General features: G+C 54.0%; 1 protein-coding gene across 4 annotated transcripts; it reads right to left on the reverse strand.

The window, feature by feature from the left end:
• Positions 1–868: 868 nt before the first annotated feature.
• Positions 869–37,178, reverse strand: CHKA (choline kinase alpha). 4 transcript variants are annotated; one of them, XM_038765104.1, is made up of 13 exons: positions 36,812–37,178; positions 22,755–22,866; positions 13,711–13,764; positions 7,208–7,321; positions 5,982–6,115; positions 5,659–5,763; positions 5,452–5,510; positions 4,089–4,176; positions 3,620–3,679; positions 2,642–2,750; positions 2,388–2,494; positions 1,761–1,842; positions 869–1,576 (listed from the first exon to the last, which is right to left on the reverse strand). In XM_038765104.1, the coding sequence occupies exons 1-13, from the start codon at positions 37,144–37,146 to the stop codon at positions 1,517–1,519; spliced, it is 1,419 nt and encodes a 472-aa protein (XP_038621032.1). In that variant the 5' UTR covers positions 37,147–37,178; the 3' UTR covers positions 869–1,516. The 4 variants fall into 4 exon arrangements, with proteins under 4 accessions (XP_038621032.1, XP_038621033.1, XP_038621034.1 ...); XM_038765105.1 differs by lacking the exon at positions 13,711–13,764; XM_038765106.1 differs by lacking the exon at positions 3,620–3,679.
• Positions 37,179–64,209: the final 27,031 nt, after the last annotated feature.

Raw genomic sequence — 64,209 nt, forward strand, 5'->3', positions numbered from 1 at the left:
CTTAATTTCTCTGTGCCTCAGTTCCCTCATCTACAAAATGGAGATTCAATCCTTTTTCTCCCTCCTACTTGAACTGAGCACCACATGGGACCAGATTGTCGTGTGTGCTTCGCACACAGAAAGCACTTAAATACCACTATCAGTATGATGCTCCCCCAAGCACTCAGTACAGTGCTATGCACACAGTAAGCACTCATTAAATAGCAATGATTGATTGTGACGGGAGGAGAACGAGCAACATCAGAAGATCCAAGCAGCTGCAGTCCACGGAGCTGAAATAGGGGAACGAAGCCAAGAGGGCGGAGGACGTGTTTCTGCATTCATACCCACACGCTCTCTTGGACCCAGGATCCGACAGACATCTGGTAGCACCACACCAAGTGCGTAACACACACGTGTGTACATGTGTATACACACACACACACACTCAACAGGCACCAGATACATACGCTAACTAGCAGGCCTTGAATCCAAGGAAGGAGACGGGGAACGTTTCTGCTAACTCAGACTGTACTCTCGCAAGCCCTTAGTACTGTGCTCTGCGCAAAGTAAAGGCTCAGTACACGTCATCGATTGAGGGTGTGGAGTATTGAGGGTGTGGGTATTTTATTTTGTTGGTATGTTTGGTTCTGTTCTCTGTCTCCCCCTTTTAGACTGTGAGCCCACTGTTGGGTAGGGACTGTCTCTGTGTGTTGCCAATTTGTACTTCCCAAGCGCTTAGTACAGTACTCTGCACATAGTAAGCGCTCAATAAATACGATTGATTGATTGATTGGAGTGGGGGGTTTGATGCAGGGGCCGACAGAGGAGTCCCCCTGTTCCCAAGCCACCGGCGGCATGTCTAGGAAGGAGGACCGGATGGAGATGTTACAACTTTTATTTTGAGTTTGATAAAGGCTGGGGGTGGGGGGAGAGGAGGGGGCCGCCTGCCAGACCGCCGCAGGGAGACACGGCCAGGCAGGGCCCAAGCCCCAAGGCTCCACCTTGCCCCCACCCAACTTCAGCTTCAGGGGTCCCGCCCTCTTGGGGATGCGGAGCCGCGGCCCGGCCCGTGCCGGAGGGACGCGGTCTCACGGCGGAGGGTCGGCGGCCTTGTGGGGAGGCCAGGCCGCCGAGGGCCGCCCGTGGACCAACTGGCCCCCGTCGCCGGGGTGGGGACGAGCCGCGCTCCCCCCGGCTCCTCTAGGAGACCGGTCCCTCCCATAAACAAGACTGGACCGTGGGAGCCGGGCCAGCCTCCGCCCGTCTCGCCCCCCTCCCCGCGGCCCCTCCCGCTCCCGGATAAGGGGGGAAGCTATTGCACTAAAGAAAGACCCCATTTTTGCGGCTGACCTCTCAGCCGTGGCCCCCGGGACCAGTAAACGAGGTCGAAGGCGACGGGACGTTTGAACGGCCTTTACTGAGGCGGGGGCCAAGCCGGGCCCCCCAGCCCGCGGGGCGTCCCGTCGCCGCCGGGCTCTCCGCCTGGGGCCGGCGGTGCCCGCCCGTCGGGGTGAAGGGGGCCGCCCTCTGCCCCTCACACCCGTAGCTTCCTCTTCTGCTCAAAGTACGCGTCGAACCGGGCCAGCGCGTAGTCCTGGGGGCGGGGGGAGATGTGTTAGGTGGGAGGAGGCCCTGGGCCGGTTAGGGGCATTACTGGCTGGTGGTGCCCTGGCCAGCTGCAACACGGGATGCTGCCCCAGCCCCCCGGACTCTGGCGGGCCACGGTTGCCTCTAGTGCCTAAACTGTGGGCCCCACCCCCACCCCACGGGCGCCTTACCATGTAGCCAAACTCGATGGATGAGATCTTGGCCTGGACGATGGACCACAGGGCCCAGAAGAAGTGGGAGGCCAGGGCGAACCTGCGGGAGGACGGACAGGCCCGGGTCACCTCGGAGTCGGTCGGGGGCTCCGACCGGTGGTCACCCTGACACCGGACCCCCCGGTTCCTTCCTGACCCCCGACGGTCCAGTGCCTCCGAGCTGCGGTCCCGGGGACGGGAACCACGGGACCTGCGTGTCTCTCTCCTCACAGTTAAGGAATAATAATAATAATAATAATGGCATTTGTTAAGCGCTTACTATGTGCAAAGCACTGTTCTAAGTGCTGGGGGGGATACAAGGTGATCAGTTTGTCCCACGTGGGGCTCACAGTCTTAATCCCCATTTTACAGATGAGGTCACTGAGGCTCAGAGAAGTTAAGTGACTTGCCCAAGGTCACACAGCAGACATGTGGGGGAGCCGGGATTCGAACCCGTGACCTCTGACTCCAAAGCCCGGGCTCTTTCCACTGAGCCACGCCGCGGCTCGGCGCCATTCTCCCTCCCCGGCCTCTCACGGCGGGGACCCGAGATGTCTCCGAGGAAACCTCGGCGCCGGCCTCCGCCCACCCACGTGCCTCACTCGCCTGTTGACCTCCACCAGCATCTCCTCCTTGATGGCAGCCTGGTCCTCGGGGCTGAGACTGGCGAAGCCGGGGTGCGAGGCGGCCAGGTAGCTGCTCAGGAAGTGGAGCTGAGCAAGAGCGGGGGCGCGGTTACGGCGAGCGGTCACGGCCCCCCACGGGGGCACGCGAGGGGCCAGACGCAGCGGGGCGGGGCGGGGGTAGGGCGCGTGCGGCCCCTCCGCCTCCGTGGGCTCCCAACGCGGAGCCGGGATTACCTGCTGCTTCCTGGTGGGGTAGTGGCGGCTGCTGGCACGGAAAAAGGGCGGGCGGTCGTGGCGGTAGTCGTACATCCACTCGCAGAAGTGGTTGCCCAGGTCGAAGCCTCTGAAACGGGACAGACGGACAGACGGACGCCCGGTTCCGGGCCTGCACCCGGCGGGCCCTGCGGGAGCCGGCTCGGCGCCCACGCACGCAGGCACATGCTCGCACACGGACACACGCGGCAGCGGCGGTGGCGGCGGTGGCAGCCACGACCCTCTGGGGCGGGCTCCGGCAGGCCAGGCTCGGGGCGGGGGCGAGACTCCGGGCCCCGACCCCAAGAGAGCCGGGGACCCCCAGCCTGGACGGAAAGCGGGCCGGGGCCTTTGGCGGCCCCCGGTGCAACATGCCCGTGAAGGTCGGGGCTGGGCGGCCATCGCCAGCTCCCCCAATGCCCTTTGTTTGCAAAACACGGCTTGTCCGGGGCCACGTGCCACCCGCCCGGCCCTGTTGGACGCAGAAGCCGGCGAGACTGAGGATTTCACCTGCCATAAACGGGGCCAGCCTGCTTAGGGTTGACCCTGCCCATCTCCCTCCCACCTGCCCATGCCCCCTGGCACCGCCTCCCGCCACGCTCCCTCGTGGACTAATGTCGGGGGGGGAGAGAAGAAGGAGGGAGAGAAAGAAGGGAAGGAGAAGGAGGGAAAGAAAAAAGGAAAGGAGGAGGGAGAGAAAGAGGGGAAGGCAGGCCCAGTCCTCTCTTGTCTTGCCCAGCTTCGCCCTGGCTGCCATCATCATGCCTCCTGCTCCGCCTCCTCCTCCCCCACTGCTCCCACACCCAACCCGGCCCCACGGGCCCCCCCCCGGAGCACGGCACTCACACACGCGCAAACACGCGCCCACACACACACGCCCGCACACCCTGCACACGCGTGCACACGCACACGCCTGCTCCACCAGTGTCTTCCCGAGGAAGGAGCCCGCCTGTCCCTCACGGAGTTGCCGATCTCTCTGCTCCTGGCTCAGCCGGCCCCTCCAGGGTCTCGTGCTGGACGCTGCAGCCCAAACACACGTTGCCAATGCGGGGCCCCCGGAGGGCCCGGGCCGCCGATGCCGCTCGCGGCTTGCCCGGCTGGCCGACGGGGGCAAGGGCACCCTCCCGTGTCCCTTCGCCCCCTCCCCGCGCCCCGAAGCCGGACTGGGGACAGCGGCACGCTCCCATCTCCGTCTCCTTCGCCCTCAGCAGCGATGCCCGGCTGGGCCGGCGAGCGGATCGACAGCCCCCGGCTGCATCCCCGCCGACCTGGGTGACGAGGCGCCGGTCCCCCGGGACTTCTTGGGCCAGTATGGCGGGCGGGGTGGGGGAGTGAGGGGGCACCCTTGGCAGAGAAGGGAGCCTCACCCACCCCCCAGCCCCCCGGGCCCTGGCCCGCCACCCCTGCTCCCGGGCCCCTGGCCGCATACCTGTAATTGTAGCTGCTGTATTCAAAATCGATGAGCATCAGCCGCTGCCCTTCCATGTTCTCCCGACCCTCCAGCAACAGCACGTTCCCTGCAGGGAGGAGGGCGGAGCTTGAGGGGCTGGGGCCGGGCCCGGCTCAGGGGTTGGGGCTAGTGGCCCGTGCCTGAGGGGAGCATGGTGGCCCTGAAGCTCTGGGGCCGTGGCCAAGTACACGCAGGTGGCGTAGACGGCACTACCAACCTTCCCGTCTCACAAGCCCGCAACCTTCGTGTTATCCTCGACTCTGCTCTCTCGTGCATCCCACACCTCCGATCCGTCACCAAAGCCTGCCGGTCTCACCTCCGCAACATCGCCATGATCCGCCCTTTACTCTCCATCCAAACAGCTACCTGGCTGGTACAATCTCTCATCCTATCCCGACTGGATGACTGCATCGGCCTCCTCTCTGATCTCCCATCCTCCTGTCTCTCCCCGCTTCAGTCTATACTTCGCTCTGCTGCCCGGACTATCTTTGTACAGAAACGCTCTGGGCATGTCACTCCCCTCCTCAAAAATCTCCTGTGGCTGCCTGTCAACCTACGAATCGAGCAAACACTCCTCACTCTCGGGTTCAAGGCCGTCCATCCCCTCGCCCCCTCCTACCTCACCTCCCTTCTCTCCTTCTCCAGCCCAGCCCGCACCCTCCGCTCCTCTGCCGCCGCTAACCTCCTCACTGTACCTTGTTCTCACCTGTCCCACCCCTGGCCCACATCCTCCCCCTGGCCTGGAATGCCCCCAATCCCTCTGCCCATCCGCCAAGCTAGCTCTCTTCCTCCCTTCAGAGCCCTCCTGAGAGCTCACCTCCTCCAGGAGGCCTTCCCACACTGAGCCCCCTTTTTCCTCTCCTCCTCCCCATCCCCCCCCGCCCTACCTCCTTCCCCTCCCCATAGCACCTGTATATATGTCTGTACACATTTATTACTCTATTTATTTTACTTGTACATATCTACTATTCTATTTATTTTGTTAACGATGTGCATCTAGCTTTATTTCTATTTACTCTGATGACTTGACACCTGTCCACATGTTTTGTTTTGTTGTCTGTCTCCCCCTTCTAGACTGTGAGCCCGTTGTTGGGTGGGGACCATCTCTTTATGTTGCCAACTTGTACTTCCCAAGCGCTTCGTACAGTGCTCTGCACACAGTAAGCGCTCAATAAATGCGACAATGAATGAATGAATGAATGAATGAATGAATGGAGCTCCTCGAACTCCTCTGCTAGCCACCCGCTGCTCCCTCTAAGCAGCTGGGGGTGGAGTGTGGGGGGCTGAGAGCCAGAACCGACAGAGCCAGGGCCCCTCAGAGACCGCCCGCCTACTCCCCTACCTTCTTGGCAGTCGTTGTGGCAGAAGACAACCGGAGACGGAGTGGATTCCAGCAAGGCCCTGGAGGGATACGAAGGGGTAGGGGAGGAGAGTGGTCACCGCCGTCCCAGCAGTGGCTCACTGGCCGGGGGCACCAGCCCAGGGCTGGGGGCACGAGGCCGGGCGGGGCCATCCGAGCAGGGTGGCCAGGGGCGTCCGGCCCGCTCACCTCAGGTTCCCCAACTCCACGGGCAGATTGTAGCCAAGGACCTGATTCAGCTTCTTCACCTGCGACTCCTCGGTGAACTGGATCCTGAGCACTTGGTTCAGATACCTTGGGGCAGAGAGCGGCCGGCTGCAGAGGAGCCCGGGCCCCGCTTCTCCCACCCGCCTCCCGCACGGAGGGGCAGACCGTGCCGGCTGGCCATGGCGAGGGTGGGAGGGGGAAGGGGTGAGCTCGCCCAGGTCAGAGCGGGCCGGCCAGGCTCTCCTCCTCGATCCACCCGGCATGTGGGCGGGAGAGCCGTCACCTCCACAGCCAACTCCACTCACTTGTCCATCGTCCCAAACAACCACTTGGGTTCCTTATTGAAGGGCATCTTCATCCCATGAAAGCGGGCCATCTTCTCCGCTATCTCTGCAGAGACGGCGGGCAAACTCAGCTCTTCCGTCTCCAAGCGCCGGCTCTGCGAGGGCGAGGAGGGCAAGGAGATTGGAGAGGGACCAGATTGGGGACGTGGGGGTGGACCCGCACCCACCCACCAGGCTCACACTTCCATCCCGTCACTGGTCCGCCTGCGTAGGAAAGGGGCTACGGCAGTGGCGGGAGGAGCCGGGCCCAGAGGAACCCCACCCCACCCCGGCTCCGGGCCAGTTCCCTCGCCAGGGTACAGAGCCCTCACCCTGCATGTCCTTGGGCCCCCGCCACTGGGACCCCGGCCATGGAGAGCTGTGCAACGGTTGTGCAGTATGGTAAGTGGACCCCCGGGGGGGATTGGGGGAGTAAATACTAATGATGGCATTTGTTAAGCGCTTACTATGTGCCAAGCACTGTTCTAAGCTCTGGGGTAGATACACGGTAATCAGGTTGTCCCGCGTGGGGCTCACAGTCTTCATCCCCATTTCCCAGAAGAAGAACTGAGGCCCAGAGAAGCGACGGGGCTTGCCCAAGGTCATCCAGCAGAAAAGTGGTGGAGCCGGGATTAGAACCCACGTCCTGGGACTCCCACTGAGCCGGCCTCCCCTCCCCGGAACTGTCCGGTCCCGCACTTGGGACCGGGAGGCCGTTGGTGGACAGACTGGGGTCCCTGAGCCGAGCCCCTGGCTCCCAGTGAGAGCCAAGTCGTCACCAGCAACTCGCATTCCTGACCCAGTGATCGGGAAGGGTGACAGCGTGGATTGGGGGGTGTGACGGGCAGGTCCCGGCCTTCTCTAGGCCTAGAGAAGCAGCGTGGCTCAGTGGAAAAGAGCCCGGGCTTTGGAGTCAGAGGTCATGGGTTCGAATCCCGGCTCCGCCACACGTCTGCTGTGTGACCTTAGGCAAGTCACTTCACTTCTCTGAGCCTCAGTTACCTCATCTGGAAAATGGGGATTAAAACTGTGAGCCCCACATGGGACGACTTAATCACCTTGTATCCCCCCCCCAGCGCTTAGAACAGTGCTCTGCACATAGTAAGCGCTTAACAAATGCCACTATTATTATTATTATAATCTGCCACCGGCCCCCGGGTGGGTAGGCCGGCCGGGCCAGCTTCCGGGGGCAGCCCCGGGGGTCTTACCGGGATGAACTGCTCCAGGCGGCCCTGCGGAAAGATCCCGTAGAGTTTGGGGCCGAGAGATCTCTCGGCCAGGATGGCAAACATGACGCTCTCCAGCACCATGGCTTCTGCGTCCTGTGAGGGCCGGGTGGGGAGGGAAAGGGAGAGGGGGAGGAGGGGGAGAGAGAGAGACGCGGCCCAAGGTTACCACCAGGTCAGGCGGAAGGGCCAGGCCTCCCTGCTGGGTCGGGCCACCACCCCGGGCCACGTGCCAGAGCCCGGTCAGTTGGAACAGCAGCACCCTAAGGAGGGTCAACTCAGCAGCCGCCTCTGGCCCCGATGCCTTCCCGTCGGCCCCGGGACGACGACAGCGCGCCCGGCCGCTTCACCCTACGGCCCGTTCGGAGAGGGGCTCCATCCTCGCCCTCCCTCCTGCCCCCATTCTGGGTAAACGCTTTGTGTCTCCGGGCCTCTCCACGCTGGACAGACAATGAGCTCCTCAAGAGACTGGTTGTGTCCTGCTTCTGCTGTCCCTTCCCAACCACTTAGTAGGCGCCCAGTGTGCCCGCGGAGGAGGAGGGGACGGAGAGGAGGAGGAGGAGAAGTGGGGGAAGAGAAGGAAGAGGAGGAGGGGAAGAAATGGAAGGAGTAAGAGAGGAGAAGGAGCGGAGCCCGGCTGGAGCAGAGGCCCCTCCAACCCCATAAAAACCTGGCAGAGGGGAGTCACCCCCAGCCCCACGAACCAGGGGACACTGCTTGGCCCCTGCCAAGATTTTCTGGCCCTCGGCGGCCGGGGCCGGGAGCCGCTGACGAGGCACCGCCCAGGGCCTTGGCAGAACGATCGGTCACGGGGACCGAAGAGGAACGGAAGGGCCTCTGCTCAGAGAGCCTGCGATCTACAGGAGCGGGAGCCGTTCCGGACGGCAGATCTGGAGGTGGTCGGGGGCCGGGGAGCACCGGGCAGGACCCATAAATTAACAAATATTTATTTATTTATTTTACTTGTACATATCTATGTATTTTATTTTGTGAGTATGTTTGGTTTTGTTCTCTGTCTCCCCCTTTTAGACTGTGAGCCCGCTGTTGGGTAGGGACTGTCTCTATATGTTGCCAACTTGTCCTTCCCAAGCGCTTAGTACAGTGCTCTGCACACAGTAAGCGCTCAATAAATACGATTGATGATGATGATGACCCACAAAGGGACACGTGGCGGCTCACCAAAACCACAAGCCACGGTGAGATCCGCAAGCCTGCGGGCGGAGGGTCTGAAACTCTCAAGGGAAACATTTCTTCACCTCAGAGGAGGACAAGAGCATGGGGGTCACGAGACCAAAAGGGGTTGGGAAAGATTGAAGGGAGAACAGGGGGTCTGGGCCGCGGGACGGTCTGCGCTACCGATTCCAGGCCCTCTCAGCCCTGCTGGGACAGACGCAGACCCTCCTTCCCTTCCCGGAGGGGTGGTCCCCCTGAAGCTCATCACTCATCCTTTGTCCTGTTTGACCCCTGTGGAGCCTCTACCCTCACCCCCCTGATTTCAAGGATCGCTCCCACCCAGGGCCTTGGGGAGACAACACGGCTCCGGGAGCCAAAAGGCAGGGCCAGGCTGTCAGTGGCGAGAGTTTAGGGACAGAGAACCACCCGGGCCACTCCACAAGGCGAAGGTCAGTGGGAATACCCAAATCTCTATCTCCTCCCCCGTTCTCGCTCTCTCCCCCCAGGCTCACATTTCCTCCTGACTTCAGGACATCTCCACCTGGATGCCCTCCCACCAACTAAAACCCAACATATCCAAGACTCAGCTCCTTATCTTCCCTCAAACCCAGACCTCTCCCGGACTTTTCTAGACTGTGAGCCCACTGTTGGGTAGGGATTGTCTCTATATGTTGCCAACCTGTACTTCCCAAGCGCTTAGTACAGTGCTCTGCACACAGTAAGCGCTCAATAAATACGATTGATTGATTGATTCATTTCCAGGAAGCAGCGTGGCTCAGAGGAAAGAGCCCGGGCTTTGGAGTCAGAGGTCATGGGTTCAAATCCCAGCTCTGCCAATTGTCAGTTGTGTGACTCTGGGCAAGTCACTTCACTTCTCTGGGCCTCAGTTCCCTCATCTGTAAAATGGGGGTGAAGACTGTGAGCCCCCCGTGGGACAACCTGATCACCTTGTAACCTCCCTGGCGCTTAGAACAGTGTTTTGCACATAGTAAGCGCTTAATAAATGCCATCATCATTATCATTATTATTATTTCCCGTCACTGTGGACGGCACTACCATCCTTCCCGTCCCACAAGCCCGCAACCTTGGTGTCATCCTCGATCCCGCTCTCTCATTCACCCCACACATCCAATGTGTCACCAAAGCCTGCCGGTCTCACCTTCACAACATCGCCAAGATCCACCCTTTCCTCTCCATCCAAGCTGCTACCATGTTAGTACAACCACTCATCCTATCGCGACTGGATTACTGCATCAGCATCCTTTCTGATCTCCCAACCTCCTGTCTCTGCCCACTTCAGTCTACACTTCATTCTGCTCCCCAGATAATCTTTTGACAGAAACGTCCTGGGCACATCACTCCACTCCTCAAAGATCTCCAGCTGTTGCCTATCAACCTCCGTAACAAACAAACTCCTCACTATTGGCTTCAAAGCCATCACCTCGCCCCCTCCTACCTCACCTCCCTTCTCTCCTTCTGCATCCCAGCCTGCACACTCCGCTCCTTTGGTGCTAACCTGCTCACGGTGCCTCACTCTCACCTGTCCCGCTGTCTACCCCTGGCCCGGAATGCCCTCCCTCCTCAAATCTGCCAAACAATCACAATTCCCCCCTTCAAAGCCCTACTGAAGGCTCACCTCCTCCAGGAGGCCTTCCCAGACTAAGCCCCCCCTTTTTTCCCCAGCTCCCCCTCCGCCCCATACCTCACCCCGACTCTCTCCCTTCGCTCTACCCCCCTCCCTGCCCCACAGCACTTGGGCATATATGTATATAATTCTATTATATTAATGCCTGTTTTACTTGTTCTGGTGTGTATATGTAACTAATTCTATTTATTTACACTGACGCTATTGATGCCTACTTACTTGTTTTGATGTCTGCCTCCCCCCTTCTAGACTGTGAGCCCGTTGTGGGCAGGGATTGTCTCTTTGTTGTTGAACTGTACTTTCCAAGCACTTAGTACAGTGCTCTGCACACAATAAGCACTCAATAAATACGACAATGAATGAACCCCGGGAAATAGCTGGCCAGAGGCCCCAACGGCTCCGGGGGCCACCACCTGCCGGGTCCTGGGGCGATGCCCTCTCTCAGGCAGGCTGATCGGAGGCCCGTCCCCGGCTTCCCACTTACCACCCCAATCCCAGCTTGACGCTAGCACGTCGCGCCTCCTTGATTGATTTTTCCGCTCAGGCTCTCGTCCTCTACCCCCCGAGTGGAGATGTTGTCATCAGGGCCCTAGCGGGGAGGCCCCCCTGGCCGGCTGGACCAGTGTCAGGAGAGGAGGACGTGGGGAGGACATTGGAGGGGAGACAAAGGCTGAGAAATAGGGGTTGGAGGCAGGGCAGACGGGTCCGGAGAACTGGAGGGAACCGACGGGCTTTCGGTGGTCCTCAGGGTGTTGGGATGTGTCACACCCACAGAGCGATCAGCCTCCCTTCATCATCATCAATTGTATTTATTGAGCGCTTACTATGTGCAGAGCACTGTACTAAGCGCTTGGGAAGTACAAATTGGCAAAATATAGAGACAGTCCCTACCCAACAGTGGGCTCACAGTCTAAAAGGGGGAGACAGAGAACAAAACCAAGCATACTAACAAAATAAAATAAATAGGATAGATATGTACAAGTAAAATAAATAAATAGAGTAATAAATATGTAGAACCATAAATACATATATACAGGTGCTGTGGGGAAGGGAAGGAGGTAAGACGGGGGGGATGGAGAGGGGGACGAGGGGGAGAGGAAGGAAAGGGCTCAGTCTGGGAAGGCCTCCTGGAGGAGGTGAGCTCTCAGCAGGGCCTTGAAGGGAGGAAGAGAGCTAGCTTGGCGGATGGGCAGAGGGATTGGGGGCATTCCAGGCCCGGGGGATGGCGTGGGCCGGGGGTCGATGGCGGGACAGGCGAGAACGAGGTACGGTGAGGAGATTAGCAGCGGAGGAGCGGAGGGTGCGGGCTGGGCAGTCCCTTGCCCCGACTGGAACGAGAACCTGTGGCTGCTCTTCCTCACGGGAACCTGCCTAAGATAGGGCCCTCCCTGGCTCCAAAGCCCTCTGGCAATATCACTGCCATTGAGGGGGGCGGGGGTCCTCCCCCGTTCACCTGTCTTCTCCTCAAGACGCGGTCCCCCAACTACCATCTCAGCATTTTCACACACACAACCTCTGGAGGCCCTTTGGTACAGACGGACGTAGGTAAATAATAATAATAATAATAATAATAAGATATTTGTTTGGTACTTACTAGGTGCCGGCACTGAACTTGGCACTGGGGAAGACACATGAGCAGTAGAACGGACAGAGTTCCTGTCCCACACAGGGCTCATGGGGAGGGGGAACGGGTGTTTAATTCCCACTCCACAGTTGAGGAAATTAAAGCCCAGAGAAACCAAGCGATGGGACATGCCCCAAGTCAGCGAGCAGGCACAAGGCAGAGCCGGACTTAGAACCCAGGGCCTCTGACTTGCCGGGCCCGGGGTCTCTTCAGTGGGCCACGCTGCTTCTCCCGTTGGGCCACTGAGGTTTCAAGATGAACCGCTCCTACCCCTTGGGGTGGAAGCGTTGCTCCTTGAAGGTGAGGCCCCACCCTTTCTGTCCCGGGCAGCGCCTACTACAGTGTTCTGCACATAGTAAGCGCTCAATAAATACGATTGATGATGATGCCCTACCAGCTGCTGCGATGGTTCGGGGCCAGCCATGCCGGTGAGGAGAAAGGAGGCCCCGAGCTGTGAAGCAAATCTCTCCCCTGGTCCCCAAAGCCAAGGAATCCCCGATTCCCCGCCGCCCACACGGACACTACAGTTGGCTCCATTCCAGAGGTAACGATTCCCTGCCGCCTCCACTCCCCTCGGGCCTTGGCCCCTGGGGCCGTGCTGCCCTCTGAGGTAAGCGGGTCAGCTCCATCGACCGCACCTTCCGGGCCCCCAAAGAGCTCCTTCCAGCCTGGCCTGGCCGGCACCCCGGGAGTGTGGTAGGACTCCACTTATAATAATAATAATGGCATTTATTAAGTGCTTACTATGTGCAAAGCACTGTTCTAAGCGCTGGGGAGGTTACAAGTTGATCAGGTTGTCCCACGTGGGGCTCACAGTCTTAATCCCCATTTTACAGATGAGGGAACTGAGGCCCAGAGAAGTTAAGTGACTTGCCCAAAGCCACTCAGCTGACAACTGGCAGAGCCGGGATTCGAACCCTTGACCTCTGACTCCAGAGCCCAGGCTCTTTCCACTGAGCCACACTTGCGGCAGGGATCGTGAGGATGCGGGTGCGGGGAGGGAAGACACAAAAAGGGCCCCTCTGCTACCTTCCCGGTTGTCCCACCTCACCCCGACAGCGGTGGCCGGAGGGGTGCCGATCCAGGTCCGTCCCCGGGGCATCCATCCGGCGGGGCACAAGCGGGGACGGCTCCCGGGGAGCCGGTTGCCCGCAGCCATCGTGTGGCAGCAGAAGAGGAGGGCAAGGGCATCGTGTGCCCATTGGCCCAGTCGCAGGGCAGGGCCCAACCGCTCTCGCCACAACCCACCTGGGCAACGTTTGCTCAGACAGCCGAGAACAGGGCCACTTTTGGGGTCAAGAAGACCGTGGCCACTGAGGGTCGGCGGTCCGCCCGTGCACCTCTATCCCTGGACGTCCAGGTTGCCCTAGCTGCCGCCCGTGGGGGGAAATGGGCCACCTCAGCCCTGACCCGTATCCCTCCCGAACTTCACCTGCCCCTGCAGGGAGTGCCCGTTCCCCTGACCCGGCTCGGTGCCAACCAGCTACACGCAAATCCGATATAATAATAACGTTGGTGTTTAAGCGCTATGTGCCGAGCACTGCTCTAAGCACTAGGGTAGATACAAGTTAGTGGGGCTCGCAGTCTTCATCCCCATTTTACAGATGAGGTAACTGAGGCACCGAGAACTTAAATAACTTGTCCAAGGTCACAGGGCAGGTGAGTGGCAGAGTCGGGATAAGAAGCCACGACAATTAACGTGACTGGCGCGCCACTGCCGCCACTTTCACCGCGGTCTCGTGTCGTCCCCGCTCCCGCCCAATGCGGTCCCACCTCTCTCCCCACATTCCCACAGTCCTTCCCGCCATTGCCTCAGCCCTGGAGCAGTCTCCCACTACCTCCAGAAACACGGCCAGTATCGCCCCTTCCAGCCAGGACCCCGGAGGGCCACGCAACCCAGGCCGGCGCGCTCTGGCCCCACCAAAGATGGGGGGGGACCACGCCCCGGTTGCCACCCACCACCCCACGCTGGCCCACCGGGAGGGAGCCGCCTGGCTAGCCGGGAGCGGTGTACCCTTGGGACGTCGGGGCTTCGCCACTTACTTGTGAGTCACTCTCGCTCTGAGCTTGCCTGGAGCCTCCTCGACCGCAGGAGCGCTGGGAAGGAGAGAAAGCAAACACTCGTGGGGAGCAGAGCGGAGGGGCCGGACGCCGCGGCCTCTCGCAAGCGGTACGATCCCGGGGTCAGGAAAAGTGGGAGCAACGGAGCTCCGGCAGAGGCCCCCGGACTGAGGCACCGTTGGCCCCAACGGGGAGGGAAGGAAACCGATGGTATTTATGGAGGGCTTCCTGTGCGCAGAGCACTGTACTGAGGGCTTGGGGAAACACGCTACAGCGCGATTGGTAGACATGATCCCTGCCCTCCAAGAGCTTACAGTCTAAAGGGGGGAGACTGACATTAAAATCAAGTACGGAGAGAGGAAGGGCTAGAGTATAAGGATACGGACATATCCGCTGAGAGTGGGGTGAATAGCAAGCGTTTAAGGCTTATTTTATTATTATAAGACAAATTAATTTGTCATTAATAACGACAAATGCCGTCACTATTATTAAGGACTCCAGATTCGATTCAAGTATGTACTTGGTTACTTGAGAAGCAGCATGGCGTGCACAGAGCACGGGGCTGGGAGTCAGAAGGTCAGGGGTTCTAATCCCATCTCCACCACTTGTCTGCTGGGTGGCCTTGGGCAAATCACTTCACTTCTCTGTGCCTCAGTTACCTCATCTGTAAAAGGGGGAGTGGGTCGGCGAGCCCCATGTGGGACAGGGACTGTGTCCAACCCAATTTGCCTGTATCCACCCCAGCGCTTAGTAGAGTGCCTGGCACACAGTAAGTGCTTAAGAAATACCACAATTATTATTATTACTAAAGAGGGTAATTTGCACACAGTAAGCGCTGAATAAATACAATTGAATGGGTGAGTAAGGGAGATGAGGCCTGAGTCGCGAAAGGCCTTTATGAGGAGACAGGAGGGCTTTGAAGGTGGGGAGAATGATGGTCTGTCGGATATGAAGGGGGATGGAGTTATAGGCCAGAGGGAAGAAATGGGCAAGGGGTCAGCAAAGACGAGATTGAGGTACACAGAGTAAGCTGGCATTAAAGGAGCCAAGTGTGCAGCCTGGGTTGCAACAGATCATGGGTTCTAATCCTGCCTCCGCCACTCGTCTGCTGTGTGACCTAGGGCAAGCCACTTAACTTCTCTGTGCCTCAGTTACCTCATCTGTAAAATGGGGATTAAGACTGAGCCCCACGTGGGCCAACCTAATTACCTTCTATCTACCCCAGTGCTCGGCACATAGACAGCGCTTAACAAATACCATAATTATTATTACTAACAGCAAGGTAAGGTAGGAGGGGGAGAGCTGATGGAATCAATCAATCATATTTATTGAGCGCTTACTGTGTGCAGAGCACTGTACTAAGCGCTTGGGAAGTACAAGTTGGCAACATATAGAGACATGCCTCAAAGCCAAGGAAGGATAAGGGGTTTAATGCAGAGGAAGATGGATGTCTGAGGAGTGGGGAAAGGTGGACTAAAGATTTTTGGGTTTCTTTTTTTTTTTTGATGACCTGGGTGAAGTAATGGCTTAATAAATGCCATCATCATCATCAAGCATGGAATGCAGAGTGAAGCATGAAATAGAAGCGGGGAACTCGGTGAGGAGACTGATGCAGCAGCCAAGGAGGGAAATAAATCCTTGGATCATCATGGCAGCCAGTTGGATGGAGAAGGGGGTGAATTCTAGAGATGTGTGAAGGCTGAACAGACTAGCCTTTGAACTCATCCTCTAGACTGTGAGCAGGCTGTGGACAGGGAGCGTGTTTGATGTTATACTGTACTCTCCCAAACACCTAGTAAAGTGCTCTGCACACAGTAAGAGCTAAATAAATATGATTAATAATTTTGAGGCATCAGTGGGACATTCAGGGATGTCCTGATGGCAAGATGAAGTGTGAGATGACAGAGAAGGAGAGGTCAGAGCTGGAAAGGGAGATTTGGGAACGGTGCACATAGAGATGGGAGTTGAAGCCCCTGGAAACGCATGGGGCAGAAAGGGTGAGCGGCAGCCTGCCCTTTTACGTCATCAGCGGCGGTGGTGGTGGGTGGGGGTTGCCAGGTCCAGGGCTCAGGGACCCCGGCTCCGAACGAGAACGGGGCCAGAGAAGGGTGAGTGTCTGGGGTGGTTTCCTCCTTAGGCGTCGGTGGCCCTCGGGGCCAGCTGAAGCCATCAGCAGGGGTCACCAATGCAGGATGTGGCCCCAGAGAAGCAGGAGGCTTGGTATTCCCCCCCATCCCAGAAACCGATGAGGGGCTGTGCCCGCCAGAGGCTCCCAATACATACTCGTAATCCATCAACTGATCGCTCGCTCTGGCCACTGAGGCAGGCGGCTCGAAAGCCTCAAAGGGCTGGTTTGATTGTCCAAAGGGACAACTTACCAGTTGCCGACAGGCCCCTCTTCCCCGGGAGAAGGGGCCCAGATTCCCCGAGCTGAGGGGCAGGAGAATGGGCAAGAACTCCGAAGGGGGATCCGGGAAGACTCTGGTCTGGTGGAGGGAATCCAACAACACGGGCAACTGGTTGGTGCTCTGGCTCCTGGCTCTGCCACTGGCCTGTTTTGTGACCTTGGGCAAGTCAATTAATCAGTCAATCAATCAACAGTATTTACTGAGCACTGCGCCAGGAGCACGGGACAGTGCAATAAACCAGAATCGGTAGACACGTCCCTCGCACACAACGAGCTTACAGCCTAGAGGGGGAGACAGACATTAAAATCAACTACAGATGTAGACTTGAGTGCTGTGGGTAGAGTGAATGTTAAGTGTTTCAAGGTATAGACCGAAATGCACGGGCGACAGAGAAAGGAGACGGAGGCAGGGAAAAGGAGGGTTTAATTAGGGAAGGCCTCTTGGAGGTTATGGGATTTTAATAAGGTCTGAAGGCGGGGAGAGGGATCGTCTGTCAGATACAGAGGGGGGACTTCAAGGCCAGAGGGAGGGCACGGGCAGGGGTGAGCAGAGAGATAGATGAAAGCAAGATACAGTGAAAAAGTTGGAGTTAAAGGATCAAAGTGTGCAGGTTGGGCTGGGGTCGGAGGCGCAGATGGCGGGGGCAGATTTTGAGAGGTTGAGGGAGATCTCTTCTTGAAATACTGTCGATACAGATGGGAAGAGTCCAAGAAGGGGCAGGAAGAGGGAGGGGCTGCAGTGGAGCAGGGGAAATTTTAAGATCACACCTGTTGGTTTCAGTTTCATCAAGAAAGTACAAGACCGAGTCATGAGAAGCACAAGAATGGGGGGGGGGGGGGGGGGGGGAGGGAGGGAGGGTCACGCGGTGTGAGGAGGGAGCCATACTTCTGAAACAGCTGGCACCGGCATTGGGTATGTACGAGAGTCTAGAGGATGGAGAGGGCAGAAGTGACAGCAGGTGAGGATGAATTTAGACTGTGAGCCCACTGCTGGGTAGGGACTGTCTCTATATGTTGCCAACTTGTACTTCCCAAGCGCTTAGTACAGTGCTCTGCACACAGTAAGCGCTCAATAAATACGACTGATGATGATGATGATGATGATGAATTGGAGAGGGATGAGGGCAGGCTGGCGTCTGGACTTCCACCGGCCTGGTTCCAGGGTTCATGAAGCAGACTGAGGAGGTGATCCAGGAATGGGGGTTTAAGTGTATGAGACTAATGGAGGGACAGGAGAGTGAGGGAGCCAAATTCAGGGAAGTGGCTGATATCGAGGGCATTGATTTGTGCACTGAGAGAGGGTAGCTTGGGTACCTCAGTTTCAGTTCAGCCTCAGTTTCCTCATCTGTAAAATGGAGATTCAAATATCAATTCTCCCCCCAATCAAAGTCCCAGGACTTAGTACAGCGCGTGGCAAACGATAAGAGCTTCACTGTACTTACTACCTTTAATTTATTTCTATTAATGTCTGTCTCTCCCTCTAGACTGTTTCGTGGTGGGCAGGAAATACGTCTGTTATACTGTAATGATGAGGATAGCATTTATTAAGCGCTTACTATGTGCAAAGCACTGTTCTAAGCGCTGGGGAGGTTACAAGGTGATCAGGTTGTCCCACGGCAGGCTCACAGTCTTAATCCCCATTTTACAGATGAGGTCACTGAGGCACAGAATCATCATCATCATCATCAATCGTATTTACTGAGCGCTTACTATGTGCAGAGCACCGTACTAAGAGCTTGGGAAGTACAAATTGGCAACATATAGAGACAGTCCCTACCCAACAGTGGGCTCACAGTCTAAAAGGGGGAGACAGAGAACAAAACCAAACATACTAACAAAATAAAATAAATAAACAGAAGTTAAGTGACTTGCCCAAAGTCACACAGCTGACAGTTGGCGGAGCCGGGATCTGAACCCCTGACCTCTGACTCCAAAGCCCGGGCTCTTTCCACTGAGCCACGCTGTTTCCCATACTCTCTCATGTGCTTAATACACTGCTCTGCGCACAGTAAGCGCTCAATAAATACAACTGACTCAACAAAGACTTCAATCATTATGATTATTACTACGCAGTTTAGATGGGTAGGGCCCAGAGGGGCTCGCCCCGTCATAGCGGGGGCACCCCGGACCTTGGCTGCGGCTCTCAGCTCTGAGCCTCCACGGCTCCAGCGGGGGTTGATCCTGGGGGTGGAGGGTCCGCGTGGGCACCGGCTCTGGCACCGTTTGCCAGCGCGTGGCGGATCCTCGTGGTTCCCGCCGCCATTAGCCAAGGAGCCGAAGGATCACCCGGCAGCAAACTGCCGTCCACGAGGAGCCGCACCTTGTGTATCCGGGCCTGTTCTCTCCCCTTCAACTCACCCTGAAGACATCGCACGGATGGTCCCGGCCCAGGTTCGAGCGGGAGGCTCAGAGGAGCGGAGCCCGCCGGCCGGGGGCCAGGCAGGACGGGAGGCCCGGCAATCCCGGAGGGAGAGCCTCACGCCACTACAGAGCCCCTGCTAGGGACGGCCGCCAAGGAGGGAGCCTCACCTGCTGCTTTGGAAAGGGCTCGGAGGGGCGGCATGCAAGGGCCGGGGCGGAGAGACCCGGAGTTAAGCCCGGGTCCAACACCGCTGCTCCAACAGAAACTCCTGACCACCGGATTTAAAGCTCTCAATCCCCCGTCCCCTCCTACTACAACCCAGCCCCCACAAATCCTCTCCTCCTCCTCATCATCAATCGTATTTATTGAGCGCTTACTGTGTGCAGAGCACTGTACTCTCTCCCTCATCCCAGACTGAGCCCCTTCCTTCTTCTCTCCCTCGTCCCCCTCTCCGTCCCCCCATCTTACCTCCTTCCCTTCCCCACAGCACCTGTATATATGTATAGATGGTTCTACATATTTATTACTCTATTTATTTATTTATTTATTTATTTTACTTGTATATATCTATTCTATTTATTTTATTTTGTTAGTATGTTTGGTTTTGTTCTCTGTCTCCCCCTTTTAGACTGTGAGCCCACTGTTGGGTAGGGACCATCTCTATATGTTGCCAATTTGTACTTTCCAAGCGCTTAGTACAGTGCTCTGCACATAGTAAGCGCTCAATAAATATGATTGATGATGATGATGATGTACTAAGGGCTTGGGAAGTACAAGTTGGCAACATATAGAGACAGTCCCTACCCAACAGTGGGCTCACAGTCCTCCTTCTCACTGTACCTTGATCTCGTCTATGTCCCTGCTGATCTCTCACCCACGTTTTGCCTCTGGCCTGGAACACCCTTTCCTCTTCATATCCGACTGACGATCACTCCCCCCACCTTCAAAGCCTCACTGAAGGCAAATCTCCTCCGAGAGGCCTTCCCGGACTAAGCCCACATTTCCTCGTCTCCCACTCCCTTTTGCATCACCCCCATTTACTCCCTTTATTCACCCCTCCCTCGGCACCAAAGCACTTAAGTTCCACATCCGTAACATTTGTATTAGTGTCGGTCTCCCCTTGTAGACTGCGAGCTTGTTGTGGGCAGGGAATGTGTTTATCAACTCTGATGCACTGCACTCTCCCAAGTGCTTAGTGCAGTGCCCTGCAATGGTAAGTGCTCAATAAATACAACTGATTGATTAAGCCATCAGAGGTGGGAGAGCCCGGAGCACCTCAGTTGTGGGGTCTTTTCTTCCTCTCGGGCGGACACGGGAGGTCAGGGAAGACCACTTCTCCCAGGGCTAGCCCTAAACACGCCTCCCCACTGTCCCACTGGCCATGACTGCACCTTACCGCCGCCGCTCTGCCAGCACAAGCCCCACAAGGAGAGCGTGGGCCTGGTCCAGACTCCGGGAGCGTCGATGCTCACAGGTTCCACGGGGCACCGTGCCCCGGTAGGGTTCCCTGGGCCATCCTGAAACCCCGTTCCCAACGCCTGATCCAATGGGGTCCTTCATGCTCTCTCCCACGCCCTGCCCTCCGCACCTTCCAAGGCCTGTTGACACCGTACCCCGAATGCCCCACAGATGTCCACCATGGGAGAGGATGGCTCCAGGCGCCGAGGACAGAAGAACTCGCCACCAGAAGTCAAAAAGCTGGAGGCCGCCCAGAGCCCGGCAGGCGGGCGAACCTGGGGCCAGGAGTCAGGTGGCACAGCCAGGCTCTGCTGGGCTCTGGTCCCCTTTAGCTGGACTGAGGAGGTCTGGATAATTCCCAGGAAGCAACAGAGCTTGGACCCTCATCCTTGCACCTCACACGCCCCTACCCTGTGCCACTGGCATCAGCCTGGTGTCTCCCAGCTTGGCCTCAAGCTCCGGCCGAGCCCGCCCCGGGACACCCCACTGGGAAAGACCCTCAGGAAGAGGGTCTCTGTACCAGGAAGCCACCCTTCAGAGAAGCCGGCCAGCCTCTTGTCCAAGCCCAGGATGAGCACACCGGAGCAGGCCCCCATGTACCACCAGCCCAGACCCAGGCCCCGCTGACCGAGCAAGACATACTAATGCCCGGACCTTCCGAAACACACGGCAACGAGCGTCCCAGGACCCCCCGGCCCCCACCCTCCAGGCCAAAAGACAGTCGACTCCCCCTTGACCATTCCCCAAGGACCTTCCCCAGAGCCGGCAGCAGGAAATAAACTATGCGTGCCCTGGGAGGAGGCCACCGCCGTGGCCGCTGCTACAGCTGGGGTCTCAAATGAGAGACCAGGGTGATAAAGCGCAACCAATTTCTTGAGAACCATCCATCGGGCAAAGATGGAGACGAAGCACCACTGCGGGTGAACGATCAATCCATCCTTCTTACCCTGGCAGAAAGGAAGCCCCTTTCAGGGAGGAAGACCCCCTCATCTGACGGCACCGCCGGGGCAACTGGCCAGCGGGGACCGCTTTCTGAAAGGAGTCTGGTTCCAAACCAACCTGGGCCCAGCCACAAACTGGGTTCTGATCAATGCCGTCCCCGGCCAATCAATCAATCGATGAGCATTTGCTATGGGCAGAGCACTGTACCGAGAGCTGGGAGAGTACAATGCAGGAGGATTATCAGACATGTTCCCTGCCTACAACAAGCTTATACAGTCTAGAGGGTAGGGCCACAAACTAGATTCTGATCCGTGGGTTTCGGGGAGTGCCGAACCCAGCCACAGACTGGGTTCGGATTAGTGGGGCTCGCGGGCCCCGGATGCTATGTTAGGATATAAGCAGGATTCTGGCTACTGGGGTTTTGGGGGAGCATCTTGCTGCCAACAGAGTTCAGGAGCGGCAGTCATACGGGAGAGTAGAGGGGGAGGGGGGTGGGAGGGGGGGCAGCACACCTCAGTTCTCTCTTTTCTAACTGGGTAGAGCCGACTGCACTTTCAAGACGCTGTTCGCTACCTCAGTTTGGGCCCCAGAAGGAGCCTGGTTTTTGGCTCCGGAATCGCAGCTGCAGATCTGAATTTTGAGTCTGGGCCACTGGCGGGAAGCACGATCTGGAAGAGCAGGATGTGGGAGAACACTCTGCCGCCCCCGGTGCTCTCTCCATCCCCCTTCTTCTGGCTGTGAGGACCCCTGCCCCAAGCAAGGCTAGGAGGGGCGGGGGAGCTCGAGGAAGAGTGTGTCCCTGCCCTTGGATGGGGCCCTGTGCCAAGTTCCCGCAGGGGGCAGGCCCCGGAGCCACCGACTCCTCCAGAGGCCCAGATGGACCCCAGACCAGCGGTCTCAGTCCCGGGATGCTCACAAAAAGCTCCGGGGACGGTAAGCGGGGGGCGATGGGAAGAAGGTTGAACCTGTGGACCAGCCAGGGCAGAGTTCCCGGAAAGGCCTCGTTGCCCAGCAGAGCGCTGGATCCCTGCAGGGCGACCGGCCGTAGGGCAGGATGCCACTGCTGGGGTGCCCAGTGCGCTGAGCTCCCTCTGACCGGCCCCAACATAACAACAATAATGGCATTTGTTAAGCGCTTACTATGTGCCAAGCACTGTTCTAAGCGCTGGGGAGGATACAAGGTGAACATTGTCCCACGTGGGGCTTACAGTTTACAGACGAGGGAACTGAGGCACAGAGAAGTGAAGTGACTTGCCCAAAGTCACACAGCTGACAACTGTCAGAGCCGGAATTTGAACCCAAGCCCGTGCTCTTTCCATTGAGCCACGCTGTGGACGCAAAGCGACACAGCCTGGAGCAAACAACAAACTGGGGCAATTTGGGTTTGGGACAGAGGCCGGGTTAGGGAGCCCCGTCAACGCGCCCGGTCAGAGGCCCGGAGCCGCCTCCCACTCCCACCCACCCAACCCCACAGCTGCCCAGCGCACATGCCCCACGGCCCAGTGGAACAAGGCCACGGCCATCAAGAGACCCGTTGGGCGGGCCTGCAGGCTGATGCGGCGAGACTGGGATATTACCTCAGGCACTGGGTAAGCCCAAGGGGTCTCCTTCCACTTGGCACCACCCTCCCGGCCCAGCAACTCCACGTGGGGTCCACTCGGTGCCCCCAGCGGGGCAGGGTCTCCCCGAACGGCTGGGGCGGCCCCGGGCCCAGAGTGAGCACTGACTCCGTGGCGTACCGGGTCGTCTGCCATACCAGGTGTGCCCTCGACGCTGTCCCCGCACATCCCCTCCCCTCCGCCCCGTCCCATCCTCCAGGGCTCCAGGGCATGGTGGCCCAGGGGGTGTGGCACTCACCATCTGCAGGATGGCCCCGTAGAGGCGGAGGAGGACTCGGCGCGGCTCGCTGCCCACTGTCGGGACGCTGTCGGGCAGGGAGCAGCGATACAGCATGTTGCTCAGGCCGCCTCTGTGCGCCCAAGCCGCCGGGAACGGGAGAGACAGACGGACGGATGGACGGACCGTGAGAGGGAGGGAGAAAGGGAGAGAAGTTAGTCACGGCCAATGGTGACGGGGAGCGTGAGCGAAGCCCCCCACACTGAGGCTGCAGCGGGAAGGAGCCGCGGGCCCCGGTGGCCTGGCAGAGCATCCTGAGGCCCAGACCCACTGGGTCAGTCAGTCAACCACATTTATTGAGCATTTACTGTGTGCACAGCACTGAACTGAGCGCTTGTGAGGTGATAACAATAAACAGACACATTCTGTGCCCACAGCGAGCTTACAGTCTAGAGGGGAAGACAGATACTAATATGAATTACAGACATCATCATCATCAATCGTATTTATTGAGCGCTTACTATGTGCAGAGCACTGTACTAAGCGCTTGGGAAGTACAAATTGGCAACACATAGAGACAGTCCCTACCCAACAGTGGGCTCACAGTCTAAAAGGGGGAGACAGAGAACAAAACCAAACATACCAACAAAATAAAATAAATAGGATAGATATGTACAAGCAAAATAAATAAATAAATAAATAGAGTAATAAATATGTACAACCATACATGTATGTAAGTACTGTTGGGCTGGGAGAGGGGATAAATAAAGGGAGCAAGTCAGGGTGACACAGAAGGGATTGGGAGGAGAGGAAAGGAAGGCTTACTTAGGGAAGGCCTCTTGGAGGAGATGGGCCTTCAATAAGGCTTTGAAGGGTGGGGGGAAGAGTTATTGTGCGTCTGTCTGCTGGGTGCCCAGTTCTGCCCTACCTGTGCCAGTTAGGGGAGGCTCAGGCCACCTGGCCCCATGGGGGGAGGAGAGGGAGAGGAGGAGGGGAAGCCAGGGGGAAGGGGAGAGAGAGGGAGAGAGGCCAGCTGGTTTCCAGCTAAGTCTCGCCCGGTGACCGGGGACAGGCCGGCCGCGTGGCTTGATATAGTCCGCTCTCAGGACAAGTCCTGGGCTCTGTGTGAAGGCTGATGCCCCGTGGGCTCCGGGCTCCCCTCGGGTAGGAAGCTCCCAAAGCCCATTCCGAGTCTGGGCCCTGAGCCCCAAGGAGCGGTAGCAGACACAGACTCGCTCAGGGCCAGAGATCCTGCCAGGGCTGAGGGGTGTGGGCCAGGAGACTCCGGGCAGGGGAGGGTGGCAGAGAAGGCAGAGCATTCCAAGTGCCCTCAACTATGCCTTTTCGCCCTGCGGCCAGAGAAGATGCTAGGCGGAGCCCTCTCCCTTGGGTGCCTCACTCCCTTTCCCCTCCAGGCCCCGGCTCAGCCCATCTTGTCCAGCCCCCTGCCTGGCACAGTTCTTTTCCCACTCAACTCGCCGGCCCCACTCCCAGTTCTGCCAGCCTCGCTGTTGCTTCCCTCAGGCAACGCTCTGGCCCAGCAAGTCCTGCACCCCTCTGAGGGAGGAGAATGAATCGGCTAACTCTGGCTCTCCCCAACGGCCAGCACAGCACCACACCTATAGTCTAGGCCTGGGCTCGGGGGCCCCCAAGGACAGGTCCAGCCCCTAATGAAGGGGCAGCGGCCACCAGGTACCTGGAGGAATCTTGGGGAGGGAGGAGAAGAGAGACCGGACCATCGGACTCCCCAGCCTAGCTTCCTCGAAGGCTGAAGTCCCAGATGCACCTGACCCCAAATCCTACAGCCCTCCCCCGCCCACCCCCTTCCCCTAAGACACAGAGGCCCCCCACATTTTCCTCTCCTCCTCCCCATTCCCCCCGCCCTACCTCCTTCCCTTCCCCACAGCACTTGTATATATTTGTACGGATTTATTACTCTATTCTGCTCGCCCATATTTACTATTCTATTTATTTTGTTAATGATGTGTATATAGCTTTAATTCTATTTGTTCTGACGATTTTGACACCTGTCTACATGTTTTGTTTTGTCGTCTGACTCCCACTTCTAGACTGTGAGTCCGTTGTTGGGTTGGGACCGTCTAGAGGTTGCCGACTCGTACTTCCCAAGTGCTTAGTACAGTGCTCTGCACACAGTAAGCGCTCAATAACTATGATTGAATGAATGAAACTGGTGTGGTCAAACAAGAAACTATTCCCAAAGCCGGGGAAGCTGCTCTCACAAGATGCCACTCAGCCTCAAGTACAGGGTTGGGGGCAGATTCACGGGCCAGTGTCCAAATGGGTCAGGTCACTGGCGGAGGGTCAGGGGCACTGGATGGTCCACGCTCGGTCACTGGGGAAGAGTCAGGGGTGGGGGTGTTGGAGGGTCTGTGCTGTATCCCTGGAGGAGAGTCACGGATGGAGAGAGGATAGTCAGGGGTGATGGATGGTCTGGACTGGGTAACAGACGGAGGGGCAGGGCAGAACCAGGGGTATTGGATGGTCCAGGCCGGGTCGCTGGGGGTAGTCGCGGGTTCTGGACGGTCTGGGCTGGGTCACTGGATCAGGGACCAGAATAGAGTCTGGGATGTTAGATGGTCCAGGCTGGGTCACCGGGGGCAGTCAGGGATGGTCTGAGCTGGGTCACTGGACGATGGGGCGGGAGGCAGGGCACAGTCAGGGGTGCTGCACCATCCATTTGAGTGCTGGAAGAATGTAACGCACCGCTCACCCCAAAGGGGACTTTGCCGGGGGGCAAATGCTGGCTCCTGGCATGGGGAAGCCAGGTAGGGCTGCCCACCGAAGCTCTAGCACAGAGTCGTTCTCTGAAGCCCAGGCCTTGGGGTGCAGACTGGGCTCCTCCAGGGCTCAGTGCTGCACTGTACCTTCTGCAGGTACCTAGGAAGAACCATGGAGGAGCAGGAGGTGAGGGGGTGGCAGCGGCTAGAGCTGGACGAAAGGAGTAGGGCTGGGGCATGAGGCCCAGGGCAGGACGGCACTAACGTCTATATCCATAATTGATTGTAATTTCTGTCTCCCCCCTGTAGACAGTGAGCTCCTCGAGGGCAGGGAATACGTCTATCAACTCTCTTATACTCTCCCTAGTGCTGAGGTAGGACAGTTATAGTTGGCCCTATTTTAGGGCCCAGGTCGTGGTGCCACCGGAGAAGTAGAGAAGCAGCGTGGCTCGGTGGAAAGAGCACGGGCTTTGGAGTCAGAGGTCATGGGTTCAAATCCCGGCTCCGCCAACTGTCAGCTGTGTGACTTTGGGCAAGTCACTTCACTTCTCTGTGTGTCTCGGTTACCTCATCAGGAAAATGGGGATTAAGACTGTGAGCCCCCCTTGGGACAACCTGATCACCTTGTAAACTCCCCAGTGCTTAGAATAGTGCTTTGCACATAGTAACTGCTTAATAAATGCCATTATTATTATTATTATTAGGACAGGGTAGCTGAGCTTTGTGGGGGAAGGGAGGAGGCTGACCAATAAGACGCCCGGGAGCCACTCCCCACAGCCTTCCCGCTCCTCGGGGCTGGTGATCTGGGGAGGGCCCTGGATGGCAAGACTTCTCCGGTGGCACCACGACCTGGGCCCTAAAATAGGACCAACGATAACTGTCCTACCTCAGCACTTGGGAGAGTATAACAGAGTTGGTAGACGTGTTCCCTGCCCTCGAGGAGCTTACTGTCTACAGGGGGAGACAGAAATTACAATCCATTATGGATGCAGACATTAGTGCTATGGGGCTGAGGGTAGGGGTGTGTGGGTGGGGTGAATAAAGTGCAGAGATCAAGGCAAGGGTAACCCAGAAGGGAGAGGGAATAGAGGAAATGAGGGCTTAGCTGGGGAAGGCCCTTTGGAGGAGATGGGATTTTAATTACGCTTTGAAGGTGGGGAGAGTCATCGCCTGCCAGGTAAGAACCAGGAAGGAGTTCCAAGCCAGGGGCAGGACGTGGGCAAACAGCGGGCGGTGAGACAGACAATATCGAGGTAAAGGGCGTTAGGTTGGCATTGGAGGAGCAAAGTATGTGGGTTGGGTTGTAGTAGAAATCAGAGCCGATTGAGTGCTTGCAAGCCAATGGTGAGGAGTTCATGCTTGATGCAGAAGTGGATGGGCAACTACTAGAGGTTCTTGAGGAGTGGGGAGACAAGGACAGAACTTTTTTTTAGAAAGATGATCCGGGCAGCAAGGTGAAGTATGGACTGCAGTGGGGAGAGATAGGGGGCAGGGGAACTCAGTGAGGAGTGGGAGGAAGGACAGGTACTGAATCCCCATTTTACTTATGAAGAAACTGAGGCCCAGGAAAATGAAGTGACTCGCCCAAAGTCACCCAGCAGGGACGTGGTAGAGCTGGAACAGGAACCAAGGTTCTTTGGCTGCCAGGCCTGGACTCTTTTCACTAGGCCACCCTCCCGCAGACAAGTTACCAGGTGGAGTTGTGGAAAACGTCCAGTTTTTAACTCCTTGCTCAAATCAGCGTGGCTCAGTGGAAAGAGCATGGGCTTTAGAGTCAGGTCATGGGTTCAAATCCCTGCTCCGCCAATTGTCAGCTGTGTGACAGCATCAGCCTTCTCTCTGATCTCCCATCCTCGTGTCTCTCCCCACTTCAATCCATACTTCATGCTGCTGCCCGGATGGTCTTTGTCCAGAAACGCTCTGGGCATGTTACTCCCCTCCTCAAAAATCTACAGTGCTCTGCACACAGTAAGCGCTCAATAAATACAATTGATTGATTGATTGACTTTGGGCAAGCCACTTAACTTCTCTGTGCCTCCGTTACCTCATCTGTAAAATGGGGATTAAGACTGTGAGCCCGCTGTGGGACAACCTGATCATTTTGTAACCCAGGGCTCAGAACAGTGCTTTGCACATATTAAGCGCTTAATAAATGCCATTATTATTATTATTATTATTATTATTATCATTATTAAATCCTCCAGACCCTTGGGCAACAGGGGCCCTACCGCATTCACAGAAGCGGCCACTTCTCGGCCCCAGGGTGGACCGACAGTTCCCACGGAGTCGAGGCCCAACGGCCCCTTCGTGGGGAGGGCACAGAGGGCTGCAAGCAAGGGGCGTGGAGGGGGGCTGCGAAGCCCACCTCAGTTCCAGACTGAAGTGCTATCAGAGGTACCCAGAACTGGGGGTCTTCCCCTAGAGCCACAGCAAGGTTAGCCGTTCTCAATTAGGGACATGTGTGTATATGTGGGTATCTGCTGGGGGGCCAAGGTGGGGTGGGGGACGGTTTGGGGCAAAGGAAGGGCCATTTATTCAGCTCCCTGATGCCGTGTACACAGACCTTTACTCCTCCAGCCAACTCCTCAGATCTTCCTCTATCATCCCCCGTGACTCCTTATCAGTGTCAACATACCGAGGGGGATAGGACAGGGGACACAGCACAGGGGACACAGCGGGGATTGCCCAAACATCTGGGTCAGTTTCTAGGCTAAAGGGCAGGAGTTCCCCCTGCCCTCCCCCCACCCCCACACCCCTTGGCATGGAAAGTGGCACAACACAGAGGCTCAAGTCTATTTCCACCGGGGCCTCCAGCTTCATCCTGACTAGGACCCCTAACCCGCCGGGCCTCCCTTTAGCAGAGCAGAGATGGGCCGCAGGCAAACCGTGGTTGTCCAACCGCCCAGTGGTTCCGTTCTGTGTGAGCCGGAGCCCAGCTTCGAGGAAGAGCATCAGCTCCTGGAGGGAGGGGTCAGCCTGGCTGGACAATAGCCTGGCGGTCCAGAGGTCCCGGCCAGACAACCCTAATCGGCTCTCCCACTTCTGACCCCTGACAGGCCCAGGACGGGGGTCCACTGCTTCCCCGGGGCAGGTCTGGTTCTGGCAACAACCCACGCCCAAGGCCCAGGGGCCTCCGGTTCACCCAGCAGCTACAATCTCAAATGACTCCGACAACGAGGGTCTCCTCATAGATCCAAGGGCTTAGGCGATTCAGAGTGAGGAGGGGACAGGAGGCTTTAAGCTGGGAAGGAGCAGGACGGCCTCCCTCGCTTTCCAGCCCCTGGATGCATTTGGGGCACCGCCATGACAGACGGCCACATATATGGGAGTACTCGATTTGTACTTCCCAAGCGCTTAGTACAGTGCTTTGCACACAGTAAGCGCCCAATAAATACGAATGAACGAACTCGGGGGGCTCCAAACTAAAAATAAGGCCAAGATGCAGAAACCTGTTCCCCACTCGGGGTCGGGTTGGGGGGTTGGTTCCCCACCACCTGCAGATCATCATCATCATCAAAGACGGGCAGATACGCCCGTCTTTCTAGCCCTCTTCGCTCCTCAGATGGGCCATCGACCACCACCACCTCTGCTTCCTCTCCTCCAAATCCCTACTCGCCCCCCACAACCTGGCAGCCCTCCCCCTACTTCCCCAGGCTCCAACGAAACCGCTCCCTCCAAGGTCAGCCCCGTGATCCCTTCCTGGCCAAACCACCCAAGCTCTGTTCCAACCTAATTCCCCCCTCGACCTCTGGCCTTCCTTCCACACTGGGGACCACCCCCTCCTTAATCAATCAATAGCTTTCACCGAGTGCCTGCTTTGTGCAAGCACCCTACTGAGCGCCTGGGAGATGCCAACAGAGTTAGTAGACGCGATCCCTGCCCTTAAGAAGTTGACAATCTAGTGGGGGAGATAGACATTAAAATAAACGGGAGGCAGGGAGAGCATCAGAGTCCAAGTACACAGTAAGCGCTCAATAATTACCACTGAATGAATGAATGCACGGGTGAGGAGGCTGGGTTTAGGGGGTGAGGACTCAAGTGCTTAGGTGACAAGGAGGTGCTGGAAGAATGAATATAGTAGGTGGGAAATAGGGTGGGGAGATGACAGATGAGTCAGGAAACACCTCTTACAGATGTAATTTCAGAAGGACCTTGAAGATGGGGAGTCTGACATCGAGAAAGGGATGCGTGACGGCGCGAGAGTGCCAAGAACGAGGTCCAGGGAGAAGGTTGGCACTACGAGAGGGAGTCGGGGGAGGCTGGGATGTGGGGGGAGAGGAACCAGGTAAAGGAGGAAAGACAGAGCTGACTGAGGGGCTTAGAGACAGTAGTCCTCTCCGCACCAAAAACAAACTCCGCGCCACTGGCTTTAAAGCTCTCCATCCCCTTGCCCCCTCCTACCTCAACTCCCTACTCTCTTACTACAACCCAGCCCACACACTTCTTCCAAAATGCTAACTTCCCTGTTCCTCGATCTCTTCTATCTCGCCGCCAGACCTCTCACCCACATCCTACCTCTGGCCTGGAATGCCCTCCCTCCTCACATTAGACTGTGAGCCCAATGTTGGGTAGGGACTGCCTCTATATGTTGCCAATTTGTACTTCCCAAGCGCTTAGTACAGTGCTCTGCACATAGTAAGCGCTCAATAAATACGATTGATGATGATGATCAGACAGGTAATTGCTCTCCCTCACTTCCATGCCTTCTTGAAGGCACGTCTCATCCAAGACGCCTTCCCTGACTAAGCTCTCCTTGCCTCTTTCTCCCACTCCCTTCTGCGCCTCCCTGACTCGCTCCCTTCATTCATCCTCCCTCCCCCAGCTACAGCACATATGTATATATCAATCAATCAATCAATCGTATTTATTGAGCGCTTACTGTGTGCAGAGCACTGTACTAAGCGCTTGGGAAGTACAAGTTGGCAACATATAGAGACATCTGCTATTTACTTATGTACGTATGTAGGGATAATAATGATGGTATTTGTTAAGCGCTCACTATGTGCAAAGCACTGTTCTAAGCACTGGGGAGGTCACAAGGTGATCAGGTTGTCCCCCGGAGGGCTCACAGTTTTAATCCCCATTTTACAGACGAGGTCACTGAGGCGCAGAGAAGTTAAGTGACTCGCCCAAGGTCACACAGCTGACAGTTGGCGGAGCCGGGATTTGAACCCATGACCTCTGACTCCAAAGCCTGTGCTCTGGCTCAGTGGAAAGAGCCCGGGCTTTGGAGTCAGAGGTCATGGGTTCGAATCCCAGCTCCACCACATGTCTGCTGTGTGACCTTGGGCAAGCCACTTAACTTCTCTGAGCTTCAGTTCCCTCATCTGTAAAATGGGGATTAAGACCGTGAGCCCCACGTGGGACAACTTGATCACCTTGTATCCCCCCCCAGCGCTTAGAACAGTGCTCTGCACATAGTAAGCGCTTAACAAATGCCATTATTGTTGTTGCTATTGTTTCCACTGAGCCACGCTGCTTCTCTAATAATTAATGTCTGTCTCCCCCTCTAGCCTGTGAGCTTGTGGGCAGGGAATGTGACCGTCGCTGTACCTGCCCAAGTGCTTAGTACACAGAAAGCGCTCAGTAAATTCAACTGAATGAATGAATGGTCAGGAGGCCCTGCTTGAGGAGGAGATGGATGGGCATCCACTGTAAACCTTACTGGCTAACCTTGGCTTTTCCGACAGTCCTTTCGCCCGAGTGTCCGCCACTCTCTGGCTGCTTCCCGGTCTCTTTCAGCCTCCCGCCGCCCCCACCCCGGGCCCACCCCAAGGCTCAGGTCTGAGTCCCCTTCTCTTCTGGCCAGTCTCCCCGCGTCACTCCGTTCACCGCCCGGTGTGGATGACTCCCAGATGGACCTCTCCAGCCCCGGCCCCCTCTCCTCCTCCGCAGTAGCGTTCCTGATCCCGATTTACCTGTCCCACCGACCCCCCGCCTCACTTTCCCATCACAGTGGACGCCGCCACCCCCACCCCAACAGCAGCCCCGGTCCCCTCCCGGCCACCTGGCCCGTAACCTCGGGACTGGCCTTGACTCCTCCCTCTGTTTCCCTGCCCTAGTCAGTCTGTCTCCAACCCCCTGTTCGCTCTGCCTCCGCAATATTTACTGAATCTGCCGCTTCCTCTCTCAGCTCCCTGGCCCGCGTCCTATCTCTGGCCTGGATAGCCCTCCCTCCTCAAATCTAATCACACTTACCCCCTTCAAAGCCCTACTGAAGACTCACCTCCTCCAGGAGGCCTTCCCAGACTGTCTCCCTTTTTCTCTGCGCCCCCTCCCCTCCCCATCACCCCGACTCGCTCGCTCCCTTCGCTCTACCCCTCCTCCTTCCACAGCCCTTGGGTATACAGGTACAGGGAAGCAGCGTGACCCAAAGGAAAGAGCCCGGGCTTGGGAGTCATAGGTCATGGGTTCAAATCCCGGCTCTGCCAATTGTCAGCTGTGTGACTTTGGGCGAGTCACTTCACTTCTCTGTGCCTCAGTTCCCTCATCTGTAAAATGGGGATGAAGACTGTGAGCCCCATGTGGGACAATCTGATCACCTTGTATCCTCCCCAGCGCTTAGAACAGTGCTTTGCACATAGTAAGCACTTAAATGCCATCATCATCATCATCAGGTACATACTTATTATTCTGTTTATATAAATGATGTGTATATATAGTAATAGTTCTAAGCACTGAGCTCTGTTCTAAGCACTGAGTAAAAATAAAAATAATGGTATGTGATAAGTGCTTACTCTGTATCAAGCACTATGGGTAGATACAAGGTAATCAGGTTGTCCCACATGGGGCTCACAGTCTTAATCCCCATTTTCCAGATGAGGTCACTGAGGCACCGAGAAGTGAAGCGACTTGCCCAAAGTCACACAGCTGCCAAGTGGCGGAGCCGGGATTAGAACCCACGACCTCTGACTCCCAAGCCCGGGCTCTTTCCACTAAGACACGCTGCTTCTCAATCTACAATTCTATTTATTTATATTGATGCTATTGATGCCTGGTTACTTGTTTTGATGCCTGTCTCCCTCCCTCTAGACTGTGAGCCCATTGTGGGCAGGGATTGTCTCTATTTGTTGCTGAATTGTACTTTCCAAATATTTAGCACAGTGCTCTGCACCCGGTAAGCACTCAATAAATTGTCTCTGTTGCCAACTTGTACTTCCCAAGCGCTTAGTACAGTGCTCTGCACACAGTAAGCGCTCAATAAATACGATTGATTGATTGATTGAAATACGACTGAATGAATGAATGAATGACAGAGCCGGGGCCTGAGAGTCAAAGGGCCTGGGTTCTCATCCTGGCTCCATCACTTGTCTGCCGTGTGACCTTGGGCAAACCACTTCACTTTCCGGGGTCTCAATTCCCTCATCTGTAATATGGGGATTAAGACTGTGAGCCCCTTGTGGGGCAGGGACAGGGTCCGCTCCAATTTTTTTGCATCTTCTCCAGCGCTTAGTACAGTGCCTGGCACAAAGCATCATCATCATCATCATCATCAATCGTATTTATTGAGCGCTTACTGTGTGCAGAGCACTGGACTAAGCGCTTGGGAAGTACAAATTGGCAACATATAGAGACAGTCCCTACCCAACAGTGGGCTCACAGTCTAAAAGGAGGCACTTAATACCACAATTATTATTATTTTTACTCCTCACTGATCACTATTTCTACACACTTGACTCCTCTATTGCCAGACTACTCCCCTCTCTACACTTTGTTCTTACCTCCCCGTCTCTTCCACTGCTTTCCCCATCTTCAAAATCCGACTGAGATTACATCCTCTCCAGGAAGCCAACAGCGATTAATCTCTCAACTGCCTCCCCCCCCACCCCCACTCTCTCCCTTACTGCAAGCCCTCCCCCCAATCCGCTCCCCTAACTAGTAGTTCCATACAGGTCTTTACACTGGATCGGGCCCCGTTACCTCTAGTTGATTTTAGTATCTGGGTCCCCCAGTACCTGTAAACTCTTTGAGGGCAGGGAACGTGTCTACTGACTCTATTGTACTCTCCCACGTGCACAGTACAGTGCTCTGCCGAGTAAGCGCTCAACAAGTACGACTGATCCATCGAGGCCCTTGTCCTCTCCAGTCCATACATCATTGGGCTGCCTGGAATATTTTCCTCAAGAACTGCCTGAGGAAAAGTCTCCCCACTCCTCCGGGGCACCCAATGGCTGCCCATCCATCTCCGCATCAAGCGGAAACTCCTGGCAACCAGCCTTAAGCCCTTCACTCGGCTTTCTCCCTGGCACCCGTTCTCACTCCTCTCCTACGGCACCCCGGGGCGGTGGTGGTGGTGGCACTGCCAACCTCAAGCCAACCTAGTCGGGGTGCCTCGTTCCTAACTGTTGCTGTTGTCATTTTGCCCCGCATCCTCCCTCCCCCTTCACTTCGGCCAGCACTCTCCTCATCTTCAAGCAACAAAAACAATAATGTTCAGTGCTTACTATGTGCCAAACTTACTATGTACTATGTGCGGGGGTAAACACAGGGTAATTAAGCTGTACCAAGTGGGGCTAACAGTCCTAATCCCCAATTTACAAATGAAGTCACTGAGGCACTGAGAAGTTAAGTGCCTTGCCCGAGGTCACACAGCAGACAAGTGCGGAGCCGGGATTAGAACCCATGTCTTCTGAATCATCAATCGTATTTATTGAGCGCTTACTGTGTGCAGAGCACTGTACTAAAGCGCTTGGGAAGTACAAGTTGGCAACATATAGAGACAGTCCCTACCCAACAGTGGGCTCACAGTCTAAAAGGGGGCTCACAGGCTAAAAGGGACTGAATCCTTCTGAATCCCAAGCCCGTGTTCCTCCTCCTGGAATCACACCACCTCCAGGAGGCCTTCCCTGATTAATTTCTTTATCTCCCAAGTCCTACCCTTGCCTACAGCTGCCATTTCAATAATAATAATAATTACGGTATTTGTTAAGCGCTTACTATGCACCAGGCACTGTACTAAGCCCCGGGATAGAAAAGCTAACCGGGTTGGGCACAGTCCTTGTCCCACATAGGGCTCTCAGTCTTCATCCCCATTTTACAGATGAGGTAGCTGAGGCCCAGAGAAGTGAAATGATTTGTCCAAGGTCACACAGCAGTCACGTGGCAGAGTCAGGATTAGAACCCAAAACCTCCGACTCTCAGGTCTGTGCCCTTTCCACTAGACCACAGTGCTTCTTCCAAGTACTTCTTCCTGCCTCTACCTCATGAGCACCTTTACACGCATCATTATATTTTAATGTCCCTTCCTGGGCGGTAAACTCCTTGAGGGCATGAATTCATTCTTTCAATCGTATTTATTGAGGGCTTACTGTGTGCACAGCACTGTACTAAGCGCTTGGAAAGTACAAGCTGGCAACATAATTGTGTTGTGTCTTCCAGGAATCGTGCCTTCCAGCACCCTGTACTCTTTCAAGTGATCAGTCCAGTGTTTAGCACACAGTAGGAGCTCAGTTCTCCTGACAAATGGGGGTGAGGCTGGTGCCCGTGGCTGTGGGAGACTCCTGACCCAGGCCAGGTGACCGGACTGCTCAGCTCTGCAGTGGGTAAAGGGGGCATGGCCAACCTCAATGTCCACCCGGGGCTTCAGGTGGCCATAGCCAGATGGCAGCCTGGGGCATAAAGTGAGGTCCCTGCTCCCCAAATAATAATAATAATGGCATTTATTAAGCACTTACTATGTACAAAGTACTGTTCTAAGCGCTGGGGAGGTTACAAGGTGATCAGGTCATCCCATGGGGGCTCACAGTCTTAATCCCCACTTTCCAGATGAGGTCACTGAGGCCCAGAGAAGTGAAGTGACTTGCCCAAAGTCACACAGCTGACAATTGGCGGAGCCGGGCTTAGAACCCATGACCTCCGACTCCAAAGCCCGGGCTCTTTCCACTGAGCCACACTGCTTCCCCCCCAAAATGATGAGGGTGGGGGTGGGGGGAGGAAGAGGGCAGAGGGCCCCCAGCCCAGGAAAAAAGGGCTGGCAGGGGTTGGCTACCACCCCCCCCCCCCCGGCCCCCCCGGGTCTCCTCCCTTCAGGTGGCCTCCTCCTTCGGCTCCTCTATTCCCACCCGGGGCAAGTGGGCGGCTGCGCTACACTTCACCCTGAGATGATGAGGAAGGGCTCCCCAAGTTCACCAGCGGAGTCCACTGATCCCTGAGGAGAAGGGGGTCTCTGCCTGAGGCGGTGGGATCAGAGAAGAGAAAAGGGAGGAGGGGAGAAGGAAGATGGGAAAAAGTAGCAGAGGGGAGAGGGGGAGAGGAGAGAGGAGGGGGGAAAGGGAGAGGAGGGGGAGGAAAGGGGGGGAGGGGGAGAGGGGAGGAGGGGGGAGAGGAGAGGAAAGGGGACGGGGAGGAGAGGGGAAAGGGGGGAGGAGGAGAGGAGGAGAGGGGGAGAGGAGGGGGGAGAGAGGGGAGGGAGAGAGGGGAGGAAAGGGGAGGGGGAGAAGTGGGGGGGGAGGGGAGAGGGGGGAAGGGGAGAGGGGAGGGAGGAGAGGGGGAGAGGGGGAAAGGGGGGAGGAGAAGAGGAGGGGGGAGAGGAGAGGGGAAGAAAGGGGAGGGAAGGGAGGGGGAAGAGGGTGGGGGAAAGGGGGGAAGGGGAGAGGAGGGAAAGGGGGGGGAAAGGGGAGAGGGGGGAAGGGAAGGGGGGAGGAGGGAAGGGAAGGGGGGAGGAGAAAGGGGAGGGGGGAAAGGGGAAAGGGGAGGGGAAAGGGGAGGGGGGAAAGGGGAGGGGGAAGGGGAGAGGGGGGAAAGGGAAGAGAGGGGAAAGGGGAGAGAGGGGAAAGGGGAGAGAGGGGGAAGGGGAGAGAGGGGAAAGGGGAGAGAGGGGAAAGGGGAGAGGGAAAAGGGGAGAGGAGAAAGGGCTGAGAGAAAAGGAGAGGGGGGAAAGAGGAGAGAAGGGAAAGAGAAGGGGGAAAAGGGGGAAAGGGGGGAGGAGGAGAGGGGGAGAGGAGAGGAAAGAAGAGGAGAGGGAAGGGAGAGGAGAGGGAAGGGGAGGGGGGAAGGGGGAAAGGGGAGGGGGGAAGGGGGAGAGGAGGGAAAAGGGGAGAGGGGAGGAAGGGGGAAGAAGGGAGAAAGGGGGAGGAAAAGAGAGAGGAGAGCAGAGGGAGGGGAGGAAAGGGAGGGAGGAGAGAAGGGGAGAGACACGGGGGTCCTCCGGGGAGGGGGGGTGCGGGCGGGTGGGCCGCGAAGCCCCGGGGTCCCGGCGGCCGAAGCCAATCTGGGGGGGCGGGGGGCGAAGCGGGGGGGGTCCGGGCCACGGCCGCGGCGCCGCCTCGGGCCGGGGGGCGGAGCCTCCCGGGAAACGGTCCGCCGGTTGGCGGGGGGGCCCGTCGTCGGGGCCCCACTGACCTGACGACGGCGATGAGGAACTGGTCCTCGCGCAGCGCCCGCCAGGCCCCGGGCAGGAACTGGCGGCACCACAGGTAGGCCCGAAGGCGGGTGCGCGGCTCGGGAGGCTCCTCGGCCGGAGGCGCCGGCACCGGGGGCACCGGGGGCACCGGGGGGGGCACCGGCACGGGGGGCACCGGCACCGGCGGGCGGGGCCCGGCCTCCTTCCCCACGGCCTCGGGCGCGGGGCCGGCGGGGGCGTCTCCGGGGCCGCAGCCGAGGAGCAGTCCCAGGGGGGTGGGCTCCGCCTCCGCGCCGCCGCCACCGCCGCCGCCGCCGCAGAACTTGGTCTTCATGCCCGGGGGGCGGCGGGGCAAGGGCGGCGTCGGTCGCTCGGTCTGTCGGTCGGCCTGCCGGTCGGTGTGTCGGTCCGTCCGGGACCCGTCCGCCCGCCCACCCGTCCTCCCCCCGCCGCGGCTCTGCGCGCTCTGAGCGCCCGCCGCCGCCGCTCCGCCGCTACACCGCGGCACGAGGACCTGCGGCCGTGACGTCACAGCCCCAGCCCCGCCCTGATTGGCGCCCCCCGACGCCGCCGCCTTCTCATTGGCCCGGCCGCCGCCCTCGCCCCGCCCCCAGGCGGGGGGGCGGGGGGAGTAATAATCAAAATGATGGCATTTGGTAAGCGCTTACTATAATAATAATATGATGGCATTCCATTCATTCATTCATTCATCCAATCGGATCTATTAGATCTATCTTTTAGACTGTGAGCCCACTGTTGGGTAGGGACCGTCTCTCTATGTTGCCAACTTGGACTTCCCAAGCGCTTAGTCCAGTGCTCTGCACACAGTAAGCGCTCAATAAATACGATTGATGATGATCTATTGCGCGCTTTAGCGCTGTACTAAGCGCTTGGGAAGGACAAGTCTTTTAGACTGTGAGCCCACTGCTGGGTAGGGACCGTCTCTAGATGTTGCCAACTTGGACTTCCCAAGCGCTTAGTACAGTGCTCTGCACCCAGTAAGCGCTCAATAAATACGATTGAATGAATGAATGCCCCGCTACACCGCGGCACGAGGACCTGCGGCCGTGACGTCACAGTCCCAGCCCCGCCCTGATTGGTGCCCCCCTCCGCCACCGCCTTCTCATTGGCCCGGCCGCCTCCCTAGCCCCGCCCCCCGCCCGCCCCGAGGCGGGGGAGGGGGGGAGTAATAATCAAAATGATGGCATTTGGTAAGCGCTTACTATAATAATAATGATGGCATTCCATTCATTCATTCATCCAATCGGATCTATTGAGCGTTTACTGTGTGCACAGCACTGCACCAAGCGCTTGGGAAGGACAAGTCTTTTAGACTGTGAGCCCACTGTTGGGTAGGGACGTCTCTATATGTTGCCAACTTGTACTTCCCGAGCGCTTAGTCCAGTGCTCTGCACACAGTAAGCGCTCAATAAATACGATTGATTGACGTATATATGTTTGCACGTATTTATTGCTCCATTTATTTTATGTGTACATATTTAGTCTATTTTATTTTGTTAATATGTTTTGTTTTGTTGTCCGTCTCCCCCTTCTAGACTGTGAGCCCGCTGTTGGGTAGGGACCGTCTCTCGATGTTGCCAACTTGGACTTCCCAAGGGCTTAGTACAGTGCTCTGCACACAGTAAGCGCTCAATCAATACGATTGAATGAATGAATGCCCGGCGCCGCCGCTCCGCCGCTACACCGCGGCACGAGGACCTGCGGCCGTGACGTCACAGCCCCAGCCCCGCCCTGATTGGTGGCCCCCGCTGCCGCCGCCTTCTGATTGGTCCAGCCGCCGCCCTAGCCCCGCCCCCTTTCCCGCAGCCCTCCCCGGGGCGGGGGAGTAATAATCATAATTATGGCATTTGTTAAGCGCTTACTATAATAATAATGATGGAATTTATGAAGCGCTTACTATGTATATGTATATAAATCAATCAATCGTATTTATTGAGCGCTTACTGTGTGCAGAGCACTGGACTAAGCGCTTGGGAAGTACAAGTTGGCAACATCTGGAGACGGTCCCTACCCAACAGCGGGCTCACAGTCTAAAAGGGGGAGACAGAGAACAAAACCAAACATACTAACAAAATAAAATAAATAGAATAGATATGTACAAGTAAAATAAATAAATAAATAAATAGAGTAATAAATATGTAGAAACATATATACATATATACAGGTGCTGTGGGGAAGGGAAGGTGGTAAGATGGGGGATGGAGAGGGGGACGATGGGGAGTATATATGTACTGTATATATGTATCACCTGTATATATGCGAACGGTGAGAGCCCAAAGCACCGTTCTAAGCGCTGGGGCGGTTACAAGGTGATCAGGTTGTCCCACGGGGGGAGCTCACCGTCTTCATCCCCATTTTACAGATGAAGGAACTGAGGCACAGAGAATAATAATAATAGTAATAATGGCATTTATTAAGCGCTTACTGTGTGCAAAGCACTAAGCGCTAGGGATGTTACAAGGTGATCAGGTTGTCCCACGGTGGGGGGGGGGGGGCTCACCGTCTTAATCCCCATTTTACAGATGAGGTCACTGAGTCCCAGAGAAGTGAAGTGACTCGCCCAAAGTCACATAGCTGACAAGTGGCAGAGCCGGGATTTGAACCGATGACCTCTGACTCCAAAGCCCGGGCTCTTTCCACAGAGCCACACTGCTTCCCCGATGTGCAAAGCACTGTTCTAAGCGCTGGGAAGGATACAAGGTGATCAGGTTGTCCCACGTGGGGCTCACCGTCTTCATCCCCGTTTTACAGATGAGGTCACTGAGGCACAGAGAAGTGAAGTGACTCGCCCTAAGTCACACAGCTGACAATTGGCGGAGCCGGGATTTGAACCCATGACCTCTGACTCCAAAGCCCGCCCAGACTGAGCCCCCTTTTCCCTTTTCCTTTTCCCCGTTTTTCCTCTCCTCCTCCCCATCCCCCCAGCCCTACCTCCTTCCCCTCCCCACAGCACCTGTACATATGTATGCACAGATTTATTGCTCTATTTACTCTATTTATTTTACTTGTACATATTTACTATTCTATTGATTTTGCTAATGATGTGTATTTAGCTTTAATTCTATTTGTTCTGACGATTTTGACACCCGTCTACATGTTTTGTTTTGTTGTCTGTCTCCCCCTTCTAGACTGTGAGCCCGTTGTTGGGTAGGGACCGTCTCTATTTGTCACCAACTTTTACTTCCCAAGCGCTTAGTCCAGTGCTCTGCACACAGTAAGCGCTCAATAAATACGATTGAATGAATGAATGAATGAGCCACAATGCTTCCCCGATGTGCCAAGCACTGTTCTAAGCACTGGGGAGGATATAAGGTGATCAGGTTGTCCCACGTGGGGCTCACAATCTTCATCCCCGTTTTACAGATGAGGTCGCGGAGACCCAGAGCAGTCAAGTGACTTGTCCAAAGCTGACTCAAGTGCTTAGTACAGTGCCCTGCACACAGTAAGTGCTCAATAAATACGACTGAATGAATGAATTGGCGGAGCCGGGATTTGAACCCATGACCTCTGACTCCCAAGCCCGTGGCCTCCGGAGACCCGGCTCCCCGCCCACCTCAGCCTCGGGGGCTCTATTCAGAAGCAGTGGGGCTCAGTGGAAAGAGTACTTCCCAAGCGCTTAGTACAGTGCTCTGCACACAGTAAGCGCTCAGTAAATACAATTGAATGAATGACAGTCCCTTCCCTCCTCAAAAATCTCCAGTGGTGTCCTGTCAACCTTCGAATTAAGCAAAAATTTCTCAATCTCGGTTTCAAGGCTGTCCATCCCCTCGCCCCCTCCTACCTCCCATCCCTTCTGTCCTTCTCCAGCCCAGCCCGCACCCTCCGCTCCTCTGGCACCGCTCACCTCCTTACTGGGCCTCGTTCTCGCCCGTCCCATTAACTTGTAATAATAATAATGATAATGACAATAATAATAATAGCATTTATTAAGGGCTTACTATGTGCAAAGCACTGATCTAAGCGCTGGGGAGGTTACAAGGTGATCGGGTTGTCCCCCAAGGGGCTCACAGTCTAAATCCCCATTTTACAGATCAATCAATCAATCATATTTATTGAGCGCTTACTGTGTGCAGAGCACTGTACTTGCTGCTTGGGAAGTACAGATGAGGTAACAGGCACAGAGAAGTGAAGTGACTTGCCCAAAGTCACACAGCTGACAGTTGGCAGGGCTGGGGTTTGAACCCATGACCTCTGACTCCAAAGCCCCTGCTCTTTCCACTGAGCCACACTGCTTCTCTTGTAACCTCCCCAGCGCTTAGAACATGTCTTTGAACATAGTAAGCACTTAATAAATGCCATCATTATTATTACTATTATTCCCATACCCCCCAACACACACACACACACACACACACACACACACACACACACACACACACACCCCACACACACCCCCACCCCCCACCACCACACCACACCACACCACACACACCTCCAGGGCGTCTAGGCCGACTCTTGGCAGAGGAAACTCTTGTTTCCTGCCCCCGAGGAAATGGAGCAGGAAAGACTTCCCGCCCGGATGGATCTTTCAGCGAATCGATTGATCTATCGGCAGCATTTACCGAGAGCCTGTTGGGTGCTGGGCATTATACTTGGGCGAGCCCGATACATTGAAAGAGAATCGATAATAATAATAATAATAATAATGGTATTTGTTAAGCGTTTCCTAGGTGCCAAACACTCTTCTAACCGCTGGAAGGGGATTACTGCATCATCATCATCAATCGTATTTATTGAGCGCTTACTATGTGCAGAGCACTGTACTAAGCGCTTGGGAAGTACAAATTGGCAACATATAGAGACAGTCCCTACCCAACAGTGGGCTCACAGTCCAAAATACTGAGATCAGCCTCCTCTCTGATCTCCCATCCTCCTGTCTCTCCCCACTTCAGTCTATACTTCACCCTGCTGCCCGGATTGTCTTTGTGCAGAAACGCTCTGGGCATGTCACTCCCCTCCTCAAAAATCTCCAGTGGCTGCCTGTCAACCTACGCATCAAGCAAAAACTCCTCACCCTGGGCTTCAAGGCTGTCCACCACCTCGTCCCCTCCTACCTCACCTCCCTTCTGTCCTTCTCCAGCCCAGCCCGTACCCTCCGCTCCTCTGCAGCTTCTCACCTCCTCACTGTACCTGGTTCTTGCCTGTCCCGCCATCAAACCCTGGCCCACGTCCTCCCCGTGGCCTGGAATGCCCTCCCTCTGCCCATCCACCAAGCTAGCTCTCTTCCTCCCTTCAAAACCCTATTGAGAGCTCACCTCCTCCAGGAGGCCTTCCCATACTGAGCCCCCTTCTTCCTCTCCTACTCCCCATCCCCCCTGCCTTATCTCCTTCCCCTCCCCACAGCACTTGTATATATTTGTACAGATTCATTACTCCATTTATTTTACTTGTACATATTTACTATTCTATTTATTTTGTTAATGATGTGCATAGAGCTATAATTCTATCTGTTCTGACGATTTTGACACCTGTCTCCATGTTTTGTTTTGTTGTTGGTCTCCCCCTTCTAGACTATAAGCCCGTTTCTGGGTAGGGACTGTCTCTCTATGTTGCTGACTTGTACTTCCCAAGCGCTTAGTACAGTGCTTGGCACACAGTAAGTGCTCAATAAATACGATTGAATGAATGAATGAGGTAACTGAGGCACAGAGAAGAAGTGAAGCGATTTGCCCAAGGTCACACAGTAGACAAGTGGCCGAATATGGATGAGAACCCAGGTCATTCTGATTCCCAGGCCTGAGCTCTATCCCCTAGGCCATACTGCTTCCAACTTGGGAAGATCAGTTAATCAATCAATCAATGGCACTTACCAAATGCTTACTATTTGCAGAATACCATAATAGCGCTTTGGAGATGAGATGAATCAGGGAAAGCCCCTTGGGACATGTGATTTCAGAAGGGCTTTGAAAGATCGTGGCCTATTGGAAAGAGCCCCACCTTGGGAGTTAGAGGACCTGAGTTCTAATCCCCAGCTCTGCCCCTTGTCTGCTGCCTGACCTTGGGTAAGTCACTTCACTTCTCTGGGCCTCAGTCCCCTCATCTGCAAAATGGGGATTCAATCCCTGTTCTTCCCCCATACTTAAATTGTAAAACCCCTAGTGGGACCTGATTATTTTGTCTCTGCCCCAGCGCTTAGTAAAGCGCTTGTCATATAGAAGCGCTTAACAAGTGCTATAATAAATAATTTTTATTATTTCTCGAAGACAGGGAGAGAGATGTGGAGGGGAGGGAGTTTCAGTCGGGTGCGGAACTTAGGCAAGAGACTGGATCAGCAGTGGGAGAGATGAGAGTGAGGCACAATGTGTAGCTTGGTTTGAGAGGAAAGAAGTGCTTGAGCTGGGGTAGTGAGTCGGAGAAGAGCGAGGATAAGAAGTGGGGAGGGGGCTCTTAATAATAATAAAATAATAATAATAATGATGGCATTTGTTAAGCGCTTACTATGTGCAAAGCACTGTTCTAAGCGCTGGGGGGGATACAAGGTGATCAGGTTGTCCCACGTGGGGCTCACTGTCTTCATCCCCGTTTTACAGATGAGGTAACTGGGGCTCCGAGAAGTTAAGTGACTTGCCCAAGGTCACACAGCAGACATGTGGCAGAGTCGGGATTCGAACCCATGACCTCTGACTCCAAAGCCTATGCTCTTTCCACTGAGCCACGCAGCTTCTATAATAATGGCATTTATTAAGCGCTTACTATCTGCAAAGCACTGTTCTAAGTGCTAGGGAGGTTACAAGGTGATCAGGTTGTCCCACGGGGGGCTCACAGTCTTAATCCCCATTTTCCAGATGAGGTCACTGAGGCTCAGAGAAGTTAAGTGACTTGCCCAAAGTCACAAGCTGACAAGTGGCGGAGCCGGGATTTGAACCCATGACCTCTGACTCCAAAGCCCGGGCTCTTTCCACTGAGCCACGCTGCTTCTCTTAAAGACCAAGGGGGAGAAAGTTCCAGACAGGAGGAAGGCAGCCAGATGGACGAGAAGGTGGCACGGTGAGGAGGTTGGCCTGGGAGAAACAAAGTGTGTGAGCTGAGATGAAACGGGAGAGGAGAGAATCAATCAATCAATCAATCGTATTTATTGAGCGCTTACTGTGTGCAGAGCACTGTACTAAGCACTTGGGAAGTACAAGTTGGCAACATATAGAGATGGTCACTACCCAACAGAGGGCTCACAGTCTAGAAGGGGGAGACAGAGAACAAAACCAAACATATTAACAAAGTAAAATAAATAGAATAGATAGGTACAAGTAAAATAAATAAATAAATAGAGTAATAAATATGTACAAACATATATACATATATACAGGTGCTGTGGGGAAGGGAAGGAGGTAAGGCGGGGGGAATGGAGAGGGGAGGAGGGGGAGAGGAAGGAGGGGGCTCAGTGTGGGAAGGCCTCCCGGAGGAGGTGAGCTCTCAGTAGGGCCTTGAAGGGAGGAAGAGAGCTAGTTTGGCGGATGGGCAGAGGGAGGGAGGGCATTCCAGGCCAGGGGAGGATGTGGGCTGGAGGTCGACGAGGGGACAGGAGAGAACGAGGCCTAACGGTGAGGAGATTGGCGGCAGAGGGGCGGAGGGTGCGGGCTGGGCTGGAGAAGGAGAGAAGGGAGGTGAGGTAGGAGGGGGCGAGGGGATGGATGGACAGCCTTGAAGCCCAGGGTGAGGAGTTTCTGCCTGATGCGTAGGTTGACTGGTAGCCACTGGAGATTTCTGAGGAGAGAAGATAAGTCCGGGGGTGGGGGAGAGAGCAGGTTGAGCCCCTTTGTTTTGCACCCATCTCCCCGTGCTTCTCTCTGATGGCTGCCCACCCTCTCCGCCTCCGACAGAATGCTCTGGACGTCAGCTCTCTCCCTCCTGCCTATCCGCTCTCCTCTCCCACCACACCCCAGCTGGCACTTTCCACTCCTCTCAAGTGAACCTTCCGACCCTGCCGGTCCTGCCTCCTCCCACTCCACCCCTCCCTGCATCTCCTCTCCTCTTCCCACCCTTTCTCTTGCTCTTCACCCCCGTGCGTTGGTCATTTTCGGTCTGTCCACTTCACCAACCCGGCCAGAGGTCCCGCTCCCACAGGTCCCGCTCACGTCCTCCCCCGGGCCTGGACTGCCCTCCCTCTGCCCATCCGCCAAGCTAGCTCTCTTCCTCCCTTCAAGGCCCTACTGAGAGCTCACCTCCTCCAGGAGGCCTTCCCACACTCAGCCCCTTCCTTCCTCTCCCCCTCGTCTCCCTTTCTATCCCCCCCCATCTTACCTCCTTCCCTTCCCCACAGCACCTGTATATATGGATATATGTTTGTACATATTTATTACTCTTTATTTATTTATTTATTTTACTTGTACCTATCTATTCTATTTATTTTATTTTGTTAGTATGTTTGGTTTTGTTCTCTGTCTCCCCCTTTTAGACTGTGAGCCCACTGTTGGGTAGGGACCGTCTCTAGATGTTGCCAATTTGTACTTCCCAAGCGCTTAGTCCAGTGCTCTGCACACAGTAAGCGCTCAATAAATACGATTGATGATGATGATGATGGGAGGTGCCCTGCCCCGGCTCCACTTCTTGCGTGGTCCCTGAACCCGCCCTCACCCTCCACACACACCTTACAATTGGCCTATTCTTTGGGCAGTTCCCTTCCTTCCCGGAATCTGGCCAAGGCCGGGGCCAAGTCCTTCCTGAAACCTGAGCTCGGGCTCCGGGGCCTCCGGGCTGTCCTGTGGGCATTCACCTGGTGCCCTCCCCGCCACCCCATCCCCGGCCCCATCCAGCACCACCGTGTCAGGAAGGAGGGGGCGAATCTGGGAGAGCTGCCTGAAGGAGGAGGAGGTGGCATTTCAGGTGGCTTTGGAGAGGAGCTGGGGCTGGTGGCGAGCAGGTCAGCTGGGAGGAGCGAGGTCCAGCCAGGCCGGGGTGGACCCAGGGAGCGTGACTGGGGTGGCCACAGTTCCCGCGGCTGGGGACGGGGGCAACTGAGCCCAGGAGAGGGAGAAGATGATTAGAGAGTGTGGCTCTTATAGGGTCGGGGCAGCGATCGGGCAGGGGCTGAAGCCACAGAGGGATTGAGGTGGAAGGGCCCGGCAAGGATGGGCCAGCAGACCTCTCCTTGCCCCTGCTTTGGCCCTACTCCTAGACCCTTCAATCAATCAATCATCATTCATTCAATCGTATTTATTGAGCGCTTACTATGTGCAGAGCACCGTACTAATCAATCAATCAATCAATTATATTTATTGAGCAGAGCACTGTACTAAGCGCTTGGGAAGCCCAAGTCGGCAACATATAGAGACGGTCCCTACCCAACAGTGGGCTCACAGTCTAGAAGGGGGAGACAGAGAACAAAACCAAACATATTAACTCTCCCCCTCGTCCCCCTCTCCATCCCCCCCATCTTACCTCCTTCCCTTCCCCACAGCACCTGTATATATGTATATATATTTGTACATATTTATTACTCTTTATTTATTTATTTTACTTGTACATATCTATCCTATTGATTTTATTTTGTTCGTATGTTTGGTTTTGTTCTCTGTCTCCCCCTTTTAGACTGTGAGCCCACTGTTGGGTAGGGACTGTCTCTAGATGTTGCCAATCTGTACTTCCCAAGCGCTTAGTACAGTGCTCTGCACATAGTAAGCGCTCAATAAATATGATTGATTGATTGATTGATTGATTGATATTAACAAAATAAAATAAATAGAATAGAAATGTACAAGTAAGACGATGATTGAGTTGCAGAGCAATGTGGGGAAGATGTCCTTCAGGCTTCTCACCTCTCTGGCAGAACTGATCAGAATCAGCAGTCAATGGCATTTATTGAGGACGTACAGTGTACAGAGCACGGTAAGTACTGGGAGAGTACAACAGAAGAGTTGGTAGCTTACAGTCTGGAGGGGAAGACGGACATTAAAAGCGCTTGGGAAGTACAAGTCGGGAACAGGTAGAGACGGGCCCTACCCAACAGCGGGCTCACAGTCTAGAAGGGGGAGACAGACGACAGAACAAAACACGTAGACAGGTCCTAAGTCATCATCATCATCATCAATCGTATTTATTGAGCGCTTACTGTGTGCAGAGCACTGGACTAAGCGCTTGGGAAGTACAAATTGGCAACATATAGAGACAGTCCCTACCCAACAGTGGGCTCACAGTCTAAAAGGGGGACAAGATCCTTGCCCCCCACCTCCTGGCCCTCTCCGGCAGCTCCTGGCCCCAGCCACGTAGGACTCGGGGCATTCCTGGGGATGACGATGATGATGATGATGGTTTTTGTTAAGCGCTTCCTGTGTGCCAAGCGCTGGGGTAGATACAAGCTAATGAGGGTGGACACCGTCCCTGTCCCACATGGGGCTCACGGTCTTAATCCCCATTTTCAGATGAGGAAACTGAGGCTCAGAGAAGTGAAGCGACTTGCCCAAGGTCACCTAGCAGACAAGGGGCAGAGCTGGGATTAGGACTCAGGTCCTTCTGAGCTGGATTCTGGATTCCGACCTGGATTCTACCCACTAGGCCTTTAGACTCTGAGCCCATTGTTGGGTAGGGACTGTCTCTATATGTTGCCAACTTGGACTTCCCAAGCGCTTAGTCCAGTGCTCTGCACACAGTAAGCACTCAATAAATACGATTGATTGATTGATAGGCCAACGGGTGGGCAGGGAGGAGGAAGCTGCAGCGGTGAGGCCAAATGGGTCGGCCGGGTGTGCCCGGTGCGTCCCTGGATGGCATTAGCCGGGTTCACCCAGAGGACTCGGCCCCCATGGGCCCAACGGCTGCCGAGGGGAGCGAGGCCCGTCTTCCCCTCTCCCTGTGCACAGTCATTCCATGCCGCCGGACACCGCGGTGCCTTCGTGCTCCCTTTGTACTCCTGGGGAGTACAAATTTGTACAAATTTGTTGCCAATTTGTACTTCCCAAGCGCTTAGTACAGTGCTCTGCACACAGTAAGCACTCAATAAATACGATTGATTGATTGATAGGCCAACGGGTGGGCAGGGAGGAGGAAGCTGCAGCGGTGAGGCCAAATGGGTCGGCCGGGTGTGCCCGGTGCGTCCCTGGATGGCATTAGCCGGGTTCACCCAGAGGACTCGGCCCCCATGGGCCCAACGGCTGCCGAGGGGAGCGAGGCCCGTCTTCCCCTCTCCCTGTGCACAGTCATTCCATGCCGCCGGACACCGCGGTGCCTTCGTGCTCCCTTTGTACTCCTGGGGAGTACAAATTTGTACAAATTTGTTGCCAATTTGTACTTCCCAAGCGCTTAGTACAGTGCTCTGCACACAGTAAGCGCTCAATAAATACGATTGATGATGATGATGATGATGGGGAGCCAGAGGACCTGAGAGTGTGAGGGTGCACGTATGTGTGTGTGTATGTGTGTGTGTGTGCATGGGGGGGGGCGGACTGGGGCAGGCAGGGGGCAGATGTTTTGTTCTCTGTCTCCCCCTTCTAGACTATGAGCCCACTGTTGGGTAGGGACCGTCTCTCTATGTTGCCAACTTGGACTTCCCAAGCGCTTAGTACAGTGCTCTGCACACAGTAAGCGCTCAATAAATACGATTGATTGATTGATTGATTGAAACAGCGACTCTTGACCCTCCGAGCAGACACGCTCCCCGTGACCTGGGAGCAGACCGGCGGCGAAGGCCGACTCCACGTTTCTACCAGGGTCCACGTGTCCCGGCCAGTCTGACGGGAGCCCAGAGCCACAGACCCATTCATTCATTCATTCAATCGTATTTATTGAGCGCTTACTATGTGCAGAGCACTGTACTAAGCGCTTGGGAAGTCCAAGTTGGCAACATATAGAGACGGTCCCTACCCAACAGTGGGCTCGCAGGCTAGAAGGGGGAGACAGAGAACAAAACCAAACATATTAACAGAATGAAATAAGTAGAATAAATACGTGCAAGTAAAATAAATCGAGTAATAAATACATATATACGGGTGCTGTGGGGATGGGAAGGAGGTAAGGCGGGGGGGATGGAGAGGGGGAGGAGGGGGAGAGGAACCAGGAGCCTAGAATTACGGAGTCACGGAGATCAGAGCCTGGAGGTCCGGAGCCCTGGCACCCTGAGCCACTGGGTGTGGCGGGGGCATCCACATGGAGGTGGGGGGTCAGAGTCCCCAGAGCAGCGTGAGGCTGACGCGGTCGGTCCCACTCCCTCACCGTGCCCTTTGGAGCGAGCGACACCTCGACAGCTGGAGCCAAACCCAACCCTGCCCTCTCCCCCGGCCTGCCAGGCCTTCCTCCATCTCTAAACGGAAGCTGCCGTGAGCCAACGGGTCCATCCCTGCGACCTTTGGCTCCGGGTGAAATCTCAGCTGCCAAAGAACCAACGCCCAGGCCGGACACGGCTCCTAGGACCGCGCCGCCGCTTAGGACCGCCGACCTCTCCTGTCTCCATCCCCCCCCCCATCTTACCTCCTTCCCTTCCCCACAGCACCTGTATATATGTATATATGTTTGTACAGATTTATTACTCTATTTTACTTGTACATATCTATTCTATTTATTTTATTTTGTTAATATGTTTGGTTTTGTTCTCTGTCTCCCCCTTTTAGACTGTGAGCCCAATGTTGGGTAGGGACTGTCTCTATATGTTGCCAATTTGTACTTCCCAAGCGCTTAGTCCAGTGCTCTGCACATAGTAAGCGCTCAATAAATATGATTGATTGATTGATGTCTATCTCCCCACTTCTAGACTGTGATATGTTTATATATGTATGTGTGCTTATGCATATTTATTACTCTTATTTGTACGTATTCATTCTATTTATTTTATTTTGTTAATATGTTTTGTTTTGTTGTCTGTCTCCCACTTCTAGACTGTGAGCCCACTGTTGGGTAGGGACTGTCTCTATATGTTGCCAATTTGTACTTCCCAAGCGCTTAGTCCGGTGCTCTGCACATAGTAAGCGCTCAATAAATATGATTGATTGATTGATTGATTGATGTCTATCTCCCCACTTCTAGACTGTGATATGTTTATATATGTATGTGTGCTTATGCGCATTTATTACTCTATTTTATTAGTACGTATTCATTCTATTTATTTTATTTTGTTAATATGTTTTGTTTTGTTGTCTGTCTCCCACTTCTAGACTGTGAGCCCACTGTTGGGTAGGGACTGTCTCTAGATGTTGCCAATTTGTACTTCCCAAGCGCTTAGTCCAGTGCTCTGCACATAGTAAGCGCTCAATAAATATGATTGATTGATTGATTGATGTCTATCTCCCCACTTCTAGACTGTGATATGTTTATATATGTATGTGTGCTTATGCGTATTTATTACTCTATTTTATTTGTACGTATTCATTCTATTTATTTTATTTTGTTAATATGTTTTGTTTTGTTGTCTGTCTCCCACTTCTAGACTGTGAGCCCACTGTTGGGTAGGGATTGTCTCTATGTGTTGCCAATTTGTACTTCCCAAGCGCTTAGTACAGTGCTCTGCACATAGTAAGCACTCAATAAATATGATTGATTGATTGATTGATTGATTGATGTCTATCTCCCCACTTCTAGACTGTGATATGTTTATATATGTATGTGTGCTTATGCGCATTTATTACTCTATTTTATTTGTACGTATTCATTCTATTTATTTTATTTTGTTAATATGTTTTGTTTTGTTGTCTGTCTCCCACTTCTAGACTGTGAGCCCACTGTTGGGTAGGGATTGTCTCTATGTGTTGCCAATTTGTACTTCCCAAGCGCTTAGTACAGTGCTCTGCACATAGTAAGTGCTCAATAAATATGATTGATGATGATGTTGCTCCCTGCCCGGGCGAGGCCCCTCCCCGCACCCAGGACCTTTCTGACGGGGTGGGAGGGGTCCAGTCAATCTGTGGAATTTATTGAGCGCCGTCTGAGCGTCTTGGAGAGGGTGACACAACAGGGTCAGTAGGCACGTCTGGTAGAGGAAGGTACAACAGTCAGCAGACACGATCCCTGCCACAGATCAGTCAATCCATCCATCAATCGGTGGGATTTGACAGCACTTGGATTTGCACGCTTTATTCACCCCTCCCTCAGCTCCATAGCACTGCCATATCTGTAATTTAATTATTTCCGTTAATGTCTGCTCTCGCCCTCTAGACTGTAAGCTCCTTTGTGGGCGGGGAGTGTGCTGTCAACTCTGTTACATTGTACTCTCCCAAGCGTTTAGTACAGTGCGTGATTGATTGATTGATTGAGAGCTGACTGTGTGCCTGTGTGCCTCCTTCCTCTCCCCCTCCTACCCCTCTCCACCCCCCGCCTTACCTCCTTCCCTTCCCCACAGCACCTGTATATATGTATATATGTTTGTACATATTTATTACTCTATTTATTTTACTTGTACATATCTATTCCATTTATTTTATTTTGTTAATATGTTTTGTTTTGTTCTCTGTCTCCCCCTTCTAGCCTGTGAGCCCGCTGTTGGGTAGGGACCGTCTCTATATGTTGCCAACTTGGACTTCCCAAGCGCTTAGTACAGTGCTCTGCACACAGTAAGCGCTCAATGAATATGATTGATTGATTGATTGATATAATATAATATAAAAGAGTCGGTAGACACGATCCTTGCCCACGATAAACTTGCAGGCTAGAGGTCCAGGGAGGGGCAAAGGCCACGGCCCTCTCTGGAGGTCATGGGTGAGGGCCAGGGCTGAAGGGGACCCTCAGGGCAGGACCAGGCCCACCCAGTTGACCATGGGGTAGTACTGGGATTAGGATTCAGGATCGTGGGGTTTCCCCCAGCTGTGGGGGACTCTTCCTGTCCAGTGGGATGCCCTTGTTCTGGACAGAATGAACTGGCTTGGCCGAGGGGGAAGCTCAGAGAAAGGGATGGGCCCCGGGGGGCAGGAGAGGGACCTGGTGGAAGGGGCTGGGAGGAAAGCCGGGGGCGGGGGGCGACCTGAAGAGATGGGGGTGTCAAGGGAGCCGCCATGGGAGAAGGACCAGAGGGCCCACGGGGAGACCTGGTGAGCGAAAAGGAGGTAGGGGGAGCAATGGCCAGGATTTCCTGTCGGCCCCCCTCCCAATACTGGGGCTCTGGCCCTCGATCTGCCCGACCCCATCCAGCCCCCGTCCTGCCTCGCTGAGCCTCCAGCCGGTGGTGCAGCGCAGCTCTCCACTTCTCCCATCTGCCTGGCCTCCCCCGGCCTCCGTCCCATCTGCCTGCCCTCCCACCCCTTCTCTCTTTCCCCTCCTCCCACCTGTTCATCCTCCGGTCCCACCCACCTGCCCCCCTCCCCCTCCCTCCACCTGACCATTCTCTCCTTCCTCCCCTCCCTCCCACCTGTTCGTCGTGCCCTCCTTCCCATCTGTCCCACTTTTCCCTCCCACCTGTCCATCCTCCCCCCTTCCCTCCCTCCCACCTGTCCATCCTCCCCCTCCTTCCCACCTGTCCATCCTCCCCCACCTTCCCTCCCTCCCTCCTGAACATCCTTTCCCTCCATCCCTTCCTCCCTCCTGCTCATCCTCCCCTCCTTCCCTCCTGAACATCCTTCTCCTCCTTCCCTTCCTCCCTCCTGCTCTTCCTCCCCCTCTTCCCTCCTGAACATCCTTCTCCTCCTTTCCTTCCCCTTCTGTTCATCCTCTCCTCCTTCCCTCCTGAACATCCTTCTCCTCCTTTCCTTCCCCTCCTTCCCTCCCTCCTGTTCATCCCCTTTTAGACTGTGAGCCCACTGTTGGGTAGGGACTGTATATGTTGACAACTTGTACTTCCCAAGCACTTAGAACAGTGCTCTGTACACAGTAAGAGCTCAATAAATATGATTGATTGATTGATCCTCCCCTCCTTCCCTCATTCATTCATTCAACCGTATTTATTGAGCGCTTACTGTGTGCAGAGCACTGTACTAAGCGCTTGGGAAGTCCAAGTCGGCAACATATTGAGACGGTCCCTACCCAACAGCGGGCTCACAGTCTAGAAGGGGGATGTTCCCTCCTGAACATCCTTCCCCTCCTTCCCTCCCTCCTGTCCATCCTCCCACTCCTTCCCTCCTTCCCACCTGTCCCCTTTCTCCCTCCCTCCAAACCCATCCATCCTCCCTCTCCCCTGCCAGAGGGGGGGGCACCCATGCTTGTCAGAGTCAGAGGTCGTGAGTTCAAATCCCGGCTCTGCCAACCGTCCGCTGCGTCACTTTGGGCAAGTCACTTAACTTCTCTGGGCCTCAGTTCCCTCATCTGGAAAAAGGGGATGAAGACTGTGAGCCCTCCGTGGGACAACCTGATCACCTTGTAACCTCCCCAGCGCTTAGAACAGTGCTTTGCACATAGTAAGCGCTTAATATTATTGTTATATATATCGTCGTTATTATTGTACTCACAGACATGTTGAGGATCGCTCCCCAGCCCATTCCCTCCGTTCTCCCTTTATAGAAGCCCCCCGCCCCCCTGCCCAGCCCCTTGGCAGTGGCCCCTTGGAGGCCGGATGCAGGTGATATGGGGCATGGGGCTCCCCAGTTCTGCCCAGTTTGCCAGTCCCCCTGGGGGCCCAAAGAGATGCCAGGCCCATGGAGTCACCTTGAAGTCACCATGGAGTCCCTTTTAGACTGTGAGCCCACTGTTGGGTAGGGACTGTCTCTATATGTTGCCAACTTGTACTTCCCAAGCGCTTAGTACAGTGCTCTGCACACAGTAAGCGCTCAATAAGTACAATTGACTGATTGATTGATTGAAACCGGTTGGCCAAATCGGGGTCCCCAGAGGGAGCCCCCCGGCCCACAGCGCTCCCGTGCAGGGCCGACTCAGCGTGGGAAGGTGTGTGGCCCGGCGGAGAGAGAACAGGCCTGCGAGTCAGAAGAACCTGGGTTCTAGTCCCAGCTCCACCACTGGTCTGCCGGATGACCTTGGGCAAGACGCTTCAATCAATCAATCAATCAATCAATCAATCGTATTTATTGAGCGCTTACTGTGTGCAGAGCACTGGACTAAGCACTTGGGAAGTCCAAGTTGGCAACATCTAGAGACAGTCCCTACCCACCAGTGGGCTCACAGTCTAAAAGGGGGAGACAGAGAACAAAACCAAACATACTAACAAAATAAAATAAATAGAATAGATATGTACAAGTTAAATAAATAGAGTAATAAATACGTACAAACATATATACAGGTGCTGTGGGGAAGGGAAGGAGGTAAGGCTGGGGGGATGGAGAGGGGGACGAGGGGGAGAGGAAGGAAGGGGCTGAGTGTGGGAAGGCCTCTTGGAGGAGGTGAGCTCTCAGTAGGGCCTTGAAGGGAGGAAGAGAGCTAGCTTGGTGGATGGGCAGAGGGATTGGGGGCATTCCGGGCCCGGGGGATGACGTGGGCTGGGGGTCGATGGCTACCCTTCAAGGCCCTGCTGAGAGCTCACCTCTTCCAGGAGGCCTTCCCAGACTGAGCCCCTTCCTTCCTCTCCCCCTCGTCCCCCTCTCCATCCCCCCATCTTACCTCCTTCCCTTCCCCACAGCACCAGTATATATGTATGTATGTTTGTACATATTTATTACTCTATTTATTTATTTATTTATTTTACTTGTACATATCTATTCTATTTATTTTATTTTGTTAGTATGTTTGGTTTTGTTCTCTGTCTCCCCCTTTTAGACTGTGAGCCCACTGTTGGGTAGGGACTGTCTCTATATGTTGCCAATTTGTACTTCCCAAGCGCTTAGTACAGTGCTCTGCACATAGTAAGCGCTCAATAAATACGATTGATGATGATGATGATGATGACAGGCAAGAACGAGGAACAGTGAGGAGATTAGCGGTGGCAGAGGAGCGGAGGGTGCGGGCTGGGCTGGAGAAGGACAGAAGGGAGGTGAGGGAGGAGGGGGCGAGGTGATGGACGGCCTTGAAGCCCAGGGTGAGGAGTTTCTGCCTGATGTGCAGATTGATTGGTAGCCACTGGAGATTTTTGAGGTGGGGAGTAACATGCCCAGAGCATTTCTGGACAAAGACAATCCGGGCAGCAGCATGAAGTATGGACTGAAGTGGGGAGAGACATGAGGATGGAAGATCAGAGAGAAGGCTGATACAGTATTGAGCGCTTCACTTCTCTGTGCCTCAGTTCCCTCACCTGTAAAATGGGGATTAAGACTGCGAGCCCCATGTGGGACAGGGACTGTGTCCGATCCCATTTCCTTGTATCTACCCCAGCGCTTAGTAGCGTGGTTTAGTGGAAAGAGCACGGGCTTGGGAGTCAGAGGTCGTGGGTTCCAATCCCGGCTCATGTACACCTCTACACATGCACACATACCCCCACACAGGCACTCATGTGCAAAAACACGTGCCCCCTCCTTCCTCTCCCCCTCCTCCCCCTCCCCACAGCACCTGTATATATGTATATATGTTTGTACGGATTTATTACTCTATTTATTTATTTATTTATTTGCCCATATTTATTCTATTTATTTTATTTTGTTAATATGTTTTGTTTTGTTGCCTGTCTCCCCCTTCTAGACTGTGAGCCCGCTGTTGGGTAGGGACCGTCTCTATCTGTTGCCGACTTGTACTTCCCAAGCGCTTAGTACAGTGCTCTGCACACAGTAAGCGCTCAATAAATACGATTGAATGAATGAATGAAAAACAAACCCACGCTTAATTTCTCCCGCACAGACCCACTTTTGCACACACAAGCACTTTCGACTTTGGGCAAGTCACTTCACTTCTCTGTGCCTCAGTTACCTCACCTGTCAAATGGGGATGAAGACTGTGAGCCCCCCGTGGGACAACCCGATCACCTTGTAACCTCCCCAGCGCGTAGAACAGTGCTTTGCACATAGTAAGCGCTTAATAAATGCCATTATTATTATTATTATTATTATATCCCAGCTCTGCCAATTGGAGCTGTGTGACTTTGGGCAAGTCACTTAACTTCTCTGTGCCTCAGTTACCTGTACAGTTCTGCACATATACACTTTCATTTTTCATACACTTTCACACTTTTGCCCAAATACACATTTTCATGAACGCATACTCACTCATACACAGTTGCATGTTTCTGCACGATCCCACTCTAACATACAGTTTCACACAGTCACACATGCACGCATCCATGTAGGTATGCAGTCACACCCAGGTACTTATATATGTACACATGCACACATCCACTCACATGCACACCCACACCATACACACACACACACATACACACATGCCAACCATCATTCATTCATTCATTCAATCGTATTTATTGAGCGCTTACTGTGTGCAGAGCACTGTACTAAGCGCTTGGGAAGTACAAGTTGGCAACATATAGAGACGGTCCCTACCCAACAACAGGCTCACAGTCTAGAAGGTCTGAACTCCCCGTCTGACCTCGGTTTCTCTGTGCCACCCTCAGCACACCCGACTCCCCCGTGTTTCATCTTGGAGTCGGTGAATATTTTTCCTCCAAGCTGTGAGTTTGCGCTCAGACTGTCCTTCAGAAAGCCCTCTTGAGAAGGGAAAGAACTGAGATTTTTTTAAAAGGTATTTATTAAGCTCTATGTGCTAGGCAGTATTCTAAGTTATGGGGTAGATAATAATGGTGGTATTTGTTAAGTGCTTACTGTGGGCCAGGTACCGTAATAATAATAATAATGATAATAATAATAATAATAATAATAATAATAATAATAGTATTTGTTAAGCAGTTACTATGTGCCAAGCGCTGTTCTAAGTGCTGGGGCAGATAGAAGGTAATCAGGTGGGAAGCAGCGTGGCTCAGTGGAAAGAGCCCAGGCTTTGGAGTCAGAGATCATGGATTCAAATCCCGGCTCCGTCAATTGTCAGCTGTGTGACTTTGGGCAAGTCACTTCACTTCTCTGGGCCTCAGTTACCTCCTCTGTAAAATGGGGATTAAGACTGGGAGCCCCACATGGGACAGCCTGATCACCTTGTAAATTCCCCAGCGCTTAGAACAGTGCTTTGCACATAGTAAGCGCTTAATAAATGCCATCATTATTATTATTATTATAGGTGGTCCTGCATGGGGCTCACAGTCTTAATCCCCATTTTACAGATGAGGTTACTGAGGCACAGAGAAGTGGCTTCCCAAGGTCACATGGCAGACAAGTGGCGGAGCCGAAGTTAGAACCCAAGACCTCTGACTCCCAAGCCCGGGCTCTTTCCACTAAGCCACGCTACTAAGCACTGGAGTAGATACAAGGAAATGGGGTTGGACACAGTCTGATCAGGCTGGACACAGTCCCCGTCCCACATGGGGCTAGTAGTCTTAATTCCCACTTTACAGGTGAAGGAACTGAGGCACAGAGAAGTGAAGTGACTTGCTTAAGGTCACAAAGCACCTCAAAAATCTCCAGTGGCTACCGATCAACCTACACATCAAGCAAAAACTCCTCATCCTGGGCTTCAAGGCCGTCCATCCCCTGGCCCCCTCCTCCCTCCCCTCCCTTCTGTCCTTCTCCAGCCCAAACCGCACCCTCCGCTCCTCCACCGCTGATCTCCTCACCGTTAGGCCTCGTTCTCTCCTGTCCCGCCATCGACCCCCGGCCCACGTCCTCCCCCGGGCCCGGAATGCCCCCAATCCCTCTGCCCATCCGCCAAGCTAGCTCTCTTCCTCCCTTCAAGGCCCTGCTGAGAGCTCACCTCCTCCAGGAGGCCTTCCCAGACTGAGCCCCTTCCTTCCTCTCCCCCTCGTCCCCCTCTCCATCCCCCCCATCTTACCTCCTTCCCTTCCCCACAGCACCTGTATATATGTATATACGTTTGTACAGATTTATTACTCTATTTATTTATTTATTTATTTTACTTGTACATATCTATTCTATTTATTTTATTTTGTTAGTATGTTTGGTTTTGTTCTCTGTCTCCCCCTTCTAGACTGTGAGCCCGCTGTTGGGTAGGGACTGTGTATGTTGCCAACTTGTACTTCCCAAGCGCTTAGTACAGTGCTCCGCACACACTAAGTGCTCTATAAATACGATTGATTGATTATTCTATTTATTTGACTTGTACATATTTATTCTATTTATTTTATTTTGTTAGTATGTTTGGTTTTGTTCTCCGTCTCCCCCTTCTAGACTGTGAGCCCGCTGTTGGGTAGGGACTGTCTATATGTTGCCAACTTGTACTTCCCAAGCGCTTAGTACAGTGCTGTGCGCACAGTAAGCACTCAATAAATACAATTGATTGATTGATTGATTACTCTATTTTACTTGTACATATTTACTCTATTTTATTTTGTTAATATGTTTTGTTTTGTCGTCTGTCTCCCCCTTCTAGACTGTGAGCCGGCTGTTGGGTAGGGACCGTCTCTATACGTTGCCAACTTGTACTTCCCAAGTGCTTAGTACAGTGCTCCGCACACAGTAAGTGCTCAATAAATACTATTGATTGATTGATTATTCTATTTATTTTACTTGTACATATTTATTCTATTTATTTTATTTTGTTAGTATGTTTGGTTTTGTTCTCTGTCTCCCCCTTCTAGACTGTGAGCCCACTGTTGGGTAGGGACTGTCTCTATGTGTTGCCAACTTGTACTTCGCAAGCGCTTAGTACAGTGCTCTGCACACAGTAAGCGCTCAATAAATGATGATTGATTGATTACTCTATTTTACTTGTACATATTTATTTCTATTTATTTTATTTTGTTAATATGGTTTTGTTCTCCATCTCCCCCTTCTAGACTGTGAGCCCGCTGTTGGATAGGGACTGCCTCTATATGTTGCCGACTTGGACTTCCCAAGCGCTTAGTACAGTGCTCCGCACACAATAAATGCTCAATACAATTGATTGATTGATTACTCTATTTTACTTGTACATATTTATTTTATTTTGTTAATACATTTTGCTTTGTCGTCTGTCTCCCCCTTCTAGACTGTGAGCCCGCTGTTGGGTAGGGACCGTCTCTATACGTTGCCGACTTGGACTTCCCAAGTGCTTAGTACAGTGCTCCGCACACAGTAAGCGCTCAATAAATACGACTGAATGAATGAAAGCAGACTAGGGGCGAAGCCGGGAAGGGAACCCAGGTTCTTCTGATTCCCAGGCCCGTGCTCTCTCCGTCAGGCCTTATTGCTTCCCACGCTAAGGCGGCCCTGCCCGGGAGCCCTCTGGGGACCCCGACTCGGCCAACCGGCTTCAACACGATCATCGGATAGAGGGGGACCAGCGATTCCGCATCCCCGCCCCAAGCGCTCTCTTCCTGGCATCTCTTTGGGCCCATCGCGCTAATTCTTCCACCCCGAAAGTCCAGGAGGACTGGGCCGACACCATCACCTGCTCCGGCCCCAGAGAGCACATAGCTGTGTGATCCTGGGCACTCAACTTCCCTTCTCTGCGCCTCAGTTGCCCCATCTGTAAAATGGGAATAAAGAATGAGACCCATGTGGGACAGGGACATTGTTCAAGCCGATATCTTGTATTTACTCCACCGCTTAATAGAGTGTCTGGCACATAGTAAGGACTTAAATACCACGGTTCATCAATCGTATTTATTGAGCGCTTACTATGTGCAGAGCACTGCACAGTTGTTATTATTACATTATTACTACCCCCCCACTCCACCCCTCACGCCCGGAGAGCAAAGGAATAGCGCAACATCGTCCCCGTCTCTATCCCTTCCACCTAGAGAGCCAAGAAATCCATCAATGGTATTGAGCGCTCACGGTGTGCAGAGAGCACCGTACAAAGCACTCGAGAAAGTACAGTACAACAATCAATCGTATTTATTGAGCGCTTACTGTGTGCAGAGCACTGTACTAAGCGCAAGTCGGCAACAAATAGAGACAGTCCCTACCCAACAGCGGGCTCACAGTCTAGAAGGGGGAGAACAGAGCTGGTTGACCCTAACCCTGCCCACAAGGAGCTTCCAGTCTACAAGGGGAGACGGACATTAAAATAGACTACGGGTCGGGGAAATACAGCAGGATAAAAATCATCATCATCATCATCAATCGTATTTATTGAGCGCTTACTATGTGCAGAGCACTGGACTAAGCGCTTGGGAAGTACAAATTGGCAACATATAGAGACAGTCCCTACCCAACAGTGGGCTCACAGTCTAAAAGGGGGAGACAGAGAACAAAACCAAACATACTAACAAAATAAAATAAATAGAATAGATATGTACAAATAAAATAGAGTAAAAAATATGTACAAACATATATACATATATACATAATAAATAAAAATACATACGTACTGTGGGACGAGGGTGATGGGGCAGATGTTTGTACATATTTATTACTCTATTTATTTAACTTGTACATATCTATTCTATTTATTTTATTTTGTTAGTATGTTTGGTTTCGTTCTCTGTCTCCCCCTTTTAGACTGTGAGCCCGCTGTTGGGCAGGGACTGTCTCTATATGTTGCCAATTTGGACTTCCCAAGCGCTTAGTACAGTGCTCTGCACATAGTAAGCGCTCGATAAATACGATTGATGATGATGATGATGATGATGGGCAAGTTCACAGTTGACACAGTAGGTGGGCAGTGCATAGGAATTGGGCGCTGTCGTCTCCCACTCCAGTGGTATTGTCTCCCACTGCAATGGGCAGGAATAACTAGGGCAACGTGATCCCTCACTGCAGTTTTCCCAACCAGAAAGCCCAGGAATAAGGCAACATTGTCCTCTAATAATAATAATAATAATAATGATGGTGTTTGTTAAGTGCTTACTATGTGCAAAGCACTGTTCTAAGCACTGGGGGGGGGATACAAGGTGATCAGGTCATCCCAAGTGGGGCTCGCAGTCTTAATCCCCATTTTACAGATGAGGGAACTGAGGCCCAGAGAAGTGACTTGCCCAAAGTCACACGGGATTTGAACCCATGACCTCCGACTCCAAAGCCCGGGCTCTTTCCACCGAGCCACGCTGCTTCTAGCCTGTGAGCCCGCTGTTGGGTAGTGACTGTCTCTCTTCGTTGCCCGGTTGTACTTGCCAAGCGCTCAGTACAGTGCTCTGCACACAGGAAGCGCTCAATAAATACGATTGAATGAATGACGATATGTTGGAACCAATTCGTTTGGCTACAGAGAAGCAGCGTGGCTCAGCGGAAAGAGCCCGGGCTTTGGAGTCAGAGGTCGTGGGTTCGAATCCCGGCTCCGCCGCAAGTCTGCTGTGTGACCTTGGGCAAGTCACTTAACTTCTCTTATATGGTGCCAATTTGTACTTCCCAAGCGCTTAGTACAGTGCTCTGCACATAGTAAGCGCTCAATAAATACGATTGATTCTCTGAGCCTCAGTTACCTCATCTGTAAAAATGGGGATGAAGACTGTGAGCCCCACGTGGGACAACTTGATCACACTGTATCCCCCCCTCAGTGCTTAGAACAGTGCTTTGCACATAGTAAGCGCTTACCAAATGCCATCCTTATTATTTATTATTATTTATAGACTATAAGCTCGTTGTGGGTAGGGATGGCGTCTGTTTATCGTTCTACTGTACTCTCCCAAGTGCTTAGTACAGTGCTCTGCACACGGTAAGTGCTCAATAAATGATCGACGGAACACTCCCAAGCCCTTAGTACAGGGCTGTGCACCCTACACGCTCAATAACTACAGTTGTTCGATAGACTGTCAGCTGATTGTGGGCAGGGACATGTCTACAAACTGTTCTACTCTCCCCAGCTCTTAATACAGTGCTCTGCACGCGCTAAGCAGCCAGTACAGTTGATTGCTATTGTTTCCCCACCCTACCCCTGCCACCCGGAGAGGCCAGGAGTAGGGCATCCCTGTCCCTCAACCCTAACCATTCTGCCAGGGGGGTCCCGCAACAGGCCGCAACTTCCCGCACCCTCTCCCTTGGGCCCCCCGGGGCCGAGGACCGGGAAAACAGAGTAGCGGGAGTCCAAAAAGAAGGCGCCGTTGTTCCCCACGGGTAGCCCTGCGGCCCGCAGGATCAATGAAACCAGCAACGGGGGCGGGGGGCAGTTTAAGCGACCCGCGGCATCAGCATGGGAGGGCAGGGACAGGCGTCTGGGCGGGCAGTGAGGGGCACGGGTGGCGCCTTGTACTTCCCAAGCGCTTAGTCCAGTGCTCTGCACACAGTAAGCGCTCAATAAATACGACAATGAATGAATATATGTTGCCAACTTGTACTTCCCAGGCGCTTAGTCCAGTGCTCTGCACACAGTAAGCGCTCAATACGATTGATTGAATATGTTGCCAACTTGTACTTCCCAAGCGCTTAGTCCAGTGCTCTGCACACAGGAAGCGCTCAAGAAATACGATTGAATGAATGAATGAATATATGTTGCCAACTTGGACTTCCCAAGCGCTTAGTCCAGTGCTCTGCACACAGGAAGCGCTCAAGAAATGATTGATTGAATGAATTAATAAATGTTGCCAACTTGGACTTCCCAAGCGCTTAGTCCAGTGCTCTGCACACAGTAAGTGCTCAATATGATTGAATGAATGTATGTTGCCAACTTGTACTTCCCAAGCGCTTAGTCCAGTGCTCTGCACACAGGAAGCGCTCAATAAATACGATTGATTGAATGAATGAATATATGTTGCCAACTTGTACTTCCCAAGCGCTTAGTCCAGTGCTCTGCACACAGGAAGCGCCCAATACGATTGAATTAATGAATATATGCTGCCAACTTGTACTTCCCAAGCGCTTAGTCCAGTGCTCTGCACACAGTGAGCGCTCAAGAAATACGATCGATTGAATGAATGAATATATGTTGCCAACTTGGACTTCCCAAGCGCTTAGTCCAGTGCTCTGCACACAGTAAGCTCTCAAGAAATACGATTGAATGAATGAATATATGTTGCCAACTTGGACTTCCCAAGCGCTTAGTCCAGTGCTCTGCACACAGTAAGCGCTCAAGAAATACGACAATGAATGAATATATGTTGCCAACTTGGACTTCCTAAGCGCTTAGTCCAGTGCTCTGCACACAGTAAGTGCTCAAGAAATACGATTGAATGAATATATGTTGCCAACTTGTACTTTCCAAGCGTAGTCCAGTGCTCTGCACACAGTAAGCGCTCAAGAAATACGATTGAATGAATGAATGAATATATGTTGCCAACTTGTACTTCCCAAGCGCTTAGTCCAGTGCTCTGCACACAGGAAGCGCTCAAGAAATACGATCGATTGAATGAATGTTGCCAACTTGTACTTCCCAAGCGCTTAGTCCAGTGCTCTGCACACCGTAAGCACTCAAGAAATACGATTGAATGAATGAATGAATATATGTTGCCAACTTGTACTTCCCAAGCGCTTAGTCCAGTGCTCTGCACACAGTAAGCGCTCAAGAAATATGATTGATTGAATGAATAAATGTTGCCAACTTGTACTTCCCAAGCGCTTAGTCCAGTGATCTGCACACAGTAAGTGCTCAATATGATTGATTGAATGAATGAATGAATATATGTTGCCAACTTGTACTTCCCAAGCGCTTAGTCCAGTGCTCTGCACACAGGAAGCGCTCAAGAAATACGATTGATTGATTGAATGAATGAATATGTTGCCAACTTGGACTTCCCAAGCACTTAGTCCAGTGCTCTGCACACAGGAAGCGCTCAAGAAATACGATCGATTGAATGAATATATGTTGCCAACTTGTACTTCCCAAGCACTTAGTCCAGTGCTCTGCACACCGTAAGCGCTCAAGAAATACGATTGATTGAATGAATGAATATATGTTGCCAACTTGTACTTCCCAAGCGCTTAGTCCAGTGCTCTGCACACCGTAAGCGCTCAAGAAATACGATTGATTGAATGAATGAATATATGTTGCCAACTTGTACTTCCCAAGCGCTTAGTCCAGTGCTCTGCACACAGTAAGCGCTCAAGAAATACGATCGATTGAATGAATGAATGAATATATGTTGCCAACTTGTACTTCCCAAGCGCTTAGTCCAGTGCTGTGCACACAGGAAGCGCTCAAGAAATACGATTGAATGAATATATGTTGCCAACTTGTACTTCCCAAGCGCTTAGTCCAGTGCTCTGCACACAGTAAGCGCTCAATATGATTGAATGAATGAATATGTTGCCAACTTGTACTTCCCAAGCGCTTAGTCCAGTGCTCTGCACACAGTAAGCGCTCAAGAAATACGATTGAATAAATGAATATATGTTGCCAACTTGTACTTCCCAAGCGCTTAGTCCAGTGCTCTGCACACAGTAAGCGCTCAAGAAATATGATTGAATAAATGAATATATGTTGCCAACTTGTACTTCCCAAGCGCTCAGTCCAGTGCTCTGCACACAGTAAGTGCTCAAGAAATACGATTGATTGAATGAATATATGTTGCCAACTTGTACTTCCCAAGCGCTTAGTCCAGTGCTCTGCACACAGGAAGCGCTCAAGAAATACGATCGATTGAATGAATGAATATATGTTGCCAACTTGTACTTCCCAAGCGCTTAGTCCAGTGCTCTGCACACAGTAAGCGCTCAATAAATACGATTGAATCAATGAATGAATGAATCTCCCACCACTTGCGCTAGCAGCGTGAGAGGCC

This window comes from Tachyglossus aculeatus, chromosome 22 (genome assembly GCF_015852505.1).
Source record: "Tachyglossus aculeatus isolate mTacAcu1 chromosome 22, mTacAcu1.pri, whole genome shotgun sequence".
NCBI lineage: Eukaryota > Metazoa > Chordata > Mammalia > Monotremata > Tachyglossidae > Tachyglossus > Tachyglossus aculeatus.

Bases quoted from the DNA above. Each gene is read 5' to 3' on its own strand.
- CHKA (XM_038765104.1), bottom strand. From the start codon at position 37,146: ATGAAGACCAAGTTCTGCGGCGGCGGCGGCGGTGGCGGCGGCGCGGAG. The intron at 5,511-5,658 runs GTGAGCGGGCCG...GTATCCCTCCAG, and splicing joins GTGGAGTTGGGGAACCTGAG to GGCCTTGCTGGAATCCACTC. The intron at 3,680-4,088 runs GTATGCGGCCAG...TTTGGGCTGCAG, and splicing joins TACAGCAGCTACAATTACAG to CGTCCAGCACGAGACCCTGG.